The 72,089-nt window shown below is 28.1% G+C and overlaps 4 long non-coding RNA genes across 9 annotated transcripts; 2 read left to right on the forward strand and 2 right to left on the reverse strand.

Annotated features, from left to right (window-relative positions):
* Positions 1-1,120: 1,120 nt before the first annotated feature.
* Positions 1,121-7,873, reverse strand: LOC136088634 (uncharacterized). The gene is made up of 3 exons (XR_010642335.1): positions 7,182-7,873; positions 7,010-7,073; positions 1,121-1,259 (listed from the first exon to the last, which is right to left on the reverse strand). It is a non-coding gene; the product is annotated as an uncharacterized LOC136088634 (long non-coding RNA).
* Positions 7,874-16,098: 8,225 nt separating this feature from the next.
* LOC136088635 (uncharacterized) lies at positions 16,099-27,775 on the reverse strand. Its single transcript, XR_010642336.1, has 4 exons — positions 27,639-27,775; positions 22,211-22,459; positions 22,040-22,103; positions 16,099-16,286 (listed from the first exon to the last, which is right to left on the reverse strand). It is a non-coding gene; the product is annotated as an uncharacterized LOC136088635 (long non-coding RNA).
* Positions 23,028-26,212, forward strand: LOC136088637 (uncharacterized). 3 transcript variants are annotated; one of them, XR_010642343.1, is made up of 5 exons: positions 23,028-23,282; positions 23,392-23,522; positions 23,748-25,358; positions 25,658-25,690; positions 25,818-26,212. It is a non-coding gene; the product is annotated as an uncharacterized LOC136088637 (long non-coding RNA). The 3 variants fall into 3 exon arrangements; XR_010642342.1 differs by having other exon boundaries at positions 23,392-25,358; XR_010642341.1 differs by lacking the exons at positions 23,028-23,282; positions 23,392-23,522; positions 23,748-25,358 and having other exon boundaries at positions 25,367-25,690.
* Positions 26,935-49,536, forward strand: LOC136088636 (uncharacterized). 4 transcript variants are annotated; one of them, XR_010642338.1, is made up of 7 exons: positions 26,935-27,229; positions 28,577-29,317; positions 29,450-29,519; positions 43,553-43,661; positions 43,775-44,002; positions 47,046-47,234; positions 49,009-49,536. It is a non-coding gene; the product is annotated as an uncharacterized LOC136088636 (long non-coding RNA). The 4 variants fall into 4 exon arrangements; XR_010642337.1 differs by having other exon boundaries at positions 26,937-27,229; positions 29,283-29,317; XR_010642340.1 differs by lacking the exon at positions 26,935-27,229 and adding an exon at positions 27,786-27,938 and having other exon boundaries at positions 29,283-29,317.
* The last annotated feature ends 22,553 nt before the right edge of the window (positions 49,537-72,089 follow it).

Raw genomic sequence — 72,089 nt, forward strand, 5'->3', positions numbered from 1 at the left:
GCAAATGGGTTGCATGTGAAAAGTGTTCTAACTGGTCGTGTTCTCCTTGTATTATCAATTATCACGAAACAATTGAATTCGTGTGCAAGGAGTGTGAATAACTTTTATTAGTTTTAATTTTTGTAACTTGACGTTTTAAAACAATATTTTTTGAATACAACAACTTTTTCACTATAGTTTTTGAAAAAATTATCAAATCTGTACAGAAAAGCTAGGGTTTCCACCTCCAAATGAATGAGTATTCATTTGGAGATAGCAACCGTAGCTGTACTGTATAGATTTGATAATTACAAATAATAGACAAATACAGATATATTGCTGCAATACAATTTAATAAAAACTAACTGCGATACTATTTAATGGCAAAGAATAATGGCGTGGTTATAATAATTGAAGGTTATAAAATAATAATTTTCAGTGAGCAAAATTAAGGGGTTACTGAACAATGTTTGAAGTTTTTGAAGTACTACCATTAAAAAATACAACTGCGTAATGGATAAAACTGCATTGCTATATGATAAAAAAGCACTACAAGCTTCCTATTTGATTTCTTCTGGTTAACAATGGTTAACTGACAGAAACAGGCATTGACTGTGAAGGTCTTTTTTTTTAACTGATTACAAAAAAATAATGGAAGACAGGGTCTAATAAATAGATAATGCACACTCTGCACACAATGTTACACCCTTACATTAAAATAAAAGGTATTTTAAATTTTAAAAATCTTTTTACCTAACTCTAAGCTAGAGGTCTACGCTAGTATAAATTATTTACTTTTTCAAACTGAATGCTATTTTTTGGGATTTGATATGTACGTTCGGAATTAGGAACACGTGTTCCTAATTCCGAAAGAAAACTTCACTTTTTAAATTTAAAAAATTAACAATATTTTTATAATAAATATACTTGTTGCTTAATATGTTTCAATTCAGTTTAGGTTCCAGTTTATTTATTTAAGAAAAATTAATTTGAAATTCAAAAAGCAAGCGGAGTTATTCAACTTTAAGTACGATTTTGTTCGGAATTAGGGAAATCTACGTTATTCCGTAAAATTAAAATAAATTCCATTAAATTAAATAAAAAAATATAATATTAATAAAAAAAAGTTGTATAATATTAAATAAATATTTAAACAAAATCTTTTTTTTCAAAATAATATAGAATGTTGAGATTGCGCATGCGTTAAATGCTTTAATTCAAAATCACGATTGTTTTAATTGATTGTCACGATGCACAGTGGGCCAGGTGGTAGACAAAACCTAAAAAATAAGTATTTATTATATTTAAAACCATGTAATAAAACATATTTGTAATACTCTCATTTAAAATTTTGAATAATGTTTTGAGTATAGTATCTTTAAAAACCGCAAAAATCAGTTGCAGTTTCATGTAGAATGAAAAAAAAAATTTTCTAAAAAAAAAGAGTGAAATTTTTATTTTTAATGCTTAGCTATATAGTAGTAACAGTAACTTTTAAAATTATATGAGCTTACGGGATTAGTTTATAAATTTAAACTTTTTAACAATAAGCTTTACAAAAAAAAATATAAATTAAATATAAGCATTTATAATACACATGTAATCTGGCTTTAAAATAACGAGGTAAATTTTTAACATTTAATACTTTTATTTTGTACAAAAAGTGTCACATTATTAAGAAAACCTACGAGAACCTATATTAAACACTTGAACTAGTAAATGTAACATGTATACAAGCTATTTGAACTATATACATTGCTCCTAAGTTTCCCTTTTGGGTTTCTTCAACTTTTTAAAATAATGACTTGTAAAATATAAATTACATATTTAAATAACATAATTATGTTACTTGCTTGAAATCAACTTTTATTTCTCGTAAACAAAAATACATGGTTTTTTTTGTTATTTAATTCAATACAAATTGTACTGTTAGCTAAATTTTTTAGTGACATTTACGGACTTGAAAATGAGTTTAGAGAAAACTGGCACGAGAATTTCTAAAGTTTGAAATAGAAACCCCATTAAACCTGTTTAGATATATTCACCTGATGAAGCTTTAGCATTAATTATTAATGGTGATATATAAAAATCAACATACCAGCTTCTAAGACATGGCGCTGAAAAAACGGCTGCCACATATATCCTTTATATAATGGTATAAGTTCTTCCAAAGCTAAGTGCTTTCCCAAGAACATTCAAATAGATGGCTATTCATTACAAATACCGCTAAAAGATCTTCTAAAACACATTCTAAAAAAGCTATGTGGTATACAAACTACTGTGCTAACCACAATGCTAAGGAATTAACTAAACTGACATTTAGATGCAAGGCTGGTTTTGATGGTGCAACAGGGTATAGTATTTACAAACAGGTAAGTTGAAAATAAAAATAGTGATGAATGAGGAGTGCTTGTTGATTATTTGCATAGTACTTTTAGACTTAATAATTTAGTAACGTTGTAATATTATTCATCCAGAATGTGTGGCTAATAGATTGAAAATAAAAAAACACATTACTATATAATACATTAGAGACGATAAATAATCTACAGACTTATTCAAAACGTCGTGGACATATAATAAAATCAATAATAGAGTTTCAAATCTATATATTTATATTTTCTATATATTTATCTATATATTTTAAATCTATTATTTAATAGATCGATAAAAGAGTTTCAAATCGAGAAATAATTTTTCATTTTTTCTGAAATATTTCTATTTTTAAGCATTTTTAATTTTAAAATTTGTTGCATCAATTTTTTTTTAAGTTTATTCCACCACAAGAGTTTATTATTCATTTCCACGATTTTAAGAAGTTATAAGATTTGAAACTAAAAAATTATAAATCTGCGTTTTTTAAGTTTTATAAAGTTTGTTAAAAACTTTTTAATATTGACAACTATTTAACTAAATCTTATGATAAAAGTAATTATATTTTAATACAAAGTGATTCTTTAGACATTTAAAGGGTTTTATTAAAAAAAAAAACAACTAAATAATTTTGTCCACCATGTCTAATATCCGGCCCACTGTGCGATGTTTTAAATGAATGTCATGGTTGATTTCAATGGATGACATATTTGTTTTAAATGGATGCAAAACCCGGAAGAAGATCTTTTAACTGAGTGTTTAGAAGATCTTTTCAGAGGATTTTTTCAGCACTTTTTTGTAGAATGTTGATTTTGATATATAATCATCAATAATTAATGCTAAGGCATATTTGTTGAATTGTTGTAAGTAGCTTCAATGGGATTTTTAATTTAAATTTTAGCAGTTTTTGTGTCAGTTTCGTACTTAAACTCACTTCTTAGTTTTAATATTGTTTCATGAAATTGGGACTAGATAATATATACTAATAATACAAAATATATAATATATACTAGTTAATACTTATAAAAATCAAAGTTATTATTTTGAGATGAGTGTCCGTAAATACATTGGCCGAATATTGCCTCAACAGAGCTACGGCATCAGATTTTTGTAGCAAATTGTTGAGCCGATACTTTATTGGCCAAATAATAGCCAAGCATATATGATATGAAGGCACGCATAAACAAATGACTGCAGCGAATGCATTGATTTTCGTATTCGTTGATTATGGCAGTTTCTACAATACTACAGAAACTTTTAACCAATATTCACAAAAATGCAGCACAATCATTGCTACATAGCAACTGCAGTTGCTATATAACAAAATAAAATAAGTCGTGTAATTGCCATACAAGCATGTGCAGAGTAGCATGAGGCTGGTCGTATCTACTGTAGTCTCAGCATGCATTTTAAATCATGTTATACCCAAAACGCATAAATAAAAATAAAGATCTAAGATTCATGTCCACCGTAAATCTTATATCTCATTGTTCACCATCAGCACACTGATGAACGGACACAGTGTTTTTATTTATGCTTTTTGCGAATAATATGATTAGAAATGCGTGCTGCAACATCAGTTGATTTTGAAAAGTTGTTCAGCACATGCGTACTCAACCATTCACATTGACGACTGTACTATGCATGCGCAAAACTGAAGCAGACAGGCTGGCTTGGCTAACCTACAACACCTAACTTCGATGTTTTTATTGTGGATTAATCGAATAACGAAACACGCAGCGAAAATTTCCCGGGTATCCACAAGTTACAAGATAAATTGGATACAAACAACCTTTAAATAATAATACATCTTGCTCAATTTCCTTGGTATCATCAAAAATTCCATTAGTAATAGCCATATACAGATATTAAGACGCGTTTCTATGTAAAGTTCTCTACTCATTTTTTGAACTTGTGTAAGGTGAATTGTGTAACAAACTTCAAATTAAAACAGCAAAACAATGCAAACGATCCCCGCTTCCAGACTATGTATTTCTTACAACTATGTTTTATTCAATGGCGAGGATAAACCAGAACAGATTTTCAACAAATAAGGATTTTTTTATAGGTCAAGGATTTTTTGACTACACTGAAAAATTTTATTTTATCAGTGACTGACTTGTATTTTTTTTAATTTGAAAGGCCGGTTAACACTGATTTTTTTCTAGTTTAGGTTTTTTGAGACAACTTTTTGTTGATAATAAGTAAAAATTAACAAAGCAACTTTAAATCGTTTAATACGTTTTAATCGTTTAATACATTAGTTTTTATTTATATGCATTTCCATATAGGTATTCATTATTAATTTGCTAAAATTACAAAAATAACATAAATAAAAAACTATAAAAATAACAAAAATACATAAAAACGTTAGCAATTATGAAAACATGAATAAAAACGACAAATGTATTTTTAAAAACTTTTTATACAAATTTATTATTTTTAAAAAAAGTTTTGCATATAAAATAACCTGATGAATAGAAACAAAAATTTTGTTTTCATAATCGAACACGTTCGTATTTATTTCACACTATAATCACACTTTTAACATACTTTTCTAAATAATCGACATATATACCATATTCGTGTGCAGCTAAATACTTTAATGTTCCCATAAGTTCCAATAAGTTGTCATGTAAATTGTGTAAATTGTGTAACAATAAAGACAAATTAAATTCCAATTTGACAAAAAAATAAAGAAACTGTTTTTATCTCGTCGATTTTTATAACATAAATTATGTCTTAATGAGATATGTTTGCATCTCACTTCTAAAAAATTATTTACAAAGATTCTTGAAACAAACATTAGTTTATACCTACAATAATTTCAAAAACTAAAAAGTAACACTTTTAAAAATGTTTTCAAGTCCATTTGACTTTTCAATTTTAGTAAACTTTATTACATTTTTTTGTTCTTATTAATTTTCAGTAAATGTTAAAACATTTTGTAGGTAAGCTAATGGTTCCATTTATTATGAATAATAATAAAAAGTTAAACTGTAGTATGAATCTTAAGAAACAAACTCTTTCTACAAATATATATAAAATAGTAAACAAAGTAAAAATAAATACAAAATAGTAAAAAATTGCCAATGAACTCAAAATTAAAACTTTTTCAATCTGTTACATCACAAAATTGATACATTTTAATAATTAGTTTTCTCTAAAAATTAAAAAAGAATATAACATCCTTAATAGCATTTTAAAGACATTTGTGATCTTGTTTACATTTGCATATAAATCGTTCACATTATTTGTATATAGGTACTTGTCCATTATTTCAAAATTTCATACAATCTCTAAAACAAACATAGCCACCTTTGAGAATCAAAAGTCAATTTAAATAAAATGTAGCTAATCAATAGTATTCTACAATTCCACTATTCATAGAATGTACATGCTTCATATCTGTCGTTTAAAATTCTTCTTGAATAAAAGACTTTTATAGCTCCATATTTGTCACATAACAATAAGAATTATGTTCCCTTTCATCATCATTTTCATCGAATATTTTTCCAGTTTATTTTTTATTTTTTAGGTATATTTTTCAATAAACAACATAAACAAAATAGTAAAATAAATATTTTTTAATCTGAAAAACCATTTTCAACTGCAACATAAAAATAAGTAGGAAAGTGTTGCCGAAACTAAAACATCGTCTTATTCGATAATTACATCATAAACATCAAAAAAGATTTACTTTATATAGTGATTTTTAACTAATAAAATACAAAAACGTCATCAAATCTATCAAAAAACGACTCCTAAATTATTAATATGCACAAAAAAAAAAAAAAGACTTCTGCTATTTTTGTGAATTTTTTGATGACTTGGTTTTAATTTACATGAAGCACTTAAAAAGTTTACATACAATTTTCTTATGTACAAAATTTAAATATATATTATATTTAGTTATATAACAACTTATGTGGATCAAAGGACTTTACAGAGAATCGCATAAATTTTTGTTGTTAAACCTTTGAAAATTTTATAAAAATTTATTTGCTTAAAACCATTGGATATGTATTTAAAAATCTAACTTGATAACAAAAAATCTTGCTGAGAGTGTTAAAGAGGCAGTTGTCATTATGTCTAACGAACTAAATAAGACAATGGTAGACTTAATTGGCAACGTAATATTTATGCTAAAACCTACTTACTATAATTACATTTTTAATTTATAGTTTTTAAAATACAAACAAACATTAAAATATAATAATTTAAGTTTAAAACAAAAACTGTCAACAAATTATTTTTAATCAATTTGTTGACAATTGTTTCATTTTAATGTTGTAGACAATTTTTTAATTTTAATGTTTATCATTATTCAAATCCATTTCTAATTTCTACTTTTCAAACATGCAAACAAACATGAAATTTTAATTTAAGTTTAAAACGAAAGTTGTCAACAAATTGTTTTTAATCAAAAAGAAAAAACAAAAAAATACAACTTTTCACTCAAAAAAAGCAACACTTAATAAACTGGAATCTTTTTCAAATAGATTTAAATTTTAATTTTTCTCTACTATAAAACTAATTATAAAATAATTGTATTGTAAAGAGGCTTGTCAATTAATCAAAACTCTTTGCCTAATCAATTTTTTTCAACTTCTCTTAAAAAAACAACAACCTGTAATAACAAATTTTGTTTACTTACTATACAGTCAATTTCGGCTGATAAATAATTAAAATCCAGTCTTTGCAAATCCATTTTAACTTTTCTAAATAAAATAAAAAAAAAATAAAAAAACTGTAACAAGTCGATACATTCCAATAAATTAGATAAAAAAAAATATATATATAACAAATTTTAAACTAATATGTTTAACCTTATTTTATAGTTCCTTAATAGTTATTCCAAGACGTTTGTGATCTTGTTTACAGTCGCCACATATAACTTGTTCACATTGTTCACATATAGTTGCTGGTTTTTTTTATTTTAAAACTCCATGCAATCCATTTAATAATCATAATCAACTTTAGGAATCATAAGTCCATATCGATTTAGATGAAATGTGTTAATCATTCATAATCTTTGGAAAAAAATATCTTACTTAATTTTAGTTTATTCATTTTTCCTGAAAAAAAATATAAATATAAAAATACAAAAAATTTAATTATATTTACAATGGTATAAATTTAAATAAAATAGCAAAATAAACATTTTTTAATCTAAAAAGTCGATTTCGATTGCAACTTTTTGATCAACACAATGGCATGGTGTACAACTATGGCAATGTCTACATATTGCTAATCTTTGTCGCAAACGATAACTACCCTGACATCCAGTAAACTCAAAAGAATCTATCTTCTCTTTTTCGTCTATGCTTAACAACTGTTCATCATTTTCTTTTTGTTTATTCAAATCCATTTTTAGTTTATACCTTTTAAACATACAAACAAACATTAAAACATTATAAAAACTTAAATTTAAAACAAAAATCGTCAACAAATAATTTTTAATTAAAAAAAAACGCCGTGGATAGCCTTTTTGCCTACCGAAATTCGGTAGCCTTTTTGCCTATCGAAAGACGGATTTTGTTTACCGAGAGTCGGTAGGAAAAAAAAAATCTTCTCTTACCGAAGGTCCGTTTCATTGGTTAAGAATGTCACGTGTCAAAAGGAATTGAGGTTTTATGTAATATATCCTTGCGGCGAACGTGACGTCACATTAATTAAATAAACGGCTACCACTATGATATGGGGGCAAACATTGCGAAAATGGTGAAAGAGGTTAGCGTTCCATTAGATGACTCAAAATGCGAAATGCGAAAAGCAAAAAAACAGACCTAGAAAATTTTTGTATGCTATACGCATGCGTTTAAAATGGAAACTTTATTTGAATTACCGCGCCATGTTTTTTTATTTTAAAATTAGTTTTGCTGACATTTTAACAGTTCAACAGTTTTTGAATTATTCTGCAAATCAAAATGAGTAAAGACAGTTCTTTTCGAAATTTCGAAGATTTATCGGGTATTTTTTTATATAGTTATAAACAAACATCTCTTTATTTTAATTTTAAATCAAGAAAATTTAGTCAAAATTTTCTAAATTTTATTCTAAATTTTAGTCTAAATTTTCTAAATTTTAGATGTGGATATATATATCCATATGTACCAGTACTGGTACATATGTACCAGTACTGTTACATATATCCACATCTAAATTTTATTGATTTAAGAATAAAATAAAGAGATGTTTGTTTATAACTATAAAATTTAGATGTTTTTTTATAACCTTAAAATTTAATTGTGTATATATATTTCCACATCTAAATTTTATCTGCAGTCTATTCAAGTATAATGACCACATAGATTTACTTAATAAGATAAATAATCACATAGATTGCAGTCTGCTCATGTGAACATATGCTATATGTGATCATTAACATTATCATTGAACATTATACGTGATCACAAAGTATTAGAAAAGTATTAAATCGCCTTGGATTACAAAGGGTTTGCGTAAGTCTTCAAAAGTTAAACAAAAATTATACATTAGTTACTTAAAATGTAAAACAAATGAAAATAAAATTATATATAAATATTACGCTAAACTTTTTGAAAGCCTCAAAAAAAAAAAAAAATTCTTTAAATTTACTAGATAAATATAAATTAAATTTTAAGCGCACTTGGTTTATAATAAGAGAAATTACTGGCAGCAAAAAAAGTACATCTCACCCTTTGCCAAACATGGTTAAACATAATAATGAATTTTTATATAATAAAAGACAAATTACGGAAGAGTTTAATAAATATTTTGTGTCTGTAGGACCAAATCTTGCCAAAAACATTCCTATAGCAAACAGCTTAATGATTGATCTATGTTTCCCTCTAAACTCTTACCTGAACTCTTTTGAATTATCTTTTAAAGAGTTTGAAATTGCATTTAAAATGTTGAAATCTAACAAAGCAGTAGGCCCGAATGGTATTAACGGCAACATTATTATAAGTTCATTTGATGTTTTAAAAGATATACTCTTTAAGAATTTTTCGATATCAATTAAACAGGGAATTTTTCCACAAGCTCTTAAATTAGCAAAAGTCATACCAATATTAAAAGGTGGTGACGTTGAAAATATAAGTAACTATCGTCCCATTTCACTACTTTTTGTATTCTCTAAAGTTTTAGAAAGAATTTTGTACAATAAAGTTTATATTCATCTTACTATAAACAATTTATTATACAGCAATCAGTATGGATTCCAAAAAAACAATTCCACTGAACATGCCATTTTACAATTTACAAGAAATATATCTGACTCATTTGAAAATTCTCAATTTACTTTAGGTGTTTTCATTGACTTGGCAAAAGCTTTTGATACTATTGATCACAAAATTCTTTTTAAAAAGTTGGAGTGGTACGGAATTACTGGAAATATATTAATTTACCTTAAAAGTTACCTAAATAATCGGAAACAATTTGTTTATGCAGATGATAACGTATCATCTAATTTGTTAAATATTTCATGTGGAGTTTCTTAAGGATCCATATTAGGACCCCTCCTATTTCTAATATATATTAATGATCTACCAAAAGCTACTAACCTAATGACAATTATGTTTGCTGATGATTATAACTTATTTCTTTCTCATAAAAACATTTTTACACTTTTTAGCAACATGAACATTGAACTAGCCAAAATTTCCGAATGGTTTAGATTAAACAAACTACCATTAAATATTGATAAAACTAAATAGATTCTTTTTCATCCTTATGGTAAAAAGCACCAGCTGCCTAGCAACTTACCCTTTCTTTTTATCGATAACATAATTATTAAAAGAGTTCTAGTGACAAGATTTTTAGGTGTAAATATTGATGAAAATCTTAATTGGAAAAGCCACATTTGCTAACTTGTGCAATAAAATTTCAAAGAGTATAGGCATTTTATACAAAATAAGAAACTTTCAAGATAAACATACCTTAATTCAGTTATATTATTCGCTAATTCATTGCCATATTAATTATGCAAACATTGCTTGGGGTAGCACTTATAAAAGTAAACTTAAACCTCTCTATCAGCAACAGAAACATGTAGCACGCCTTATAAATTTCAAGGACCGTTTTGCTCACGCCAAGCCTCTTTTATATGATATGAAAGCACTCAATATATATGAGTTGAATGTTTTTAATATTCTTTGTTTTATGTATAAATGCAAGACCCACCTATCACCCGTTTCTTTTCGTAACTTGTATTTACAAAGAGATAGAAATAACATATTTTAAAGAACGATAATTTAATTCGACAACCATTTTCTCAAACTAATTTTGGAAAATTTTTTATTTCATTTCGCGGACCATTTTTATGGAATAGTATAGTTCTAAATACTTCTAAAGATTTTTCTCAAGAATGTAATTTTGATTCTTTTAAACAAAATCTTAAAAAGTTCATTTTTTCAACTGATAATATACTAATCTACTTTTAAATTTTAAAATTTTTTGAAAATCCCTTATCTATATTAGTATATGTATATATTTAATGTATATTCTTTTTTATTTATTTTTTGTTTGTTTTTTATCCACTAGCAATTAGCGGTTACTCTGTGACAAGACCTGATGGTCTTCTTTGAGTAATCCGCGTTCTTTATATTTTCTTTTAATACTTATTTCTTAACGATATTTAAATTGTAATAAATATTATAATAAAGAACACACACACACACACACACACACACACAAATTATAATCCAACATGTCAGGAGTTAATGAATGAATATCCTGGAGTTACTGTTGACAAGTCAAATTTTTGTGGGCTTTTTAAGAAAGCCTGGGATCAAGCCCTCACAGCTGACAATATTATTTCAAGGTTTTGAACATGTGGCATTTACCCATATAATCCGTCTGCTGTTCTAAGCACAGATTACTTACCTAATTTTGTCTATTCCATAGAACAGCTACTTGACAAAAATGATCTGCTTGAATCAAGTCTGCATCCAATCAAAACTGACACTAGAATAACAAGATTCGAAAATGCAATAGAAGAGGAAGTAGATTTTGAAGTAGAATTAGGCACAAATAAACCTGAAAGCATGTCTGTAAAATAGATAATAATTTGGTAAACCTTGACAATAATATTGCTTCTTTGATATTGGATACCCATTTAACTCATGAGCAGTTAACAACTTTCAATTTCTGTATTAAAAATGGCTAAGACATTCCAGATCTTTTGTATAAATTATATAAAGAATTCAAACTGAAACAGATGACTCTTTTCCAATTCCAAATGAATCCATAGTTCATATTCCAGTTTTAAATGAAACCAATGTTCAGCCAATTCCTGTTCCAAATGAAACAATCGGACAGCTTAGTTTTTTTTCCAATGAAACTACTGATCATTGTAATCAGATGCCAATTAAAACCATTGTTCAGCCTAGTCTAACATCAGTTATTTTGTGTACAAAGCATTCAACTAATGATAATGACATTGATATTTTGTCTTATCCAAAGATATATGCTACCAAGACAAAAGAAAATCAAAAAAAGGTTCAAAAGTATTTTGTATTAATTTTTTAAGAAGCAATACAATCTAAATTGAATGATGAGGTAAAAAAAAAAAAAAGAGAAATTCGCAGCAGCTGAAGAGAAAAAATTGAAAAAGAAAATAAAGCACAACAAAAACAAGAGAAAGATATTCAAAAGTTATCTAAAAAAGCTAACTCAGTTAAAATGAGAAAGGTCAGTTCAATTCCAAAGATCAATTTCTTTGGAATTAAACTGACCTTTTTCATTTTAACTGAGTTAGTATTGAAAGTCAATATCTTAGTATTGAATCAAAAATCTGACTGAAGTACCAGAGAATACAGCTCTATTTATCAATAATAATATTAGTGAGCTTATTTAAATAGATTATCAATAGTCCATTATCAAAACTTCTCAATATATTAGTGTAAAGTTTATTGTCCATATATTGAAAATTGCATTATTGTATGCAAGTTGAAATCTTATAACAGCTATGCGCTAAAGCTATTTTTTATTGAAAATTTATTCTATGCTTGATTTTATATAGAAGTAATTAAAAAGTTTCTTATTGTTTGACTGTCTTAGTTTGAATAACAAATAAATACTGTTTAAGTTTTTTTGTTTATTATCAACCAAAATAATATTTTTAAGCAAAGTATAGAATATTTTACTTTTAAAAAATAATTTGGGTTTGTAGTACTATGAAGTAGATCTAAGTTCATTATTAGGCTTTAATCGTCTGTCTGGATAATACTTTTCAATATATAAGCATTTTTAGATATGTCGATTTAAGGTAATATAAGTGGCTCATAATAGGTGCTGTCTCCTAATTTACTGGCTACAAATTGGTCTACCCGGTCATTAATTGGTACACAATTAAAATTTCTGTTTAAATAGGTTTTTCTCTGAATTAAACATGTTTTAAAACTAAAAAAAGTTCTTATAAGGTGTAGGCGTTAGTCATTAATAAAACAGTAAAAAAAAAAAAATTTCACTGTTAGATAGCTGTGAAGCTACCTTTAAGAAATAAAGATTTCTGGCCATTAACTGGTCACTTTGACCAATTAATGGCCAGAAATAAAGACTTCTGGCCATTAATTGGTCACTTTGCCCTATGCGTCATGTTTCCTTTTGTATTTATCTTACATTTTTTGTTTAATTTTAATTATGTTGCATACAATTGCATAAAAATATATAAAACTGGTACAGATTTATCATTTCACGGATAAGAGATAGTATTTATTAAATAGTAATAAATAAATCTTTATTAGAATATATCCCATAAAAATATATATTCCATACCGTAGATTTCTCTAATTCCGAACAGTTCCTAATTCCGAACAGCTTTAGTTCACTTAATGTTACACCTTTTATTTTTGTGGGATTATTAAAAGGAAAACTGATTATTAAATTGGAAGACTAGGGTAATGAGAATATGAAAAAATATTTTCAAAATATATACTGATACTATTAAATTTTTTAATTGCAAGAAAAACACTTTTTAAAACCATGAAAAACCAACAATATAAAACCGACTTGAAAAAAAGATAATTTAAATTGCGTTCAGTTCAATGTAGAGTTTGATGGTGATTATTTATCTGCAAAAAAAAAAGTCAAAAATTAGCAATACTTCGTAAGATATTTTAAAAACACTACTTTTCTGAATAATTAAAACGTTTCCCAAATTTTGAACAGATTTTAGAATGCACTTTTTTTTTGCAAAACTAGCGTTTTTACGTGCAAGTAATTAACAACAATATTTAACAATAGTATTTTAAGGACATTAAGTTAAAAACTAATAAATATTTTATTGAATTTCTAAACGTCTTCTTTATCTTAACGTTTGTTAATAAAAAAAATGTCAAAGTTTAAAAAAAATGAAGATCGCTAAAGAAAAATTAAACTCTATCAATGATATTTTAACTGTGGCCGAAAACTATTTGAAGGAATCTAAACAAACTCATTTATTCAAGACCGGTAAACCTACTTGAAAGTGTTACAATAATTTCATGAAAAAATATGCGAAAAATATCTGTGAAAGAAAGGCTACTAGCATGCAAGCTGTAAGAGCGGTGTCTTTGCAAGCAGCATTTATTGGTGAATGGTTTAAGTTGACGCTGTTTACCGAGAGCATAGTTTAAATGAAAAGCCGTTTGATGTGTTCAACTGTGATGAAAGTGGATTAAAATTCGATCAAAGTAAAGTCAACATTGTTTGTCGAAAAGGAATAAAAAATCCAAAACAACTTGCCCCAACAAATGAAAATCATATGACTACAATTTTAACCTGTTGCGATGCTTTTGGAAATTTCCTACCTCATCAAGTTGTTTACAAAGGTCGAAGTTTGATGAAACCTTGGGTTCAAGGTGGTGCTTCTGATGTTTAATATTCTACCAGCAAATCAGGTTGGGCGGAAAGCGAAAATTTTATAGAATGGTTTCGTTCAATTTTTTTAGTTCAAAAACAAACTTCAAGGATGTAAAATCCTATTTTTAGACGGCCATGCATCTCACATTAATTTTGAATTAAAAAGATTATCTGAATCAAGCAACATAATTTTATTTCGATTGCCAGCTCACACAAGTCATTTTTTAAAACCACTAGATGTTGGAGTTTTTAATACAGTAAAAGCGGAATGGAAGCGAACTGTAGAAGTTTACTTTTAGAAATTCTTATTAAAGAAATTCTTATTTAAGTTTAAGTAACCGGCAGTTTCCAGCCATGCTAAACGACCTTATTGCAAATATAGGCTTTAAAGCGGAAAACGCATGTAGCGGTTTTGAAAATACAGGCATATTTCCGCTCAATCTTTCAAAAATAACTCCAAATAAAATTGCAATCGGTGCTATTTTTCAAGATGTAACAAATAACAAAATCGAGAATTGTTTTTCTGGAAAGTCTACCGATTCACAAGTTTCATTCAATAAAACTAATAAAATAAATTAAAAAAACACTATGAATAGACTTTCAATAAAAGAAGTAATGCTTAAAGAATTCGATAGCATCAAAAATGCAATTAAACATTTTGATATTAATAAATCAGTACTCAGTGTGCTTAGAGATAGATTAAAGTCTCTTTCCAGTAGTAAAGAAAAAGGGAACAATAATCAAAAGAACAAAAAAGTTAACTATCTGAACTATCTGCAATGGCAGATAAAAAAAAAATTGTCTTTGTATTTCCTGCGGAAGACTATTGGACGAAGCTACAAGCAGCAAATGGGTTGCATGTGAAAAGTGTTCTAACTGGTCGTGTTCTCCTTGTATTATCAATTATCACGAAACAATTGAATTCGTGTGCAAGGAGTGTGAATAACTTTTATTAGTTTTAATTTTTGTAACTTGACGTTTTAAAACAATATTTTTTGAATACAACAACTTTTTCACTATAGTTTTTGAAAAAATTATCAAATCTGTACAGAAAAGCTAGGGTTTCCACCTCCAAATGAATGAGTATTCATTTGGAGATAGCAACCGTAGCTGTACTGTATAGATTTGATAATTACAAATAATAGACAAATACAGATATATTGCTGCAATACAATTTAATAAAAACTAACTGCGATACTATTTAATGGCAAAGAATAATGGCGTGGTTATAATAATTGAAGGTTATAAAATAATAATTTTCAGTGAGCAAAATTAAGGGGTTACTGAACAATGTTTAAGTTTTTGAAGTACTACCATTAAAAAATACAACTGCGTAATGGATAAAACTGCATTGCTATATGATAAAAAAGCACTACAAGCTTCCTATTTGATTTCTTCTGGTTAACAATGGTTAACTGACAGAAACAGGCATTGACTGTGAAGGTCTTTTTTTTTAACTGATTACAAAAAAATAATGGAAGACAGGGTCTAATAAATAGATAATGCACACTCTGCACCAACACAATGTTACACCCTTACATTAAAATAAAAGGTATTTTAAATTTTAAAAATCTTTTTACCTAACTCTAAGCTAGAGGTCTACGCTAGTATAAATTATTTACTTTTTCAAACTGAATGCTATTTTTTGGGATTTGATATGTACGTTCGGAATTAGGAACACGTGTTCCTAATTCCGAAAGAAAACTTCACTTTTTAAATTTAAAAAATTAACAATATTTTTATAATAAATATACTTGTTGCTTAATATGTTTCAATTCAGTTTAGGTTCCAGTTTATTTATTTAAGAAAAATTAATTTGAAATTCAAAAAGCAAGCGGAGTTATTCAACTTTAAGTACGATTTTGTTCGGAATTAGGGAAATCTACGTTATTCCGTAAAATTAAAATAAATTCCATTAAATTAAATAAAAAAATATAATATTAATAAAAAAAAAGTTGTATAATATTAAATAAATATTTAAACAAAATCTTTTTTTTCAAAATAATATAGAATGTTGAGATTGCGCATGCGTTAAATGCTTTAATTCAAAATCACGATTGTTTTAATTGATTGTCACGATGCACAGTGGGCCAGGTGGTAGACAAAACCTAAAAAATAAGTATTTATTATATTTAAAACCATGTAATAAAACATATTTGTAATACTCTCATTTAAAATTTTGAATAATGTTTTGAGTATAATAGTATCTTTAAAAACCGCAAAAATCAGTTGCAGTTTCATGTAGAATGAAAAAAAAAATTTTCTAAAAAAAAGAGTGAAATTTTTATTTTTAATGCTTAGCTATATAATAGTAAACAGTAACTTTTAAAATTATATGAGCTTACGGGATTAGTTTATAAATTTAAACTTTTTAACAATAAGCTTTACAAAAAAAAAATATAAAGTAAAGATCAGCATTTATAATACACATGTAATCTGGCTTTAAAATAACGAGGTAAATTTTTAACATTTAATACTTTTATTTTGTACAAAAAGTGTCACATTATTAAGAAAACCTACGAGAACCTATATTAAACACTTGAACTAGTAAATGTAACATGTATACAAGCTATTTGAACTATATACATTGCTCCTAACTTTCCCTTTTGGGTTTCTTCAACATTTTAAAATAATGACTTGTAAAATATAAATTACATATTTAAATAACATAATTATGTTACTTGCTTGAAATCAACTTTTATTTCTCGTAAACAAAAATACATGGTTTTTTTTGTTATTTAATTCAATACAAATTGTACTGTTAGCTAAATTTTTTAGTGACATTTACGGACTTGAAAATGAGTTTAAGTACAAAACTGGCACGAGAATTTCTAAAGTTTGAAATAGAAACCCCATTAAACCTGTTTAGATATATTCACCTGATGAAGCTTTAGCATTAATTATTAATGGTGATATATAAAAATCAACATACCAGCTTCTAAGACATGGCGCTGAAAAAACGGCTGCCACATATATCCTTTATATAATGGTATAAGTTCTTCCAAAGCTAAGTGCTTTCCCAAGAACATTCAAATAGATGGCTATTCATTACAAATACCGCTAAAAGATCTTCTAAAACACATTCTAAAAAAGCTATGTGGTATACAAACTACTGTGCTAACCACAATGCTAAGGAATTAACTAAACTGACATTTAGATGCAAGGCTGGTTTTGATGGTGCAACAGGGTATAGTATTTACAAACAGGTAAGTTAAAATGAAAATAGTGATGAATGAGGAGTGCTTGTTGATTATTTGCATAGTACTTTTAGACTTAATAATTTAATAACGTTGTAATATTATTCATCCAGAATGTGTGGCTAATAGATTGAAAATAAAAAAACACATTACTATATAATACATTAGAGACGATAAATAATCTACAGACTTATTCAAAACGTCGTGGACATATAATAAAATCAATAATAGAGTTTCAAATCTATATATTTATATTTTCTATATATTTATCTATATATTTTAAATCTATTATTTAATAATATCGATAAAAGAGTTTCAAATCTAGTAATAATTTTTCATTTTTTCTGAAATATTTCTATTTTTAAGCATTTTTAATTTTAAAATTTGTTGCATCAATTTTTTTTTAAGTTTATTCCACCACAAGAGTTTATTATTCATTTCCACGATTTTAAGAAGTTATAAGATTTGAAACTAAAAAATTATAAATCTGCGTTTTTTAAGTTTTATAAAGTTTGTTAAAAACTTTTTAATATTGACAACTATTTAACTAAATCTTATGATAAAAGTAATTATATTTTAATACAAAGTGATTCTTTAGACATTTAAAGGGTTTTATTAAAAAAAAAAACAACTAAATAATTTTGTCCACCATGTCTAATATCCGGCCCACTGTGCGATGTTTTAAATGAATGTCATGGTTGATTTCAATGGATGACATATTTGTTTTAAATGGATGCAAAACCCGGAAGAAGATCTTTTAACTGAGTGTTTAGAAGATCTTTTCAGAGGATTTTTTCAGCACTTTTTTGTAGAATGTTGATTTTGATATATAATCATCAATAATTAATGCTAAGGCATATTTGTTGAATTGTTGTAAGTAGCTTCAATGGGATTTTTAATTTAAATTTTAGCAGTTTTTGTGTCAGTTTCGTACTTAAACTCACTTCTTAGTTTTAATATTGTTTCATGAAATTGGGACTAGATAATATATACTAATAATACAAAATATATAATATATACTAGTTAATACTTATAAAAATCAAAGTTATTATTTTGAGATGAGTGTCCGTAAATACATTGGCCGAATATTGCCTCAACAGAGCTACGGCATCAGATTTTTGTAGCAAATTGTTGAGCCGATACTTTATTGGCCAAATAATAGCCAAGCATATATGATATGAAGGCACGCATAAACAAATGACTGCAGCGAATGCATTGATTTTCGTATTCGTTGATTAACGCAGTTTCTACAATACTACAGAAACTTTTAACCAATATTCACAAAAATGCAGCACAATCATTGCTACATAGCAACTGCAGTTGCTATATAACAAAATAAAATAAGTCGTGTAATTGCCATACAAGCATGTGCAGAGTAGCATGAGGCTGGTCGTATCTACTGTAGTTGCAGCATGCATTTTAAATCATGTTATACCCAAAACGCATAAATAAAAATAAAGATCTAAGATTCATGTCCACCGTAAATCTTATATCTCATTGTTCACCATCAGCACACTGATGAACGGACACAGTGTTTTTATTTATGCTTTTTGCGAATAATATGATTAGAAATGCGTGCTGCAACATCAGTTGATTTTGAAAGTTGTTCAGCACATGCGTACTCAACCATTCACATTGACGACTGTACTATGCATGCGCAAAACTGAAGCAGACAGGCTGGCTTGGCTAACCTACAACACCTAACTTCGATGTTTTTATTGTGGATTAATCGAATAACGAAACACGCAGCGAAAATTTCCCGGGTATCCACAAGTTACAAGATAAATTGGATACAAACAACCTTTAAATAATAATACATCTTGCTCAATTTCCTTGGTATCATCAAAAATTCCATTAGTAATAGCCATATACAGATATTAAGACGCGTTTCTATGTAAAGTTCTCTACTCATTTTTTGAACTTGTGTAAGGTGAATTGTGTAACAAACTTCAAATTAAAACAGCAAAACAATGCAAACGATCCCCGCTTCCAGACTATGTATTTCTTACAACTATGTTTTATTCAATGGCGAGGATAAACCAGAACAGATTTTCAACAAATAAGGATTTTTTTATAGGTCAAGGATTTTTTGACTACACTGAAAAATTTTATTTTATCAGTGACTGACTTGTATTTTTTTTAATTTGAAAGGCCGGTTAACACTGATTTTTTTAGTTTAGGTTTTTTGAGACAACTTTTTGTTGATAATAAGTAAAAATTAACAAAGCAACTTTAAATCGTTTAATACGTTTTAATCGTTTAATACATTAGTTTTTATTTATATGCATTTCCATATAGGTATTCATTATTAATTTGCTAAAATTACAAAAATAACATAAATAAAAAACTATAAAAATAACAAAAATACATAAAAACGTTAGCAATTATGAAAACATGAATAAAAACGACAAATGTATTTTTAAAAACTTTTTATACAAATTTATTATTTTTAAAAAAAGTTTTGCATATAAAATAACCTGATGAATAGAAACAAAAATTTTGTTTTCATAATCGAACACGTTCGTATTTATTTCACACTATAATCACACTTTTAACATACTTTTCTAAATAATCGACATATATACCATATTCGTGTGCAGCTAAATACTTTAATGTTCCCATAAGTTCCAATAAGTTGTCATGTAAATTGTGTAAATTGTGTAACAATAAAGACAAATTAAATTCCAATTTGACAAAAAAATAAAGAAACTGTTTTTATCTCGTCGATTTTTATAACATAAATTATGTCTTAATGAGATATGTTTGCATCTCACTTCTAAAAAATTATTTACAAAGATTCTTGAAACAAACATTAGTTTATACCTACAATAATTTCAAAAACTAAAAAGTAACACTTTTAAAAATGTTTTCAAGTCCATTTGACTTTTCAATTTTAGTAAACTTTATTACATTTTTTTGTTCTTATTAATTTTCAGTAAATGTTAAAACATTTTGTAGGTAAGCTAATGGTTCCATTTATTATGAATAATAATAAAAAGTTAAACTGTAGTATGAATCTTAAGAAACAAACTCTTTCTACAAATATATATAAAATAGTAAACAAAGTAAAAATAAATACAAAATAGTAAAAAATTGCCAATGAACTCAAAATTAAAACTTTTTCAATCTGTTACATCACAAAATTGATACATTTTAATAATTAGTTTTCTCTAAAAATTAAAAAAGAATATAACATCCTTAATAGCATTTTAAAGACATTTGTGATCTTGTTTACATTTGCATATAAATCGTTCACATTATTTGTATATAGGTACTTGTCCATTATTTCAAAATTTCATACAATCTCTAAAACAAACATAGCCACCTTTGAGAATCAAAAGTCAATTTAAATAAAATGTAGCTAATCAATAGTATTCTACAATTCCACTATTCATAGAATGTACATGCTTCATATCTGTCGTTTAAAATTCTTCTTGAATAAAAGACTTTTATAGCTCCATATTTGTCACATAACAATAAGAATTATGTTCCCTTTCATCATCATTTTCATCGAATATTTTTCCAGTTTATTTTTTATTTTTTAGGTATATTTTTCAATAAACAACATAAACAAAATAGTAAAATAAATATTTTTTAATCTGAAAAACCATTTTCAACTGCAACATAAAAATAAGTAGGAAAGTGTTGCCGAAACTAAAACATCGTCTTATTCGATAATTACATCATAAACATCAAAAAAGATTTACTTTATATAGTGATTTTTAACTAATAAAATACAAAAACGTCATCAAATCTATCAAAAAACGACTCCTAAATTATTAATATGCACAAAAAAAAAAAAAGACTTCTGCTATTTTTGTGAATTTTTTGATGACTTGGTTTTAATTTACATGAAGCACTTAAAAAGTTTACATACAATTTTCTTATGTACAAAATTTAAATATATATTATATTTAGTTATATAACAACTTATGTGGATCAAAGGACTTTACAGAGAATCGCATAAATTTTTGTTGTTAAACCTTTGAAAATTTTATAAAAATTTATTTGCTTAAAACCATTGGATATGTATTTAAAAATCTAACTTGATAACAAAAAATCTTGCTGAGAGTGTTAAAAGAGGCAGTTGTCATTATGTCTAACGAACTAAATAAGACAATGGTAGACTTAATTGGCAACGTAATATTTATGCTAAAACCTACTTACTATAATTACATTTTTAATTTATAGTTTTTAAAATACAAACAAACATTAAAATATAATAATTTAAGTTTAAAACAAAAACTGTCAACAAATTATTTTTAATCAATTTGTTGACAATTGTTTCATTTTAATGTTGTAGACAATTTTTTAATTTTAATGTTTATCATTATTCAAATCCATTTCTAATTTCTACTTTTCAAACATGCAAACAAACATGAAATTTTAATTTAAGTTTAAAACGAAAGTTGTCAACAAATTGTTTTTAATCAAAAAGAAAAAACAAAAAAATACAACTTTTCACTCAAAAAAAGCAACACTTAATAAACTGGAATCTTTTTCAAATAGATTTAAATTTTAATTTTTCTCTACTATAAAACTAATTATAAAATAATTGTATTGTAAAGAGGCTTGTCAATTAATCAAAACTCTTTGCCTAATCAATTTTTTTCAACTTCTCTTAAAAAAACAACAACCTGTAATAACAAATTTTGTTTACTTACTATACAGTCAATTTCGGCTGATAAATAATTAAAATCCAGTCTTTGCAAATCCATTTTAACTTTTCTAATAAAATAAAAAAAAATAAAAAAACTGTAACAAGTCGATACATTCCAATAAATTAGATAAAAAAAAAATATATATATAACAAATTTTAAACTAATATGTTTAACCTTATTTTATAGTTCCTTAATAGTTATTCCAAGACGTTTGTGATCTTGTTTACAGTCGCCACATATAACTTGTTCACATTGTTCACATATAGTTGCTGGTTTTTTTTATTTTAAAACTCCATGCAATCCATTTAATAATCATAATCAACTTTAGGAATCATAAGTCCATATCGATTTAGATGAAATGTGTTAATCATTCATAATCTTTGGAAAAAAATATCTTACTTAATTTTAGTTTATTCATTTTTCCTGAAAAAAAATATAAATATAAAAATACAAAAAATTTAATTATATTTACAATGGTATAAATTTAAATAAAATAGCAAAATAAACATTTTTTAATCTAAAAAGTCGATTTCGATTGCACTTTTTGATCAACACAATGGCATGGTGTACAACTATGGCAATGTCTACATATTGCTAATCTTTGTCGCAAACAATAACTAATCTGACATCCAGTAAACTCAAAAGAATCTATCTTCTCTTTTTCGTCTATGCTTAACAACTGATCATCATTTTCTTTTTGTTTATTCAAATCCATTTTTAGTTTATACTTTTTAGACATACAAACAAACATTAAAACATTATAAAAACTTAAATTTAAAACAAAAATCGTCAACAAATAATTTTTAATTAAAAAAAAACGCCGTGGATAGCCTTTTTGCCTACCGAAATTCGGTAGCTTTTTTGCCTATCGAAAGACGGATTTTGTTTACCGAGAGTCGGTAGGAAAAGGTCGGTTTCATTGGTTAAGAATGTCACGTGTCAAAAGGAATTGAGTTTTTATGTAATATATCCTTGCGGCGAACGTGACGTCACATTAACTAACTAAACGGCTACCAATATGATATGGGGGCAAACATTTCGAAAATGGTGAAAGGATGCTGTGTTTTTTATTGTTCAAACAATGTCTAAAGTCATCCGAACTAAAGTTTTTGTACTTTTCCTGCTGATTCAAAGAAAAGAAGATTGTGGCTTAATGCTATATATAGAGTTGATTCATCTTGCAAAAACAAACTCTGGTCGCCAAATACAAAACATATCTATGTATGCTTAAAACATTTTGTATCTGGTAAGTTTTGTATTTAAATCATCTAAATATTTGAACACAAATTTGTCTTTAACTTATTTCTTTTTTTTTTTATATATTTCTATTCAAAATAAGTATGTTTTTCTTTCAGGAAAACAAGAGAATTTTGAATAGCATATTGATGTTCCATCAGTAAATATGTTAGGTGCTAAAAAAAAAATATAGGGGAACCATCCCAACGACATAACCGATTGTTGTCACGAAATGAAAGGAGAATAAATAGTTATGCATTAAAACTAAACATTTTTAAATTATGCGTTTGTTGCTCTTTTTTTTAGATAAAATAATGTAAAATTGCTTGTAGAGCACAAATTTTATTAATACGAAATATCAAATTTATTTGTATAACTTTTGCTTGCTAATAAAATAGTTGAATCAGACCATATTTTTTTTAAATGCCTGTGTTTGTATTTACTATATACCTGAAGTATACAAATATTTTTTTAGAATATCGTGTACAAAAAAATCTCAAGTTGATGAAGTCAGTGAACAAATAAATATTAACAATGCGTTGACTGGAGTGGAGGATGTTAGTGTCTTGAACAAACAAGAAACAACAACTGAATTTAGTGAAGACATTGGTTTAAATTTGATTAGCAAAGACATTGATTTTAATTTGATAACAGATTCACCAAAACAGAGTGTACAAATAAATTCAACAACAACAATTGAGAATCCAGAAAGAGATACAATATACGTAGAAATGAATAATTTATGTGAAGAAACATATAATCAAAATAATAATAATAAAAAGTTAAACTATAGTATGAATCTTAAGAAACAAACTCTTTCTACAAATATATATAAAATAGTAAACAAAGTAAAAATAAATACAAAATAGTAAAAAATTGCCAATGAACTCAAAATTAAAACTTTTTCAATCTGTTACATCACAAAATTGATACATTTTAATAATTAGTTTTCTCTAAAAATTAAAAAAGAATATAACATCCTTAATAGCATTTTAAAGACATTTGTGATCTTGTTTACATTTGCATATAAATCGTTCACATTATTTGTATTTAGGTACTTGTCCATTATTTCAAAATTTCATACAATCTCTAAAACAAACATACCCACCTTTGAGAATCAAAGGTCAATTTAAATAAAATGTAGCTAATCAATAGTATTCTACAATTCCACTATTCATAGAATGTACATGCTTCATATCTGTCGTTTAAAATTCTTCTTGAATAAAAGACTTTTATAGCATCATATTTGTTACATAACAATAAGAGTTATGTTCCCTTTCATCATCATTTTCATCGAATATTTTTCCAGTTTATTTTTTATTTTTTAGGTATATTTTCCAATAAATAACATAAATAAAATAGTAAAATAAATATTTTTTAATCTGAAAAACCATTTTCAACTGCAACATAAAAATAAGTAGGAAAGTGTTGCCGAAACTAAAACATCGTCTTATTCGATAATTACATCATAAACATCAAAAAAGATTTACTTTATATAGTGATTTTTAACTAATAAAATACAAAAATGTCATCAAATCTATCAAAAAACGACTCCTAAATTATTATTATGCACACAAAAAAAGACTTCTGCTATTTTTGTGAATTTTTTGATGGCTTGGTTTTAATTTACATAAGCACTTAAAAAGTTTACATACAATTTTCTTATGTACAAAATTTAAATATATATTATATTTAGTTATATAACAACTTATGTGGATCAAAGGACTTCACAGAGAATCGCATAAATTTTTGTTGTTAAACCTTTGAAAATTTTATAAAAATTTATTTGCTTAAAACCATTGGATATGTAATTAAAAATCTAACTTGATAACAAAAAATCTTGCTGAGAGTGTTAAAAGAGGCAGTTAATTTATGTGAAGAAACATATAATCTTCGTTTAGAAGTATCAGATTTAAAATTAAAGACAAATTCTCCATTTAGTTATGCAAACATTAACATGTATAAAGAAAAGTGTGTAACATTAACAGGTTTAGAGTTTGATGTTTTGGAAAAACTTTTACTATATTTGATTGCAAAAGTTAGCAATGGGAGAAATTCAAAGGAAGAAATGTATAATCAAATCATGGTATGTATAATTAAATTATACATACTATAATTACACCTTTGAAAATATTGCTTTCACATGCAACATTGCAAAACAAACAGTCATAAATTATTTTTGGAAGTGGATAGATATTATGTATTTAAAGTTAAATTGCTTAATCAAAATCCAAAAATGAGATCACTTGTTTGGCACTATTCCTGCAGTTTTCAAAGCAAAGTTTCTAAGTGTTATTATTATCACTACTTCTAATCATTCACTAAAAGCCAAGAATCATGTTTTAAACTAAAATATATATTTATTGTTGCATTTTTTATCTTTAGGGTTGTTCTTAGGTCACAAAACAATCTCACAAAGTAAGTTTCTTCTTTGTTATTTATTCGGTCACATTTTAAATTCCTTTTTTTTTTCACATTAACATAATACATAAGACATTGATGTGTAGATAATGTTTTCAACATTAATTGGTTCCATTTTTTTTAGTAGAGTTTCTGCTGTTGTCACTGGTTTTAGAGAGTACCTTCATGAACAAAGTTAAAAAGTCCTTAATGTTAAGCATTTTCTAAAAGCCAAGACGGAATATCGTTAATCCTCATACCATTTACTATAAACTTTGTATATATTGTTACAATGTTATAAGTCAAATTGTTATAATTAGTAATATTGATCGTTTCATTATTATACTGTGAAAAATATTTTTTATTTATAACATTTATTTCACATATATTAAAAATATGTAGAATAGATATTACACTGTGGAAAATTTAAAGCAAAATGTATAGTTTTTAAATATTATTAGAAATCAATATGTAGTATTTATGTTTTATTTATTGACTAGTCTGTAAACTGTGCAATAATTTCAAAATAATGAATTAATTGAACTCCATGATTCCTTTATACATATTTGCACAGATTAATTGTAATTTAACGCTAAATTTCGTTCTAAAAAGTCAAGTAAAATCTCTTCAGCCTGTAAAATAGATTGTTCTGTCTTATCCCGACAGATTTAAAAAAGAAATTTTATATTATAATTTCTTTTTTACATTCTTTTTTAATTTATGTATTACTTATTGACATAGGTATTTTATATTATTTATAATAAGTATTTATAATATGGTAGCTTGATCAAAAGTACGTAAGACAAGTACTTGAAGTACACATTTATGACTACGCAAAAAAAAAAATTCTTTCTTTTAATTACTATGAAAGTAATTAACATCTTTCAAAGGGATCGCAGTTAAACAGACTACTTAAAGTTTCAAAAAAGGCTACATATTAAACACACTATTAACGTGTTTAAATAAACACTATTACTGTATTAGTGTGCTTAATTAATTAAGTAAACACACTAATAGTATTAGCGTGTTTAATATATAACCTAATATAAAATTTCCTGTAATAAACTTTATTAGTTATATAAAAAGCTTATCTATTAAATCTAACTTATTTTGATAACGTTCAGTAGCCTCTTTTGATAGTTTTTCATAAGACATTTTCAAAGCGTTTAAGTAGTGTTGTACTGAAATCAACGCGTTTGTTTGCCCCCATATCATAATGGTAGATACTTTTATTTTTTAATTACGCAATGATCACGTGGCTTTTTCGCCGCAAGAATACAAACTAACATAATATTATAATATAGTGAAAATGACTTTCGTGTTTTCTTGCTTAGATTCTTTTTCTTTTAAGATTTATTGTCTTAAGAGAAAACATAAAGAAATACGAAGGTAGTAATATTTTTAAGTTGTGGATGAGAGATGCCAGAACTATCGAGAGTGCTAGAAAATCTGTTTCCAAGAAAGCTGCTGAGATGGCACCTCAGAATAAATATTATTTCATCAAGTAGTGTTGTATCCATGATGGTCAAAAATTTAAATATACTGGCGAGGGAAAACGTAAGTCTGCGTAAGATTATGTGTTTTTCACATAATAATTTCCTGTTCTTTTATGGTGGTGTTTGTTATAAAACATGTAATCAAAAAGTTATACAATGCAACTCTTGTAATAAGTGGATCCATATTAGGTGTAATAATGTTAATAAAAAATTCTTTGATGACTGAAACTGGCTATTGGTACTGTTTTAATTGCTCGGAAACACTCTATCATACTCTTCTCTGACAGATAAGGATTTTAAGATCACTATAAATGTTGCAAATACCTTTACTCACAATTTATTTTATGACACTTCATCTAACCTTAATAATCTTTTTAAAAATAAACTTGACAATGATAATATTAATTGTAAATACTATGATGCAACAGAGTATAATAAAGCTATTAGTATTGATTTAAAAACCTATTTACCTGTTAATATATCATCCCTGGCATATACCTTGATAGCGATTCCACGGCTTAACAAAAAACATTTGACATTTGACAAAAAACACGTAATTTTCATAAACTTTGCTCTCTTATATCTTTTTGTATGGTTAAGCCAGCGCCTTGAGGTTTTTTGCATCAGTTAGTGTTACTCAATCTCTTTCCAACCATATATAGAAAGTACTAAGCTTTGTATGGCTTCATTTATATATTACCCATATCTTGAGACCACTTTTCATAAAAAAACTTGCCGCGGGAACGTTTTTTAAAACGAAGCTTTTGAAGGTAAGGATTCCTTAGAACTTAAACACATCTAATTCTTATGAAACTTTCCGTATTTATTAAGAAAAGGACGAGGAATCTAATGGAATCTAGACGTTTTTTAACATTTATACAAAAAATTTTAGTTCTCAGCGTTTAAAAACTTCAAGGTTGATTTATATAGAAAAAAAAGTGTTTTTGAAAAACGTCCAGGTGGAAATTGCAAGTTTAGCCTTTCCTCTATTTAAAACAAGTCTTTATTTAAGTTTACCTAAAGAATTGGTACTAAGGATTTGCATATATAAATTATGTGTATATATATATGCTTTTTGCGTTTGTTTTGGTTAAATAATGAAAATTATATTGAAAGTGAAAGTATAATTCTTAAAATTATAAGTAAAAAAATAATTCTTAAAAATAAAAGTATAATCAAATGAAAATAAATCTTTTACTTTTTCCCAGGTAAAAGGTCTGCATTCTTCAAGAAAGTTAAAATCTTGATTTTTACTATTTTAACTACAGGTTGCTCTTATTTAAACTGTTTTTTTCAAAACAAAAATCTAAAAATGTTGAAAACTATGATCGACTTTCTTTAAATGAAAAATTAAAAATTTCTCAAATGCATCATGTTTTTTGTGGCTTACATGTTATCCATAATTTAGGAATATATGCAGAAAAAGCAATCATAGAATGGGAAAAAGTAGTTGAGCAGGAAGGTAGTATTCATGGTGGTTTTATAAATTCTCAAAACTCACGTACCTTTGATATTTTGTATGAACTTTCAAAACTTACAAGCTATAGACATGGCGATCAACGGAACGGGAAAGCTGATGAATGGAGGGCATTTTTGCGTAAAAAGTTTTCAAAAAATTGTATGGTATCATTTCTGCATCATCGGTTTAACATTATATTTTTACTTGGTGGAGCAACGTATTTTCATAAAGATCATCTTAAAGAATTTGTTTTTAATCTTGATGGTTCAAATTTCCTTCATGAATCAATAAGGCATGATATTGACAACATAATTTGTGTTTATGTTTGTGTTTATGTACCGGTTAGTCATTATGTGTATGTTTGTGTTCTGTTAGACCTCTGGAGCAATGTTGACGCACCCGTAAGTCACTATATGTATGTTTGTGTTTATGTACCCGTCAGTCATTATGATTTATGTTGTTGTGATGTTATTGTTGTGATGTTTTGTGTTGATAGACAACTTGGCTTACCTTCTCGATGGTGTCTATTGTTAAAAATGGTTATTAGTTTGTTTCGCTACTGAAACTTGCTACTTCTAATCATTCACTAAAAGCTAAGAAATAAGTTTTAGAATAAAAACATTTTTTTATGTTATTTTCATTTTTTTTATCTTAGGCGTTTTCATAGGTTCACATAAACAATCTTAAAGAGTAAGTTTCTTATTTTATACTTATTTAGTTTTAAATTTTTTTAATATATATGTATTTTTAAAATGAATTAACAAAATATTTTAAACACATTGTGTACCTGTGTTTCTAATAATAATATTTTTACATTTTTAGATATAATTTCTGCTGTTATACCTGCCTATTGCAGTTGTAAGTACTCCAAATTTCAGAAAGTTTGTTTGCTGTAAGTTATTTTCATTAAAAATTAAATTTTAACTTTATTGAAGAATCTTCCGTCTGTTAAATAGGTTATTCTGAATAATTTTGACAGATTTCTATGCCCTTTTGCAGTAATTTACTGACCAGTCTGTAAATTATACAATAATTTCAAAATGATGCATGATTTGGATTCCATGATTCCTTTATGCATATTTGTATGGTGTAATTATAATATAACCCCAAATTTTATTTTCCAAAACTAAGTAAATAAGTGAAAACCATCAGTCTGTAAAATAGATGATTCTGATTAATCTCGTCAGATGAATGAAAATGGGACCATTATGAAAAACTTCGAGTCAAATTTAATAACGGTTGAAAAATATCAAATATATTCAAAGTTATATGCCCAAAATATATGCCCAGTTGGTTTGTGCAGCCTATTTGCAGTAATTTACTGACCGGTCTGTAAATTATACAATAATTTCAAAATGATGTACTATTTGGATTCCATGGTTCCTTTATGAGTACTTGTATGGTGTTATTATAATATAATCCCAAATTTTATTTTCTAAAACTAAGTAAATAAGTGAAAACCCTCAGTCTGTAAAATAGATGATTCTGGTAAATCTCGTCAGTTGAACAGAAAAATTTTGGGGTATTTTATTTTCTTATACTTGTTGGATCACTATGGAAAATTTAAAGTCAAATGTAATAATGGTTTAAAAGTTATTCCAAAGTCAATATGACACCAAAACTAAGTAAATAAGTTAAAACCCACAGTCTGTAAAATAGACAAATCTGGACAATCCTGACTGAATTAAATAAAAATATTTTGGTATTTTATTTTCTTATAGTTGATGAATCAATATGGAAAATTTCAAGTCAAATGTTATAACGGTTCAAGAGTTATTCAAGAATCAATATGACACCAAAACTAAGTAAATAAGTAAAAACCCTCAGTCTGTAAAATAGACAGTTCTGGGCAATCCTGACAGAATTAAAAAAAAAAATTTTTTGTATTTTATTTTTTTATAGTTGTTGAATCAATATGGAAAATTTCAAGTCAAATGTAATAACGGTTCAAAAGTAATTCAAAAGTCAATATGATTCAAAAAATACTCTCTTTTTTGGTGCCAATCACTGCAAATTTTCCATACTTAAGCCCTATACCTTTCGTCAAAAAATCATCAATTTTTGCGCTACAAAAAATTCAATAACTTTGGATCCGCTTAACTTCATAGGTCGAATGACCCCTCATTTTTTAAGTCAGGTCAAGCTCTACACAATGATATAAATTATATATGCTTTTTTGAATTATAAAAAAATCGTCTGGAATGGCTAACCTTAATGATTTAAAACTTCTGCTTTCCCTTATGAATAATAAACTCAATATCATTGCTATATCCGAAACTTACTTAAATCACAACAAAGCACTTGGAACTGATATCACTTTAAATGGTTATGTCTTTGAACGTACTGATAGTCTTTCTAATAAAGGAGGAACTACTATATATATAAAATCTGAATTAAATTATAACTTGAGATCTGACCTCAAAATTCTGAAAAAAAAAGAACTAGAATCAACCTTTATTGATATTTTACTGCCATCAGAAAAAAATATTATTGTAGGTTGCATTTATAGTCACCCATGTATGAACACTAGTCAGTTCAATATCACTTATATACAAACCCTACTCAACAAGTTATCACTAGAGAATAAAAATATAGTTCTTTTAGGAGACTTCAACTTTAATCTTTTAAAATATGACTTTTGTAATGATGTTTCTAACTTTCTAGATCTTATGTGCTCTTTCTCTCACTTTCCATTAATTACTCAACCAACCAGAATTACTCCAAAATCAAAGACACTCATAGATAATATATTTGTAAACTTTCACACCCTAAATACTAAATCTGGCAACCTAACAGTATGCCTTGCTGACTATCTTATTCAGTTTATATCCTTTCTATCCAAGAACTTAAAACAGTCCCATCCCAAACTATATCGAAGATGTTTTAAAAATTTTGATGAAAAAAGTTTTCTTAATGAAACTGATTGGCTTTCAATAAACCAACAAGGGAACTATTGTGTTAATAACTCTACTTCTAAGTTTTTGGATGCACTTTAAAGATTACTTAATAATCATGTCCCTTTCAAAATGTCTACTAAAAAAGCTAATAAATCTTTATCAAAACCATAGGTTACTAATGGAATCATTACGTCAATACAAATTAAAAATAAGTTGCACAAGAAGTTTATAAAATGTAAAAATGAGAATTTAAAACAAAAATACTTTCAAAAATTTAAATATTATTGAAATCAAATTAGTAACCTCTGCAATACTCAAAAAAAACATTATTCAACCTACTTTAATGAAATCTAAATAACCTTAAAAACACCTGAAAAGGAATAAGGAGTATTATTTATATTAAATCAAAGAACAACAATAATATAGATAGTTTAAATATCAATAATAAAACTATAACTAACAAGAAAATAATTGCAAACACATTTAATGATTATTTCTCTTCAATTGCTGATAATCTTGCTAAAGAAATTATACCTCCTAGATTTCACTTCAGCCACGATGTAAAAAGCCAAAATCCTGATACTTTTTTTATATCTCCAGTTACTTCTCAAGAAGTAAATGACTATATCTCCCTCTTGAATCCGAAAAAAAGCACCGGGCCCAATAACATTCCTTCAAAAATAATGACCTTAGCATTTCAAAAATTGAGCTTTCCCTTGAGTATTATAATAAATCAATCGGGGATATTCCCTGACTTATTTAAAGTTGCAGAAGTTGTTCCTATTTTCAAAAGTGGCTGTAAACAAGATCCTTGTAACTATCGGCGTATATCCTTACTCTCAAATGTAGGTAAACTAATTGAAAAGCTTATGTATAACAGGCTACTTAGTTTTTTAAATTTATCAGATAGCTTATATAGTCTGCAATTTGGATTCCGAAAGAAACACTCTACTAGCACTCATAGATATAACTGAAACCATACACGAGGCTTTGAATCGAAAACAATTAGCTGGTCAACCTTCTGATTGTAGATAAGTTTTTTAAAAAAGCTAAATAAGTATCTAAATTATGACCTGGCATCACTGGTTCAATGGTTGCAGTCAAACAAAATATCTTTGAATGTCAAAAAAACTGAATAAGTTCTATTTAAACCTCAAGGCAAAAAAATTTCCAAAAACCTTAATTTTAGAATTTTTTTTTTTTTAAACATCTTCTCTTCCAACAAGGCTGCAAGCAACCACTAATTAAAGTTAGAAGTTACTGGAAGACAAAAGATAAAGATTGTAGAGCAAGATAACGATTGATGAACGACTTAAAAGATTGCAAATTATATGAATCAGGAAAGCAAGATGAAGGAAGCGAATTCCAAAAAGGTGATGTTCATGGAAAAAAACTAGACGAATAAGCGTTTTTAGAGCACATATGAACAGTCACAGAAAAGGATCAGACTTAATTAAATGAGGAGTAACACGAGAATGAATTTTAGTAGATTGCACAAGAGGCGCTAGCTCTTTAGAGCAGTGCCCATTATAGTGTTTGTAGAAAAGAGAAAGAGAAGCAACATTATGACAATGTGATAATAGTTGGAGGTTGGCTGCAAGACCAGGTTCAACTATGTTTACAATGCGTTTTTGCACCTTGTCTAAAAGAGAAAGGGCATCATTAGAAGAACCGCCCCAGATATGGCAACAGTATTCCATACAAGTTCGTATTTGAGATATAGAATCTGAAGTAAGAAAGTGTCGAGCTTGATAAAGAGATGCAACCTCAGCAGATGCTAATTTTGCAACGTATTTGATATATGGTTTCCGAGAAAAATCACAAGTAAGAGTTAATTCAAGAAGATAAAGAGTAAATGACTCGAGTAAATCACCGTTCATAAATATAGGAAGATCTAAATTATTGCGATAACGATTGACTGAAAAAAATTAAGTTTTATCTTAATTAAAGTTCAACAGCCACTGTGAGCCCCATGCTGTAGCAGAAGTGAGATCCTTTTCAAGCTCAAATGCCCTCTCCAAGCAATCGGATAGTGTTGGTTTCTTATCACGACAAGAATAAAATGGTAGTACCTTGAGAAACCCTTGAAGTTACAGAATAAGAAGAAGAGTGCTGTCCATTGAGGACAACTTTTATACTAAGATTGGAAAGGAAAGATTCAATAATCATAAAGATATATCATAAGAAGAAAGTTTATGGAGAAGACCAGCATGCCAAACTTTATCAAAAGCTTTAGAAATGTCAAGAGCGATGACCTTAACCTCTCCACCTTTATCTAATGCATGATAAAATCTATCAGTTACTACTGTTAGCAAATCAGCTGTAGAACGAGAAGATGGAAATCCATATTGATGGTCAGAAAGTAAGTTATTAGATTCAAGATGAGAAATTAGGTTTTTGTTAATTAAAGATTCAAAAACCTTGCTTATGATAGGAAGAAGACTAATGGGATGGTAGTTAGACGAATCAGATCGCTCTCCAGAATTTTTGAAGATAGGGATAACAGATGCCGCTTTCCAGCAGGCTGAAAAACAAGACTCTTATAAGCACTTTTTGAATAGTTTTGAGAGTATAGACAACAGCTCTGGAGAACACTTCTGCAAGACAATAACAGGTATGTTGTCCGGGCCACAAGCTGTAGAAGAGTCTAGGCAGGAAATCGCTTTAGATACAGAAGCTAGAGTGATAGGAATGTCAAGCAATGGATCAAACTGTTTGTTGGCAATATCAGGTAGAACGCAACTAATGGAATGAAGAGATTATATCGATGAAAAGTTCTTAACAAACAGTTCTGCTTTGTCTTTAGGTGAGGTGACAAAGTCTGAACCATACAAGAGAGGTAGAATTAAAGATTTGCCCTTATTATTAATACTATTAAAGATTCTCCAGAAGTCATAAGAGCCTAATTTTTGAGATGAGATACAAGATTTCATGACCTAAGAATACTTTTTTTAAAAAAGGCTTTGGAGTTAGACAAAACCTTTTTACAATGGTTTCTAGCAGTAATAAACAGACATCTGTATTCTGGAAAATTGTTTTGCTGATAAATATGAAAGTAACTGTTTCGATTGGCAATCGCAGCAGCACAGTGTGAGGAAAACCATGGAGGAGAGTGAGGCTTGACCTGGAATTGTCGAGAGGGAACAAAAGATTCCATGCCAGCCTGAATCCACAAAGTTTAATAAGAAGCACATTTCTTGACAGGAAGACAAAAGATTTCTACCCAAGGGCCATCACGAAGAAAATCACAGAAAGAATCCCAGTTTACAGTTTACAGTTCAACTTTACTGTAGTTTGTTTTTTTTTTTTTTTTTTAGATTATTCACCTCCCCAAGGCCCAAGGGGGGCCACTACAGTCGAGGAGGCTACTCAATTTTTTGTGTTTTTATTTTTATTTTTAGTTGTTATTCGTGGTACAACCCTCTCTCAACCCTTTAACTCCGAAACACAAACCTTTCCGAGCAAGGCCGCTGCGCGGAGAAACTAAGTTGAGCGCGGTACTTCCAGGGACGTGGTGGGAGTCGAACTCCGAACCTCTCGCTTATGAAGCGAGCGCTCTTACCACTACACCACTACCGCAGTTGTAAGAGGTACAATAGTATGGGAATTCAGGTGATGAAGAAGAATGAGATATTAGTTTTAGAGAGATCAAACTGTGATTAGAAGAACCTGAGCACTGACTAGGATCAGAAATAAGACATAAGTCGAGTAGAGAAGGTAAATGATTCGGGTTGTCTGAAAAACGATTTGGAAAGTTGACTATTTGAGTTAGGGATTGAGAAAGGCAAAAGTGGTGGGCTTTAATATCTGCAGAATCACAGTCACTAGAGCCAAGCCATTCAGAGTGGTGAGCATTAAAGTCACCAACAACAACTATACTAGCTGATGGATAAAGAGGGAGGGCTTGGTCAATATGATCAGAAATAACAATTTTAGAATTAGTGGTCAAAAACTAAATATTGTAGATAAAATAAAAATCTGAGCATATTATTAGATGAAAATCTTTTGTTCATTCAACAAATTAAATCCATATCAAACAAACCAAGTCGAGCAAATGGAATGCTTACCAAAATAAGGCATTTTGTGAATTAGGAAACCCTTGTGAATATTTGGCATGTTATTTTTAACTCCCATCTACGCTATGATTGTCAGATATGGGGACAAAGTTCATCGGTTTATAAAAAAAACCTTATAAATCTCCAGAATAAATCTTTAAGAATAATTCACTTTCAACCTAACATTTATAGCTCTGACATACTATATAATATTTCTAAAATTTTAAAGCTTGATGAACTTATCTACTTATCAAACTGTGTTCTTGTATGGAACATTGTCCACAGTAATACGCCCAGCTGCTTCACTAGCTACTTTAAATTCACAAATGATATTCATAGTTATAAACTTAGGTTTGTATCTTATTGTAGTCTCTCTATGCCTTTAAAATAAACACATAAGTATGGCATAAAGTCAATCAAGTATCAATCAATTCACTGTTGGAACTCTCTTCCTGTTGAAACTAAAAAAATATTCTCCAAAATGAGAAATAGAAATGCCTACATAACCAATGTAAAAAAGTTTATCCTCAATAAAAATAATCAATGAACTATCAGTTATGCAATCACCCCCTAGCTATTCTCTATAACTAAATTTTTAATATATTAAAAGTATAAAACTCATAAATAAAAAATAACAATAACAATATAAAACCAAAAAATAGAAATAAAAATATAAAACTCATAAAATAAAAACATAAAACTCTAAAAATAAAACATAAAAAATATATAAATGTTCATTTAGTCACAACCAAATACCCTCATTTTCATCATCCTGTAAAGTTTATATGGCTCTAAAATTTGTGGCATTTTTACTAAACCATTTAACATGTAATATTATAAACAATAATCTATTTTCAATGCAATCACCCTGCTTAATTCTCTATAACAATTTTTTTTATTCATTCTTTTGATTATACTTTATTGCATATTCAATATTTTTATTTCCTTATAAAATACTATGCTTAAATTACTCTGGCACATAACAAAACTCTGCTAGGACTTCTCCTTCTTTGACTTTTCCTTTCAAGTCATTAAACTTCTCTCCATTTTTTTTCCTTATTTTTACCTGTTATATTTTTTGTTATTGATATTATTATGATTTTTATATTTTTTATTTTGCATTATTATTAATGATTATCACTATTATATATATAGATAAATACATAGTAAAATATATATCTATATATAGTAAAATATATATACAGATTATACTTTTTTATATTACTGCATTTAATATTATTATTACTATTATTGTTATTATTTATTATTATTACTTATTATTTTTATCATTATTGTTATTGTCATGCTATAATTTATACCATCATAGGTCTTTACACGCCATCAGTTTATAACTGTTTGTAAATGTCCCTCACGATTGTATAAATATACAGTTATTATTAAAGTAAAATTATATTGATTTGATTTGACTATAATATTATGATAAATGTTATACAATTTTTACAAAATTGTACATTTACTATAATTAATGATTAATAAATATTTACTATAATTAATGATTAATAAGCAACATAAACAAATTTTGCATGAGCTGTTCAGATTGCAATCCTAATCCCACGCAATACACTTATTAATAATAATAGTACTTTTGTTAATGTTTAATAAAAATGTTAGATTAAATGAAATACTGATTAGATGTGGAGATGCAAATGAGCATTATGGTGATTCATCATATATCTTATATGATATAAGACAAATTGATTTAGAAATCATTGTGCTCTATCTTGCCTGTGTTTTTCTATCCATTAAAGTACTACACATTAAAAATTGTTTTTTTTGAAGCATATTTAGGGGTTGCAATTATTTGTTTAATATTCGTATTATGTTATCAGCAATATGGCTTACAGCGTAAAATATAGTTTTTCAATATATTGAATTAATTATTTGTTGATTTCCAGGTTACAAATTAATCATTAAATCAGAAAGTGTAATGTAAAAAATTATAAATCATTGATTTAGAATTTTTGTGGTTTTTCATTTACATTAAATTTTCTGATTTAATGATTAATTTGTAAGCTGGAAATCAACAAATAATTAACTCAATATATTGAAAAACTAAAATTTACGCTGTAAGCCATATTGCTGTCTGCTAAAGAGGGCCATTGTGCGTAAGACCAAAAATAATATTTTGACCAGGATCAATGCTGGGTGTTTAATTTGCCATATTTGATTACATATATGTTGTTACTTATTGTAGATAATTACGGTCATTATGCAAATGACTGTTAAGGACTTTAGTTATGCGATTGCGTTTATGTTTTTGTAAGTTAGTTATGAAAAGAAGAAAGCTGAGTTAAGATCTTTGTTATTATACATGACGCTATGAGTAGGATTATTATATATAATATAAATGACATTGAATAAAACATTTAGCCGTGTAAGTCAAACACTGGAAAACAAAGTTAAGATCAAAAGTCAACGAACTAAATAAAAAAATAAAAAATAAATAAAAAAAACAACAACAAAAAAGAAAAGAATGGCAACAACAAGAAATAAAACCCAAATCCAATCCATCATGCAAGCATAAATGACTGAATTGATGAAACAATTGATTACATCACAAAATCACATAACACATCCACTTAAAGGAATTCGACCATCCATAGAAGCAGACAATCTGAAAATAAATGGCTAAATTTTCATGAGATATAAAAAAGCCATTAAACTAAATCAAGAAAAATATATAATGAATTATGACTGGCTTGCAGTACATCAATCAGCAAGATGCTATTAAATTTTTTCGGTATGGAAAATTTATACAATTTTCCTATTATTTATTTATTTATTTTAGATACAACTGCTATTGAGTAATATTCTGTGAATCTAAAAAATAATTGTTAGACTATGGCAGTCCAATTGTTTTTCAATATTGGTATCACTTTATGATAAATGTTTATCAAGTCTATTTTAAAGTTGGAAGACATTATCAGCCTCATCAACTTCTTTTGGGAGTTGATTCTAATATGTAACGATTCTGTTAGTGAAGAAGAATTCTCTTTGGCAAATGTTTATCTCAGTTTGCTTGATGATGGGGTCTTGATTATTTCTAATTGCTCCTGCAGGACCTTGGAGCTGATGTCAGTGTGGTTTATTTATTGGGACCTGCCAGTTTACTTTTATAAAGCTATTGGAAATTTTAAAATAATTAATTAACATTCCTCTAATTTTTCTATCTATAAGGGGGTAAACTAAGAATTTTAAATCTTGATTCATAATTAAGTTTACATAAAGCAGGCACTAGTTTGGTAGCTTGTTTTTGAATTTTTTTAGGATTTTCCATGTTATTTTTTTCTTTAAGGATTCCATGCTGAAGAAAATGTTTCAAGATGAGGTCTTAAAAATGATGTGTACAAAATCTTGAATGATTTTATGTTCCAATAAATGAAAGTTCATTTAAGCATTCCAAGAATACAATTAGCTTTTGACACGGCTTTTGGCATTGGATTTCCCATTTTAAGTTCTTTGTAATTATAATATCAAGATCACGCTCGGATATTGTTTCCTGTAATTCCTGACCAGTTATATAATATTTATGTTTATAAATGTTGTTATTTGTTTTTTTTCTTATATACATAACTTTACATTTATCATTATTAAATTTCATATGCCAGTCTTCAGCCCATTTCGCAGCTGTGTCAATGTCTTTTTGAAATGAAATGCTATCCATTGGATTTTTTATGATCGCAATAAGTTTTGTATCATCTGCAAAAAGCCTAATGAAATTTATTGTTACTTCTGGCATATCATTAATTAATATAACAAAAAATAGAGTTCCTAAACTAGAACCCTGTTAAATTCGCTAACTACATTGCACCAATCAGAACGATAATTACCCATAACTACTCTCTGCTTCCTTCCTTTAATGAATGAGCTACACCATTTAAGAAGATTGCCTTAATACCATAAGCTTCAAGTTTTGAGAGAGCTCAGAGAGCAAATTGTTATCAATGAGATGTTTTGTGATTTAACTTTTTTTTATTATTTTTTCTATGATTTTGCATACTACAGACATGAGTGCATCGGGTGAGTGCATAGTTTAATGAGTTTGTTCTGCTGTCTTTTTTTGAAAACTGGTGACAGATTTGCTTCTTTCCATTTTATTGGGATGCATCCAGCTTCACATGAATGTTTAAAAATAATTGATAATATTTTTGAGTAGCTATATGAACAGTTTTTTAATAAATATGGGTAGATCCCATCAGCACCAGCTTGTTTGTATTCAATTTGCAAATCAAGTTTTATTTTAATAATTAAGCTCTCAAAAAAATCAGCGTTGAATGATTTGCAGATTGATTTTGTTCTTTATTTAAAATTAGATGTTTTTTATTATTTTGAACAGTGTTAAATAAATTATAAAAATGGAAGTTGAATTGATTGCAAATTTCTTGTCTATCAACTAAGGTTACGCCATCATTTGTAATGAGCGAATATATTTTTTGATGATTTTTTGTTTTACTATTTGCATATGCGTATATAAATTTAGGATTTAGCTTAGCTTTTTTGATCAAATTGGATTCGTAATTTATTAATTCTGGGCTATAATAAGCTCAGTTCACATAAAAACAGTAGCTATAAAATCAATTCAATCAGAAGTTGAAAATGACTATTATACGTAGTTATTGTAGTTTTTTTTTTCGGAAACATCTTCCAACAAGGCTGCTGACAACCACTATTAGAGTTGAAAGTTACTCTAAGAATCAAGATCAAGATAAAGATAAGATCATGTTTAAAGAAGCAAACTAGATAAATAAGATTTTTTTGAACACATACACCTTATTTACACAATGGAACATTTGACAGAATATTTTGCAATACAGGAACATGAACAAATGTACTTTCGTGTGAACCCAACTTGAATAAAAATTCCCAGAAAACTTGAGGAACTTTTGAACCGCATAGCTAACCTAGAACAAGTTAATGTTCCGGAACATTTTTTGTTTTTGTTTAAAAAAGATGGCGCTTTTTTTTGTGTGCTTATTTTATTTTTTTCAGAAAAAGTGTCTTCGTATATGCTAGTATATAATAAAATGTAACAGAAAAAATTTACAAGATTGTGACTTCAGTGTTGGTTGATTTATGTTTGACTTTAAAATGACTATTTAGTGTGAGTTCTACACAAAATTTGAGTTGTGTTTACATTAATTTAAATTAAATTAATGTAAACACAGTTTGAGTTGCTTTTACATTAAATTTTATTGTAAAAGCAACTCAAACTATAAAATTTCACATTAGTTTTCACATAGTGGCATATTTAATGATCAAATATGCAATTTGAAGTAAACTATTTATTAGGCAATACCTAGTTTAGGCCTAATTAACCAAACTAAATTTTGTCACACTGAAACTTCTTTTTAATTATAGTTAAAGTATGACTTAGTAATGCTTTAACTATAGCAGATTAGATTAGAAGCAGATTATTCTTTATTCAAACCTCAAGCTCAAATAATTTTTTAGTCATTGACTAGTTGTATCTTGACTTTGTTATCATTGAGTTAACTTAATGTAAATTTTCTTTTTTTTTTTTTGTTATTTCACCTCCCCAAGGCCCAGAAGGCCACTACAGACAAGGAGGCTATTTAATTGTGGTTATAACCCTCTCTCAACTCTATAACTCCCAAACACAAACCTTGACGAACAAAGCCTCTGCGCTGAAAAACAAGTTGAGTGTGGTTCTACCAGGGACGTGGTGGCGATCGAACTTAGAGCCTCTCACTTATGAAGCGAGCACTCTACCACTACACCACTACCGCATAAATTAATATTAAAACATCATTTGAGCTTAAGGTTTAAATAAAGAATAATCTGAATTACTTTACAATCAGTATAAATTGTGTATGTATCTAAATAGGTCATACAAATAATTATGTCATGCAAACTCTGAGCCTTTAGCTAAAGCATTCTTAAACAAAAATAAATAATTTCTAGAGTTTAAGGGTTAGGCATATATCTTGTCTAGAATATGCATGATGTAATGTATTTAATGTAGACACAATGTATTCTCTAACCTTCCTTGATTTTAATTAAATGTTATGTTTATGAATGTATTTATGTAATTTTAATAATTGTTCAGGAAGATATAAGTGAAAAAAAGAGTTTATTGGAAAAGCATCAAAAATATTTAGTGATTATTCAATTAAGAAGTAGATCATCAATCGATTATAAATCAATCGTCCATCCATATTTAAATTTAGCTGCTTTAAAGTTTAATCGACAAGTGGATCTAATTGAAAGAAATGTTTGGGTCAAACCGAAATTTTTTCAATGATCTAATAATATTTTTACTAGAATGGAGGAACTTGAATTTACATTTTTAACTAAATGTTTAACATTTAAGCAAACCTACCAAAACAATTAGAGAACCTATTTCAGTAATAAAACGCGTCACGTTGCATTGCATTATCTAGCTTCATGTGAAGACTTTTGTTTTGTGACCAGTCTTTTAGGATAGTCAAATATAGAAGAGTCAACTAAAGATCAAGCAATTTCTCATAATTATAAAGATTGTTCTTTTTGCCATCTTAGACTGTAGATACTGTTTTATTTATACAAACAAGTGTTGGATCACTAAGAAGAAATAATGATTATATTTAAAAGAAATCTTTTATTCAAAGCGATTCTAGATTTAAATCTATTTGATAAATATTGTAGCAAAGTTGTTTTAGAGTTTCTTTATCTTTGATGGTGGATTTCGCTATTCCTTTATTGCGCCATTTGTTAAAACCTTATCTTGAGCATATGGAGCTTAATGATTTTCAAAAAACTAGAAGAATGGTTGAGAATGCTTTTGGACATTTTAAAGTTTGGCTATGTCATTTGCAAGCATATGGAATTTGATATTAACTTTGGTACAAAAATTATTAATGCTTGCATCACTTTTCACCACATTTGTGAATATCATGAAGATATTATTAAAATAGAGTTACTTTATTTTAATAATATCATGAAGATATTATTAAAATAAAGTAGAGTTTGCAATGAGAAGCTTAAGCTTCATCATTGTGATGACTGTCTGGCTTAATCTAATATAGTTTCTTATGCAAGGAGTATTGGACCAGGAAAAAATAATTTTGATTGTTGCTAAATATCTTAATGAAAGGAACCAATAAATATAAATAATAGTATTACTGTTTAAATCTTTATCAGTAGTATGTAAGGTATTATCACGTGTTTATTAGTTTATACATAATTTAAGGTGGTAGTACCCTTTAAGAGGAAAAAAATTTAAAACTTGATATTATATGGGAACATTTATATTTTTCTGAAGTGTTAGATTAAATCATTTCGAAAAATAACAAAACTAATTTTTTTTTACCCCCTGCTCAATAATTATGCGCATAAATTAGCAAAATTTAGGCCAAAAAATGGAACTTTTTTTAACAAGAATATCTTGAGAACCATACATATTATATAAACCAAACTTTATAAGTGGTTTTATAGATGTTCAAAAAATGTGCTGAATATAACAACAATAAACAACATTTAATAACTTTAAAATCATTAAATTCTATCAATAAAAAGAAAAAAGTATAAGTACAGCTTGTTAAAATTCAAATTTTAATAGTTTAATATAAAAAAAAGTTAACTTTCTTTGGTTCAGCACATCACAAATACACTCAGGAATAGTTGCTGAAAATTTGAAAGAATTCCAATGAGCGGTTAAAAAGTTATCTTTGTTAAAAAATTAAAAGATACGTAAAAAGTGAATCGCTAGAAAAACACAATTTAAAATTTTTTACTCAATTAAACCTACTAAAAACCACCACTGTTGTATATGGTGCAAAATATCAAGTTGCTAAATATCAACTCAATCAAACAGCAAATATATATTCTTATTATTATTACATCTTATCACAACTATTAGAAGTTTATATTAGTTAGTTTGCTATTATTAAATATTCTTGTATGATTTTCTAGTTAAAATGTTGAAATAGTTAAAATCATTCTAATTATTATAGAACTTTAGAAAAAGACTGTCCTTTCTGCCTGCATTTTAAAGCATCTGAAGATGGACAATCATTAGTTTTGCAAGATATGGATAATAATCACAATCATGAAGTTTCTGAAGTAAGTTATAAATTTATTTATTTTATCATACTTCTTCAGATTACTTGATTGTATTTCTCACAGATAAACAACTTTGATTTTTATTGTTTTGTCTTCTTTTGAATATCCATCAGGTTCTCTATAAACACCTAATCAATGAAAGCTTCCAGACTATGCTATTCATAAAGCTAAAGAGTTGATAAATTTAAAGCCAAACAAAAAGCTGCTACAAAAGGAATTAATTAATTCTACAGGCAAAGTTATAACTCTTAGAGATATGTCGAATATTGCTGCTTCATCTTACAAAAATAATAGCCGAAATGATATCACATCCTTTGTGACAGCTTTAAAAGAAAAATATAGTAAGTAGTCTTTAAAATGCTTTTGCACTGTTATTGCTACGTTTACTATTAATTTATGAATGTATCAAAATTTAATACACCTAGAAAATGCAGATATTCATAAAATATGGTTAAAAGTAAATGCTGATAGACCAAAAATGTTTGAAAAAATGTTGCCCATAATGCTTAAAATAATTTTTATTTGACAAATTTATCATTATAAAAACGTATTTAATTCAAGCAGTTTCTATTAAAAGCTTTGTTATTATAATAGAACTATAGTTGTATCAAAAGTAGTCTCATTTTTGCGTGCTAGAAATAGAAAAGAATTATTTGCACTTAAATGTTGAATGAATGAGTTTGATACTTATATATCTCGTAAATTGCTAATGAAAAATGTTTTAAAAAAACTTTAAATTAAAGTAAGCTATTCAGGACCAGGTTAGGTTATCCTGCTATTCTTAACATATAATCCATTACAACCTGCTTCATCTTAATGTTAGGAAGATCATCTAGTTGTAAAAATTGCTTCAACTCTTTTATAGTGGCATTTATACATCACTATGGAGAACCATCCAAACCACACAAGTGTGGAAAAATGGATGTAAAACTTACCCAAAGTTCTTAATAGTAATGGCTCAACACAAAAATAATTTTGCAGATTATGCTAATTTTTTTAAAGTATATTTCATGTACTCAAAAAGAAGTAAAAACTATTTACATAAAAAATATTATTAAATATACCAGGTCTATAAGTATGAAATGAGTGTTTTTTTTCAAAATAAAACACTATTTTCTAATGGAAAAGTATAAAATATTTTATTCAAAGTATTTGCCATTTCTTTCTACACATTTTGACCACCTTTCTGGCAATTTGTTGATACCACGCCAATAAAACTGATCGTTTTTTGAGGCTTATTTGGAGACCCATTTTTCGACGTAGGAATTGAAGTGTTGCTCATTCAATGCGCGTCCTATCGATGGAAACAAATGGTAGTCGGAAGGAGCCAAGTCTGGTGAATACGGCTGGTGAGATAACTCTTCCCAGCCAAGTGATGTTATCATTTCCTTGACGGCTTTTGCTGTATGACTCGGAGCATTATCATGCAACAAAATTACCTTTCCATGTCTTCTGGCCCATTCTGGGCCAGAAGACATGGAAAGGTAATTTTGCTCCTATTTTACAAGTTTTAAAGCCTTAACTAAATCTTGATAATTTGCAACTCTCAATCGGATATTATTATTGGAGACTGAATTTCACTGAAAGCCATTTTAAAGCATTTGCTCAACTTGATAAAATGATCAATCATATCAAATAATGAGTTCCAACGTGTCTTTTAGTCTAAAATAAGTTTAATTTTGAAATTTGATTTTGATTCTGATCATTCTTGTCTTTAAATGGTGAGTAGTCTGGTTTTACATCTTGTGCATTTAAATTTATATTTTTATATTTTTGTACCTATAGATCTTTTAATCGTGAAATAATTACTATTAAGCTTGGTATAACAAATGGTCAACATACATCTTGTCTTGAGCAAATTCAGAAATTAGCTTATGCAAAATCAAAAGAGCAATATAATGAAATTTTTAAAGTATTTAATTCTTCAGCACCAACCACAGTTTTGGAATATTTTAACGATAACTGGCACAATATTCGTAATGAGTGGGTTTTGGGATTTAACTATGCTTGCTCAAATTTTATGAACACAACTAATAATCGCTTAGAAAATTTCAACAGAAAACTAAAAGAGGTTATTGACCTTAATAGTACTTTTGAAAGCTTCCTTGATATGTTTTATGTTTTGTTAACCTCAATGCGAAATGAAAGAGACTATAAAACTTTTTTTCAAGTGCAGAAAATTTGTGTTGATATGTTTGATTCTAATTCAGCTGAGGCAAATTATAAGTAAATTCTTACATCCTATGCATTTGATCAAGTACTAAAACAAATTACTTTGCGTTGCAAAGTCAATGTTTTACTAGTTGAAAATAAAAAGTATGTAGTTAATAGCAGTGAAGATTTGCTTAAAGTTACTTTTAACTTGTGTGATTGTATGTTTTGCAAGTTCATGAGTCTGCCATGTCGCCATATCTTTGCTGTTCGCCAGTTGCTAGAGATAAATCTCTTTGATGCTGTGCTATGTCGAGAAAGATGGACCGGGAGTTATCACCAGCATCAGCGAGTTTTTAATACACCTGCCATAACTGAAGAATCTAGTTTAGCGTTTTATGTAGCTCCAAAAAAAAAAAACTCTCAGCATGAAATATTCAAGCTTGCTCTTCATGCAACTTCATCTATAGCAAATCTAGTATCAGAGTCTACTGGACATGCTTTTGAACAGAGAATGAACGTTCTTAAAGCATTGCAAAAGGATTGGGAAGAGGGAAAAAATATGGTTGTAAATGAGCTTGAAGAGATAGACTTTAGCACATCTGATAATTTCTTATCTCCAGATTTTTCCATTGCAGTAGTACCTAAGGATAAACCAACATCATCATTAACTTTTAAGGAATTACTATACAGTTAAAAAATAGAAGACTTTATTGGAAACCCACAGAAAAAGGATAGTTTAATCAGAGATGGGGCATCAGTACAATCTGTTATTTATAAAACACAACCACACCCAGAAGAACGTTTTGTTGTGGAGAATGAAGCAGGTATTACAGGTAAATATATTTAAAAAAACATCATCTGCAATTGAAGATAAAATAATTGCAATATGAGTCATGATAAGTCTTAAGAATAAAATTGAACTACAGCAATTTGCAAATTTGTTTTAGATTCTTGCTTAAAGAAGATACAGTTGCCTTAATGTGTTGCCCTATGTGGACATCCAAAAAAGGCAACACTTACATCTATAGATTTTCCTAAAAAATGTCATCATCACTTCTGATGTCCCAATTTCTTTTGTGAAACTTGAATCTAATAAAAAACATGCTAGTATGTCAAAAATAACTGTTATTAATTTTATAAACACCTTTAGACACCTTTAAACACATATTGTTGTGTAGATACTCTTTAGGATATATGATAATTTCTTATCTCCAGATTTTTCCATTGCAGGAGTACCTGAGGATACACCAACATTGTCATTAACTGTTAAGGAATTACTTTACAGTGGAAAAATAGAAGACTTAATTGGAAACCCTCAGAAAAAGGATAGTTTAATCAGAGATGGGGCATCAGAACAATCTGTTGTTAGTAAAATACAATGACACCCAGAAGAATGTTTTGCTGTGGAGAATGAAGCAGGTATTGAAAGTAAATATAAATTTAAAATTTTTTATCTGCAATTTAAAAAAAGCAATTAAAGCATAAGCCATGGTAAGTCTTGTAAGGTTCAAATGTTTATTTTAGATTCTTTCTTAAAAAAGATAGTTACCTCAATGTGTTGCTCGATGTAGACGTCTGAAAGGTGCAACACGCACAACTATAGGTCTTCCTAAAAAACTTCAACAACACTCTTCTAATGTTCCAGTTCCTTTTGTGAAACTTGAACTTGCTAAAAGACATGCTATCAGGCAACCAAAAAAGTTGGTGCGGTTTATCCTAATTGCCTATTTCTAAGAAATGATGATTTTGCAAATAAATTAAAGCTTGTTTTAAGGAGAATCAATCAGTGTGTTTCATAAGTTTTATTAGTGCGTTTTAAATTTAAAAGTCTTAAGTGAAGTATGGTTGTGTCAGATGCGATAATTTGCGCCTGTTTACTTTATGAGTTCAAACTTGGAACCGAAGCTGCAGAAGCTTGTCGTAAGATATGCGCTGCTTTTGGGGAAAATACCGTAGCAGAACAGACGGGTCAAAAGTGGTTTAAAAAATTTTCTTCTGGAAATGAAAACCTTGAAGATGAACCAAGATCTGGAAGACCATCCATCGTAAACAACGAGGATATCAAGCTGGCAATCGAGCAGGACTCCAGTCAAACATGTCAGGACCTTGCCTTAAAATTTAATTTGAGTGATGAAACTATTCGTTTATATTTGCAACAACTTGGAAAACGTTGGAAGTTGAGCAAATGGGTACCTTATGAGTTGAGTGAAACAAACAAGCTTAACCATTTGTTCTTCATTGCTTTCCCGCCACAATTTAGTGCCATTTTTTTGACCGGATGTTGACCGAAAAATGGATTATGTACTGCAACAAAAAACGAACATATCATTGGCTAGCCAGTAGCGATCCAAAACCAATGACTCCTAAACCAAGCATTCACCAACAAGAGGTTTTACTGTGTGTATGGTGGGCTACAGCAGGTATCGTTCACTATGAGTTGCTACCAAGAGGACAAACCATTACTGCTGAGATATACTCAGCCCAATTGGACAGAGTTTCGGTTGCTCTTCACCAAAAACAAGCAGCTTTGGCAAACAGAAAAGGTGTTGTATTCCACCAGAACAATGCCAGACCGCACACCTTAAAAATCACGCGGGAAGCTCTAGCACATTTACAATGGGAGATTCTACCTCACCCTCTGTATTCACCAGATCTTGCGCCAAACAACTATCACCTGTTTTTGGCCCTGGATAATCATATGAGGAGTTGGCAGTTTTGAAATAGAGAAGATCTCGAAAATTAGTTAATTCAATTTTTTAGCTACCAAACTCAAGACTTTTATAAAAATGGAATATACCAGCTTGATTCACGATGGGAGAAAGTTATTCTTGCTGAAGGAGACTATTTTTCAGAATAAACTTTATTAAAACTGTTTTTATGTGTATTTATTTATGGATCTGCGAAACCGCATGAACTTTTTTGGTTGCCTGATAGTTTGTTAAAATTATGTTTTTTACATTTTATAAATACCTTCTTACCTTCATACATACAATACCTTAATCTTTTTATTTATTAATATCATTACAAATATAAACATGATCCATTGGTTGTAAATGTTTTTTTTACAACTAGCTGATAAGTTATTATTAAAAAAAAAATTGTTTTTATAATTAATATACATTTTTAGTTTAATTTTCCTTAGTAGGTGGTATTAGAAGTTTGTTTTTAATTAAAATCATTTTTTCTCTTACAGTGATGCTTGGTTGGTTTTTAAAAGCTGAGGATGTACAGAAGGCTCTTTCTGGCACCCTTATTGCTAGAAATGCTATAGAAAGAAGACCAAATTGTGTTTCATGGTCAGTTCTAGATGAAAATGCATTAGAATTGCTTTCGTCAATTCAATTATATTTTACCTTGGATGCATGGAAAGCCATTAATAAAGTAATCAATACTAAAAAAAACAAGACATCTGGCCTTGTGCTGTATGTATTCAGAAATGAATAGGAATCAACCTTAGTTATTAGGGAATAAAAATGTAAAATCAGTTTTAACAAAAATTATAATCTTTTTTTATTTATAGACTAATTTTTATTAATTATATTTATATAATTAATAAAAATTATATATATGAGTAATATACTTCTACGGTTTATATTATGAGTATAATATAAACCGTAGAAGTATTTATAAAAGTTTTATAAACAGTTTTGTATTTTGTGATTTGTTTATGTATTTTTTGAACCAAACAGTCATTCAGAAATGAATAGGAATCAACCTTAGTTATTAGTGAATAAAAAAGTAAAATCAGTTCTTATTAAAGTTAGAATCTTAATTTAATCATAGACTAATTTTTATTATTTATTTTCATGCCAATGTTTTAACTTTTGAAAGTAATTTTGTTTTCCTTAATCAAAATATACAGGTTTTGAAATATATATATATATACATATATATATATATATATATATATATATATATATATATATATATATATATACATACATACATACATACATACATACATACATACATACATACATACATACATACATACATACATACATACAAACACACACACACACACACACACACACACACACACACACACACACACACACACACACACACACACACACACACACAGAGTAAACTCGGTTATATATATATATATATATATATACTCGATATATATATTGGTATATATATATATATCGATATATATACTCGGTTATATATATATATATACTCGATATATATATATACACAGTAAACCCGGTTATTCGAACCGGCACTTATTCGAAGTTTCTGGTTTTTCGAAACAGACTCATACACCCAGTTATTCGAAGTTTCGGTTATTCGAAGTAAATTCTTGTTCTATAATAACCGGTAGTCTACTGTGTATATATGTGTGTGTGCGTGCGTGCGTGCGTGCGTGCGTGTGTGTGTGTGGTATAGATTATATACGAGTATAATATCAACTGTAGAAGTATTTATGAACGTTTTATACACTGTTTTGTATTTTTTTATGTATTTTTTGAACCAAACAGTCATTCAGAATTGAATAGGAATCAACCTTAGCTATTAGTGAATAAAAAAGTAAAATCAGTTTTAACAAAAATTAGATTCTTTTTTTAATCTTTATATATTAATTTTCAAATAATTTTTTACCTGAAAGTTTTTTTCCTTAATCAAAAGATATGAAATGCAAAGTCCTATAGTTAACCTTCTCGTGGTGCATTTCGTTAAATAAGTTACATAAGTTTCAAACTTTTGTAATTTATGAACCAAAAACCAAGGCAATATTTGTAGTAAGTCATTTAAAGTATTAGTAAAATTATATTATATTTATATATGAAGCCAGAGCCGTGGCTTGGCTACCCGTGATTACTTTTTTTGTAATACCTGATTATGGAAAGTTTTTTGAATCTGGATCCGAACTTACGACCGGTTTGTTTTTTGTTGTTGTTTTTTTTTGTTTTATATGGAGTGGGGGGGGGGGGGAGCTTCAACCTTCTAGGCACGGCACTGTATGAAACTATTGATATTGCGATAAATTAAAAGCGTGCGAAATTGTGCAAAGTAAATTAAAAGCCAGCATCGAATTGTTTAAATGTTTAATTTTTATATGTTAAATAAAAATTCGAAGATCAATAAGATATTTCGTCGTAAGATTTCTTATTATAAGTTAAATTATATTTTACGCATCCTATATATTTTTATTTGATAAGTCCTTTATCATTAATGTTACATTACGTATTGATTTTCAACTGAAAATTCCCTTCTTCGTTTTTCAAAAAAAGATGATTATTGAAAACTGTAAATTAATTAATCAATTAATTGAAAACTGTATTTAGTTATGAAGGTATTTCTTCAACAAGTTAAACAAATCTAGCTAATTTGGAAGGTAATCAAAAATCAATTGCAAAATTCCGCAACATTTCACCACGAATAGCGAACAAAAAAAAACATGAATTTGAATAAAAGGTCGTATAAGTCGGAAACATGCATAACGCACTTTTTCACTATGTTCAAAACATCTGATTTTATAAAAATGTATTACTTAATCTTGTAAATCTGTTGTTAAAAAATGTATTAAGTAGAATTTACTCTTACGTAGATAAATATTATACTACCTAAAACGTGTTTTTTACTTTGTAAATTCTATTTGACACGTGTCATTCTTAGCCAATAAAACGGACTTTCGGTAGGAAAAGAAAAAAATTTTCGGCTACAGACAGTCGGGAGGATTTTGAAATTTCTTATTCTACCGAAAGCGCGTTTTTTAGTTGATTTTGACACGTGACATTCTTAGCCAATAAAACGGACTTTCGGTAGGAGAAGAATTTATATTTCCTTACCGACTTTCGGTAGGCTATCCACGGCAACAAAAAAAAGTTGTTAGTTGTTTTTTCATTACGTCAACAAAATATAAGGGAGAGGGGGTCCGGATATTTTGACAGTTTTTGACAAGGGGGGGGGGAATAGGTTAAAAAAAGTTGACGTCAACAACGTTACTTTTTTATAGGGGTGCACCGATGCATCGGCCTTGGTATCGGTCATGGTAACCATTGGCCGGTGCCGATAATTTAAAAAAATCAGTTTTTTTAATTTTTGTGTTTCTATTATGTATAAAAAATATAATAATTATATTTTTTTATACAGTTTAGAAACACAAAATTAAAGATTCATTTTTCAAAACAATCGTCCTTGGTAACCGATTGGCATCGGCCAATGGTTACCAAGCACGATGCCGAATGTTTTGAAAAGTGAGTCTTTAATTTTTTGTTTCTATATTGTATAAAAAAGTATATTTATTATAATTTTTTGTACAATATATCAATCAAATCAAAGTTTATTGACAGGCTCAAGGCCCAATATAATAAATATACAATGGATAAAACAAAGTGAATTAGAATAAAACAAAGACTAATGCACTTGAATATAAGCAAAACCCAAGAAAAAAAATAAAGATAAGAAATTAAAGTGTTATAAATATAACTCAGCTCTCCATTTAACATCAGTGGAGACAGCAAGAACCTGTCTGAGTTAACAAAAGCTTTTATGACGAGGTTCTCACTATTCTGCAGCAGTAACAGTGGGGAGAATATAGAAACACAAAATTAAAAAAAACTGATTTTTTTAAACAATTAGCATCGGCCGATGGTTACTAAGACCGATCCCTCGGCCTATGCCTCGGTGCACCCGTACTTTTTAAAGTAAGTCTAGTTACTTCGTTAGTAATCATGCATACTTAGTTACTAGTCATGCATACTGGCCGAAACGAGACAATTACATGTCAGGATCAGACAGCCTGCCTCTTGTTATCAAAGTTGCTCATTTAGAGAGAGAATTTGGATTTCTTATCTCTAATGATCTTAAATTCAATGCTCAAGTTTTAGCTTACTTGTAGTTAATTACATACTATTATATTAAGTATATTTGGTTATTTTTTTATGACATTAATAATACTAAGAAATATTTTTCATTAAAAAAGTTGTTAACTTCATAATTTAATTTTTAAAAAATTACGTGTAAATCAAAACACAAACATCGTACAGTTTTTTTTAACGCTTTTAAGTATTTAATAAATGAGTTAATAAATAAATAAATACATAAATAACCCATAAATTAATAATTATTATAAAAATTGTGTTTTTGTGTAATAAAAGTATTTTATTGCAAATATTGTTACTATACTAAGCTGTGGTTAACATAGCTTTTGTAATTACATGATTAATTGCCTCCATTACGTGGCTCATTTTTTTCTACAAAGTTACCCATGGTATTACATGCCACAAAGTTTGCACAAGATATTGCTACACGGATACGAGATTGCGAGAAGAATGGCCTTGCCTAATAACATGCTCTCTGAAGAGACACAAGCACGAAACAAAGATTTTAAACGTCTCCATGAAAACTACACATGCAAATGCAGCCATTCGAAAAAAAACTATAATGTATTATGCCGAATTTTGTGCACATCAGATTGATTATCAGATTGTGCTCATCATGTGATTTCTTATTTTATTCATGCATTTTTTTAAAACTGTTTATGTAAATGATTTAAATCTTTACCTAAAATTAATTACCTTAATATCTAATATTCAATAGTTATTTGAAATAAATCGGTTGAAAATCCGATGAAAATTTATTCGAAAATCCAGTTCTCTGTGTGTAACTAAGGAAAGTATCTGGTTGTTAAGCAATATAGATATCCATAGCAACTGAATACAAAAATTACGACTTTTATATAAAGTACAACCTTATATACTAAATTTAGTGAATACTAAGGATGTGTTATTCTTAGTGATACTTAGGAATCACCTAAATATCTAATATTTCAAATAACTATTGAATATTAGATATTTAGGTAATTAATTTTAGGTAAAGATTTAAATCATTTACATCAATAGTTTAAATAATATGCATGAATAAAATAAGAAATCATATGATGAGCTCAATCTGAACTGTAAGTCCTACAAAAATATTATCCAATATTACATTAAAAATTTGCTTTCAGAATTAGGATTTCAAGGGAGAATTTCCTACCTTACTCATTTTACTCACATTTATATCGTGGAATTATTTTCTGCGTTTGTTCCTAAATAAATTCGTTCCTAACAATTTTATTTCTATATCAAGGCTAGATACAACAAGCTTAGCTTCATTCAACATTGCTTTTCAACTGTCACAAATAGCTACTAATTGTGAAAATAAGCTTTCTATATTTGAAACCTCTATCTCTTAAGTCGCGTTACTGGCTTAAATGACTTTGTTGCAAATGTCAATAAGAATTAATATTCTGTGCCACACGAATCTCATTTCTAGTTATTGTATATATATATATATATATATATATATATATATATATATATATATATATATATATATATATATATATATATATATATATATATTATGGAGTTGACTTTTTAATTTTTTCACTTAATGAATGGTTATATTTTTGAAAGCTGACATTATTAAATTTGTTTATGAAATACATGCTTTAAGATCTTTGTTTGCAAAAACATCCCCCGTAGAACTTTTTTTCTTTTTTAATTTTTTTTTAAACAAGCTAAAAAGGTAACCATTTTTACGTTTTTTATACATTTTTTATTGTTTTGCATGATACTGTAATGGTAATATAGACATAATTTTATGTATAAATTGTTTAAATTCATCAAATACTATTTGCTTCTGCAAGTGTCATCTTTAATTGTCGTTTGCTGTCAAAATGAACGTGTTCAAATCAAGGTGATTATTTTGTGTTTACTAAAATCTACAATTAGGATAATTAAAATAAGTTATTTATGTGTGCTTAAGAGCCGTTTTTTCTAAGAATCAGGCAAATTCCTGAAACTGTGGAAGTGACCTCCTCCAAATTGCTTGAATTTTTTATATATTGATCAGAATATAGAGAAAACCTGTTGAGGAAAAAAAAAATTTCAAAAATGTTTCGTTCACTCGGAATCTGGGCTTAAATTTTTGAGATTTTTTTAAAAATTTTTAGAAATTTAGTTTTTGCCACCTTTGAACCCATTTTTTTGGCAAGGCAAAAAGTTGCACATAGCTTTTGTAGTTAATATCAGACGTAACCCAAAAGCTCTCTCCAAAAAATATAAAAAAGTTGCGTGACACTGTGCGGTTGGCTAATTATCATAGTTCAAAAGTACAAAATCAATCAGTTTTGTCAACTTTTAATCGGAGTTAATTCTAGCGGCGAAGTGTTGCATACAATTTTTCTTTTAGGATTTGAAATTATCAAAGGTATTGAGTCTAAAAATGCAAAGAAAGTTATGTGATACCTAAGGCCTATTAATATATTAAGGCTTGAAATTGGAAAAAAATGTTTTAGTATACTTACAAAATGAACCATTACGGCGGAGGCGCTTAGTTTTGTAAAAGTATAAACATATCCAACTGTCAATACAAAAAGGTCCTAACATAATAATAAAAAAAATTCGTGTGATTTTGTCACACGCATGATATAACATGAATTAAAAACTGAACAAAAATCTAACATCAAGATAACTATATTGCTAATTAAATAAAACATAAATCAAACATTTAAATGTTTTTCCATTTAAAAATTAGTTTTTCATTTATTAATAGAGTCATTTACACACATTATCCACCACATCACACATAATTTCTACTCTGCTGCAGTAAGTTTCTCAAAGAATAATGATATGACTGTATTATAGTCTTCTTCGGATAATGAATAATCGCCACAACCACTGATTAGAAAAGGAGCATTTACTAAACAGATAATTTTATCAGTTTGGTTATTTATCTCCTCGGTAGTAACTGGCCAGCGAGTAGTATTCTTCTCTTGCCCGTTAATCATACAATTAACTCTGATCCCAGTTATAGATACCTAAAAGTATTAGCGCAACATTTAAAATAATATAATAAAGAGTTTATGATTTGTTTAATTTTGCTTACATTCAATAAAACTTGTAAAGTCTTATATAATGTCATTCTGAAATTATTTTTACATTTTATTTATATTCCTTTTATTTTAGAGCACTGTTTTGTAAAACAAAATAAAAACTTGAAACTAATATATACTTTGAATAATATTACCTCCACAATATATCCAATATTCCATTGTTTTTCATATGCAACAGCAACCCAATCACTCACTTTCCATACAAGACAAATTTCTTTTGCAAGATTGGCGATGTCTTCCTCATATTTATTATCATCTTCATTGTCTCCTGCCAGATTAAAGTCATCATTTTCGCCATAAACTTCTTTGTTATCGTTAACCTGACTATTTTCATTATTTTCTGTTGTCGGTTCTACCAGCTTACCCTTTCTTTTCAGGTTACTAAATCTATAACAATATCAATTGTACATATTTTTAAACATATGTAAACAAACACACAAAATTATAACTTTCACCTAAATTTTAATTTCATATTTGTAAAAGAACTATTTAACAGTCAGAAACATAATCTAATTTGCAAAAGTTTTGATAGCAACAATGCCTACCTTGAAAATAAAGATCTTATCTGTTGGCTAGTTACATATTGATCAGGCGGAAGTTCTCTCCTCAGCTGCATGTGAACCTGCTCAGGGCTCATTTTATTACCTGATTCTTCTCCACGAATAAAGTAAAATATTTATACAACAGTTCTTTCTACTGATTTGAAAATCTAAAAGAACTTCGAACTGGTAATGCCCAACCTTGCAATAGAAAAATGTTCATGCAATGTGGTTTGTCTTTTACGGAAGCACTGTTAGAGGATGAAGAAATTGGCATATTTAGTTGTGAAGTAATTTTCATCTTATGAACAAACGAGTTGCGAACTTTATCCAATGATGTTAATGATTTCGGAACTGTATGAAGACCGGATAGCATGTGTTCTTCTAACTCAGCATCGCTTTCAAATGATAAAGTACAATTCATTTCAGTGCAAAATCTTAATGAATATAATTGCCTGTCACAACTTTTCTGTTTTTCCTCAAGTGACTTGTTACGCCTAATTGAATTATCTGTTTTGCTATATGGCAACAACAACTTAATCGAGGGTTGAATTTTAAGATTTCCATACTCTTGTTCAATTCCCTCACCGATATTGAAATAACGCCACATCTTCATACTTTTCTCACCAAACTCAAATGAGTGATAGTTGCTAATGTTCTTAATCTTTGGTCCAGTAACTACAGTTTTATCATTGATAATTTGAGCAACTGCTACTTTTGCATCTTTAGCGCCAAAACTATAATGCATAGCCTTGTGTATATCTTCAGCAGTCAAAAGATTATTACCACAGTCAACGTAACTCCTTAAAATTGTCTTTACAACTGCACTCTCCCTGTCACATTGATCTTTTCCACAACAATCATATCTCAGCAACTTTATATCTCTCTCTTTGCATACATTGTAGATTGCTTCAGCTGAAAGATTTCCCTGATAGCAGCCGACATTATCAGATTTGGTAAACATTTTCTTGATATGCGGTTGATCAATTCTGAATTGGTCTAAAACTGCAGTGGCTAACGAAACAACATCACCTATTCCCTGATCACACCTATACATTGAAGTAAAGTAAACACGTTTGAATAACTTTCCTGCTATTTTTATGAAGAATATATCCACATGTAAACTCATTCCTTTCTTGCCAAATTACTCTCTTTGGCCCTCTCTGTATCGAACCGGAAGAATTTTTTGACAAAAATCTTTAAGCCGGAAAGCAGTTTCATCGTTTAATTGCTTAAAAAGCTTAAAAAGCTTCGATTTTTGCCTTTTTCTGTTGAGAATCTCTCATCAGGTGTTTTATGTAGTTGAATACATCCTTTACAGCAATTTCCAAATCATAAATAGAATCAGCATCGTCAGAATTTTGAATTGTTAGTTCTTTGATCATCTCGATAGCTTTGCACAAATCATAGCAATCGGCACATACCACTTCTGATATCTCTGTGTTGGATTGAAGATTTTTTTCAGATGGATCTGATAAGGCATGTTTTGAGCTATGAGAAGAAATGTTTGAGTCATTGACACTACAATTGGTTTGATAACTTGTTTTCAAATACCTTTTTCCTTTTTCAAGGGCAGCTTCGAGAGATATAGAACTAAATCTTTGTGCCAATTTTTGTAATGTTTGAAAACCATTCATGCCTGAAGCAGTAACATCATCTAATCCAGCTAAGCTTTTTCGACTTGAAGGTTTTATTGCATGCAATACTTTCCACAAACTTGAATCAGATAATGGTATATAATTGTTTTCACTACAACTTTTTCGATAGAACATGATAGCGTGGCTATATTTTGTCGTCAGTATTGCATGCACTATCTTTTGTTCTTCACCGCTGTCGTATTTTAATTTGGTTATTCCATAAGCAACATCATGCAAAATACCGCTTGTAAATATAAAGTCTAAGAAATGTTCACACTTTGTTTGATCAAGACTAGATCGGACGAATACTTTCTTCTCTGGAAATGCCAACCCTTTATGAGATGCATGCCATTTTCTTGCTGTTTCTATACGATGTTTGGTACACTCAAATGTGTTCATTATAAACTTTTTGGTATACTTGGTATGGTCTAATAATGAGAGGATAACTAACTTTCCCATGGAATCACTTTGCTTATATACTTTCTGAGCACGAATAATTTCAATTGGGAGAGGGCTATTTATTTCATCAACATTTTTACTGTTAAGAAAATCTATAAGTATTTCCTCTTGTCCAGGAGCAACAGCTTCCGCAAATTTTTTCTTTAATAAGTTTTCTAGGCAAACATACTTGCGTTTATCTTTAGTAGTATCTTCCAGATATTCGAACTTCTATTTTAATCTAAATTTTATTGGACTTGCATTAAGAACCTCAGTTACACTCTCACGGCTTCTTAGAGATTCGTCCAAAATCTCCTGTGAAACATTAATTTCACCGGGATCAAATTCTTCATCTGGAGTAGCAGGTGTCATATATGTTTGTTCTTGTTGTGTTTGTGTTTCTGTACATAAATTGGTGTTTTCGTTGACTCTAGATAAAGCAGTTTCTTGCTTTAAATGGGTAAAACACAGCATTGCACCAACTGAAAATACTTCATTGTATCGCTTTGACATTGATATGACGACATGTATTGGTGACGCCCTTAAAGCGGGAGATTTTTTTCCTTTTGTATTTAGATGGTGAGGATGAAAGCATGTTTTTGGAGGACTCCATGCAATACCAAACGTGTACCGGTGAAAAGCACATATTTGTTCATCCTTTTCAAGATTTCTTTAAAGTCTATTTGCAATAAGTCCATTTTCTTCCCAAATATTATTATCGTTTAATCGCATGACCTAAAAACAATTTTTTAAACAATTATTAAGTGTGCCATTTAAAGCATTGTTTATAATCTGACTCTTCACGAAAAATGTTTACAAGTTTGAAATACATTGTTGTTATTATTAAAATACAATATTGCAAGAGTGTGATTAATTTAGTGATTATTTATTAAAAGAGTGAGGAATTAATTAAAAGAGCTATTTTTTTTTGTTTAAAGAACTTTGTCTCAAAATCTTATTGCAGAGAAGTTATAAAGTATGTAATTATAAAAATTATATTACAGTCTGCGTAAATTTAAAATACATAATTACCTTTAAGTTGATGAGGTGTTTCTTAACATCAACATTTGCCAGCTGATGAATGTAGAACATTTTGTTTATAATTTTATGTTTTTTGAATGATCCACAATTTCCTTTTGAAAAGCAACAACAGTTTTCATAAAAATATTTGTTTTGTTTCATACTCAACTAAAAACAAGTTCTATTTATGCAGTACCTATTTCTCAATAGCAATGATAAAATATCTACTCTATTTATGCAAATTTTAAAGATCGTTAAAATAAAGTTAAGACATTTTTATGGTAAAGTAAACAACCGCCCACTAACTTGTTTCTCCACAATCGTGATATCAGCGATTCTTCTTCCATTCGATCACCACAAGTTATTTGGTTATGACGTAAATTTAAATAATTCACTTCTGATCATGTATTGTTTTTTATTATTATTTATTTCAATTGTTATGATTTCTGTATCATAGTCAGAAACGCTTAAATTTTTTCTTAACATTACGTGCAATGTTTTGTGTAATGCTAAATGCTAATTTTGGATGATAGAAATTTTATTGTGAGCGAAAACCTCATCTGTGTGTCCAAAAAAATATCTCTTCGTACTTAATCATTTTTAACAATTTGTACCTTTATTTTTAACTTAATATCTAAAGATCACACGAATTTTTTTTATTATTATGTTAAGACCTTTTTGTATTGACAGTTGGATATGTTTATACTTTTACAAAACTAAGCGCCTCCGCCGTAATGGTTCATTTTGTAAGTATACTAAAACATTTTTTTCCAATTTCAAGCCTTAATATATTAATAGGCCTTAGGTATCACATAACTTTCTTTGCATTTTTAGACTCAATACCTTTGATAATTTCAAATCCTAAAAGAAAAATTGTGTGCAACACTTCGCCGCTAGAATTAACTCCGATTAAAAGTTGACAAAACTGATTGATTTTGTACTTTTGAACTATGATAATTAGCCAACCGCACAGTGTCACGCAACTTTTTTATATTTTTTGGAGAGAGCTTTTGAGTTACGTCTGATATTAACTACAAAAGCTATGTGCAACTTTTTGCCTTGCCAAAAAAATGGGTTCAAAGGTGGCAAAAACTAAATTTCTAAAAATTTTTAAAAAAATCTCAAAAATTTAAGCCCAGATTCCGAGTGAACGAAACATTTTTGAAAATTTTTTTTTTCCTCAACAGGTTTTCTCTATATTCTGATCAATATATAAAAAATTCAAGCAATTTGGAGGAGGTCACTTCCATTGACTGCCTGATTCTTACAAAAAATGACTCTTAAAATGTAAAATAGATTTAATTTGAAGCTTCATATGTAATTTACAATTACAATTAACGTATACTTTATATTTTAGAAATGTCCAGAATAAGCTCGCAGATAGCTGAAAAACGTGAAAATATCAAAGCCTGGTCTCAAAATCTAGTCCAGTTTGTGAAATCAAAATCAACAATATCTCACATACCCAAAGTTTTAGAGCCATTTGATAATTTGAATAAAATGCTAAAAGCTTTTTTTGTTATTGATCGGTTTATTTGCTTATCAAATTTAGAGAAGTCAGTTTATTCGAGATGTAAAAGAGTTGGCGCACAATTATCTGATTTATGGCTCAAGCTTAGTTTACCAAAAATAAATTAAAGGTCTATAACAAAAAAAGCGGAAATTCTCATTAGCAAATATCATTCAGTTCAAAAATCTAAACAATGTCTTGAAGAAAAGTGGGATTATTTATTTGATATAAACAAAGTAAATGGTAACTGACTTAGCAACGAAGACAAAGCATTTTACTTATTTAAAGCAAGTTGGTTATTGTACATCAAAAACTGTTAAAGTACATCCATCTAAGGCTGGCAGGAAGAGACCTAGCATACCTGAAACAGATACAGTAGAAGTCAGTGACAACAATGAAGAAGGCAATGAACAAAATGATGAACAAGATTCTAATTATATTCCTCCAGACAAAAAAGTTAAGAGAAAATATGAGAACACCACTGTGGCTGTTAACTTAGTTAAGAAGTCAAAATTAAGTATTAAGAAATCAGCAGAAGTTTGCAAAAATTTATCTGAATGTCGTGTCAATGTACAAGCCCTATCTAAATCTGGGGTTTATAGAGCTACAATGTCAGCAGCTCAAAAAATGGAAAAGCACATGATAAGTAATTTAAAAAATGAGAATTGAGTATTGCATTTTGACGGTAAAAGAGTATCAGAAAAAGAGTATAAAGTCTTTGTTTTAAAAAATGCAGAAAAGGAGGTGAAACTAGCCATTTTAAAACCTGATGATGGGAAAGCTGTTAGTATTTACAGTGGAGTAGTTGAAGTGTTGGATAAATTTCAACTATAGAGTAGTATTAAAGTTATAATATCTAATACTACAAGTGTGAATACTGGGAGTAGAAATGGAGTTGTAATTCAACTGCAAAGAGAATTTGAAAAAAAAAATCTTGAACCATTTCAATTTATTAGTTGTCCGCATCATGTGTTGGACGCAATTTTGAAACATACTATAAATGAAATTCTTAAGGAGTGTCAAAATCGCCAGAATTGCATTACAAATTTATTGAAAAAAATTTATGAAAATTTGAAGTCAAGCTTCAAGCAAGGTGAACAAATTTGTAAAGTGAAGACTAATAAACAGAGAGACGACATGGAGTTTTTGTTCGAGTTGGTACAAAGTTACCGATACATGAAGGCGAATGGCAGCTTTCCAGCTATAAACTTCAAAAGTCTGCCATCGTTGCACAATGCCAGATGGAATTCCAGAGCAATCTATGTCCTTCTAGCTTTTATTTTAACTGAATCGGATAATAATCAATTGCGCTTGATTTGCGACTTCATTGCATCAACTTTGTCTGATATATGGTTTCTGACATGCCATACTCAGAACATGATTTAAAAAATTTAGAACAAGCAATAACTTCAACTTCAGCCATGAAGCCCTTAAAAAGATTTTAGTCACAGGAGCGCAGCAGAATACAAGGAATTCAGAGATCCAATATTTGTGCTTAAAGAGCCATAAATGTTATGCAAGAAATTCATGCAAGAGATATAGATTTATTAACTACAGATTTATTCTGCGAAACAACTTTTAAATTGTATCTTGTTTAACTGAAAGTTATTTTGTCAAAATAAATTGCTATTTATCTGCTAATTTGTTGATTTTTTATGTATTTCTCAAAAAAAAACATACTTTTTTAATTACGGGGGACGTTTTGTTATAGTATAGTTGTGAAAAACCTAACTAAAACAAAGCTCATCAAACTAAAATGCTAAATGACTTGGTCGAATAGAAACTTCATTCAAATCAGAAAGTTTCATTAGACAACTTGATTCAGCTTCATAAAGTTTTTATTAAATGCTTCCAACAAGCTTTTTTCTCAACACCATTTCCATAAAAAACAAGTTCTCCAGTTTTTCTGTGAGCCAGTTGTTTCGGGTGTTTTTGATCAAGTGGATAAAATCAAACAACAAAAAAGTTCCATTGGTGGTTAACCAAGGTCTTTCAGGAAATGTGTCAAACCTTTTTAAAAATGCTTGATTAGTTCGATTTCCGTCACATATAATAGCTTTTGCTTCGCCATTTGAATCTTTTACTGCTTCTACAGTCGACTGAATTTGATCATATAGAAATTGAGAATTTAATTTGTTTACAGGAAACACCAAACATACAAGTTATCATGATACCTAAAACAGTTTTTGCAAGAGAATCTGGGTCATAATAGCATTTTTTTAATGTTAAAAAAATGGTATAATAGCATTTTTTTAACATAAACCTTGTCGTGAAGAATAATACAAGTTCTTTGACTATCACTTAAATGATCAAAAACTTGTTTTAAAAATAAATTATCATCAGACTTAGATACTCTTGAGGTAATGCACGTTAATGTTTGAATAGAAGGTAGTTTAAATTCATCACGTAGTTTTTTATAAAGTGTACAAGAGGTGGCAAAATACTCAAATGCTCTGATGATTACACTAAGACTGTACTTACTTGTGTTCATTGAATTAACTTGCTCATTCATAACTATATCTTTATTATTTGGTGTCAAAAGGTTTAGATATCGTAATACTTCTTCAAATTTAGACCACGTATTAACAACATTAGATACAGTATGGACTTTTCACACCATTGAAATAGGCTTCAAATTTTAAAGAACTATCAAATATAATGAGAAATTTTAGTGTTGCATAATTAAAGTGTGTAGATTGTACATAAAGTTTGCTATCTGAAATAAAGGCTATAATTTCTACAGAAAAATTACGTTTTTTTTTTTAGCAATGTATCACAAAAAACGTCAAAATCAAAATTATCTTTTGCTAAAAATTAATCAATTTCGTTAAAATTATTTCGGCTTGAGGATGATGCACGTTTAGTTGATCTTATAGAGGGTATAGATGTTGGTATTTGACTGAGAGGGACATTAGACCAAACTGATGGTGGGTTCTTTGGTCGTTCTCTTCCTTTTACTTTAATTTTTTCAAAGTTTATGGGCCAATCAGTTCACAGACTACAGTATTGCTTGACACTTTTAAGTTTGCATTAGGAATACATCTTATCCAACGTGTTCTCTCTTCTTCGTCTCTTGGAAATCTATAAACTGACGTTTTTGAATCGTTTGAATTTTTTTTCTGTGATAAGTAATTTGTCGAGCATCTATAGACACAGCATTTTTTCACCATTTTTATAACTGACAAAGTAAAGAAGTAAACGAAGCAAGCAAGTTTTTTTTTATATCATCCGAATCCTTTTCATAATATATTCAAGAAGTCAAAATCGGCCCCCACATTATTTTCTGAATTTTTCGTGTCACGGCCTGTTACTTATAGAGCGCCATGGTTTTAAATCAAACTTATTTGGTTGTAACGGCTTTCTAAAACATTTTTCTTTTTTTTTTCAACCAAATTTTGTTTATCTTTTCATATGTATTAACTTTAATTATTCTTATATTTAAATTCATTAAAGAGACTTTTCGTTGTCGTAGAATTTTATTGTTTATAAAAACAAAACAATTTTTTTTATTTTTTAATAACGTATTTTATAAAAAATGCACCCTTAAACAATTTATATGTAATAAATTAAAAAAATATATACAACTGTCAATTATACTTAAAAAAAAAACGGCAGACGTGTAATTGGCGCCCCCCCCCCCCTAAATTCGGTAACTACCGACAATTTACGAGTGTGATTTAGAATCTAGTTTACTTGCGGTACGGAGTTATTTACGAGTGCAATTTAGTTTGTAATGTTTACTTAAAGTACGGAAGGAAAAAAATCGACTAAAACAAAACACTGTTTTATTAACTTTACATATTGTTCTATATTAAATAAAATATAGCGAAATTGAACATTAAAAAAAAGTCATCTAATAAACTTACAACAAAATAAAAGTTGCATTTCTTTATCACAAAGATGCGAGATAAAACAATTTATTTACAAAAAAGAACTTGTTTACAAAATATTTTTAAATATTATTACTAGTAGTATTTTAAAGCTTGCTTAAAACTAAAAAGAAATATTTACTATTAAATAAAATTTTTTCAAAATTATATATATATATATATATATATATATATATATATATATATATATAAAATATATATCTAACTTTATAATTCTGCTTAAATATCATTTATTTAAAAATAACAAATCTATATTAAAGATAGTATAAAAACCTACAAATAGGTATCCTCTCTAATAAAATAATTTCAGTAAATAAAATAAAACAGCTTATTTTATAAGAGAGGATACTTGTCATGTATATGTTGTAAAAAAATGTAAAGTTTTGCCAAAGGTTTTCAGTTTTAAAAGCAAAATACTCTCTGTATATTGCTTCATCAAGTCGACTCCACTTCAAATCACCTTGTGACCTGCAAACAAATTTCAATCTTCGCTTTATTCGACTCCAAAAAGCCTCAACATGGTTTGATGTTGCTTGCGTAACAGGATCAACAAAGTTGGTTGTGTGATTTACTGTGAGATGGTTAAACCTATGTTATTCAAATTATTGTAGGCAGCCCATTGATCTAAATGAATTGTAGACCCAACAGCCACCCATCTTTGAATTAATGGAACCAATGTTGCAGCAGATCTATCATCCACACGTGTTAAATATCCCTATTTAGTCATTAGATCATATGCTCCAAATATCCAGTGTTGTTCGACGACATGCCCTACATTATTCTTCCTTTTAAACATTAACGATTCATCAATTTCAACAACATGGCAAGGACCACCTAATTAGAACATCAATTATTTTAAAGGAACATGTCTCTAAAGTACTGATACCACTGAATTGATGTATTTTTGCAAATACCAACTATATCGCTGGCTGTTGTGACAGGCACCTCCGCAATCCATAAAAACATAAGTTGAAGAATACTGGTTATGTCTAGTGATAAACAAATATAAACGTTACTCAAGTTCAAAAAAAGATTAGCAAAGCTAATAAAATATTGCTCAAGCCTAAATAAAGATAAACAAAGCTTAAATAGTATTTAAGCTTTGTTTATTCTTTATTTAAAAAATTTGGATAATTAAACAAAGCTTAAATATTAATTTAGCTTTAATCTTTATTAAAAATAGATTCAAACAAAGATTAATATATTATCAATTAATATAAAAATAGATTCAAACAAAGATTAATATAATATAGCTCAAACAAAGATTAATATAAATTATTATAAACATAATATAAGCTAATATAAACATTAAAACAGCTTAACTAAAGATAATTCTTTAAAGGCTTTATTATTTATTTTTCGCAATATACTTTTGAACATTCATAGCATGTCCGCATTCAAAAAATTTCTGAATATCCATTAATCTGTAGTGCTGGAGAAATCTTATTAAATTTTCCTCATTTATTAGTTCAATAAAATGTGTAAGAGGAGACATCTTCAAAGCTTTGAGAAGTTAACATAAAGTGATATAAAAACGTGATTTCGGAATTTCCAAATTCCGAAACTATTTTCCACCAATCATTTTATTTTTTATTAACCAAATGATTTTAAACCAAATCACACTCGTAAATTGTCGGTTGTTACCGAATTTTTTTCTTTTATGCTATAAGTGGAAAGGAAGGATTTAATAATCTTATAGATGTTACCTAATACACCGTAAGAAAAATGTCAAGGGCAATGGCCTTAACCTCTCTACCTCTATCTAATGCATGATAAAACCTATCAGTTATTATTGTTAGCAAATCAACTGTAGAACAAGATGATCTAAATCCATATTGATGATCAGAAAGTACGTTATGAAATTCAAGATTAAGTGTTTGTTAATTAAAGATTCAAAAATCTTGCTTACAATAGGAAGAAAGACTAATGGAATGGTCAGATCGCTCTCCAGAATTTTTGTCAGATCGCTCTCCAGAATTTTTGAAAATAAGGATAACTGATGCCGCTTTCCAGCAGGCTGGAAAACAAGACTCTAGTAAGCACTTGTAAAATAGTTTTGAAAGTATAGACGATAGCTCTGAGAACACTTCTGCAAAAGTGAAACAGGTATGTTGTCTGGACCACAAGCTGTAGAAGAGTCTACGCAGGAAATCACTTTAGATGGAAAGCCAAGAGGGAAGCACAGAAGCTGGAGTGATTCCAATGTCAAGCAATGGATCAACCAGTTTGTCAGCTCTATCTGGTAGAATGCAACTTGTGGAATCAAGATAATATTGATGAAAAGTTTGTAGCAAACAATTCAGCTTTGTCTTTAGGTGAGGTGACTACGTCTGAACCTTACAAAAAAGGTGGAATAACAGAGCTACCCTTATTTCTGAGACTATTAAAGAAGTTTCCAGATGTCAAAGACAAAACCTTTTTACAATGGTTTCTAGCAATAGTAAACAGACGTCTGTTTTCTGGAGGTTTGTTTTGCTGATAGATATAAAAGTTGTGGTTTCAATTGGAAATTGCAGCAGTACAATGTAAAGAAAACCATGGAGAAGAATGAGGCTTGACTTTGAACTGTTGAGAGGGAATAAAAGACTCCATACCAGCCTGAATCCATAAAGTTATGATTTCTATCCAAGGGCCATTACAAAAAAATCATGGAAAGAGTCCCAGTCAGCTTTAAAGTAGTTGTAAGAGGTATGATGATTGGTTGATTCTGATAACCATCAACACTAAGATCAGAAGATGAGACAGCCAAACTTAAATTAGTCTCACAAAGAGTTTTAAATTCTAGGTGCACATCTTAATCTGGAGGGGCTAATATACTATGACAGACAAAAACAACATTTTTTAACATTTCAAATGAATTAGATAAGATTAAAACACTGATTGCTATAAAACTACAAGGGCCACGGCCTACTGACCCTCCATGGAGCAGGGGCCATGAAATGAGTGGATGATGGGTGATGATTTATTCCTAGCTAACACCCTTTGTCACCATGTATTATTGTTTTATTTTTTTCTCAGATGGGTATGCAAACATTATGATATATATCACAAAGACATTCTGTTAAAAAAAAATTTAGTCCATAACCATCCGCATGGGCCTGTGCAGTTTCCTATGTATAGTTCTGAATGCCAACCAACAGGGGTTTTGGAACAACAGACAATGCTTCTGTTATCTCATGGAGCCAATCCAACTCTTGTTACAGATAACTTAAATAGACATGGTTTAAAAACAATACCTAGAGATATCGTATAGAGATAATGTTAGGTCGCACACCTTAGGTATGCGACCTAACATGTGGCATGAAATGTTTTATAAACATTATAAAGATTATGTTTTTTGGTCAATTATAACTTCTACACAAGTTATAAATTTGAGAAAAAATTTAACAATAGTTGTAAATAAATTTCCTATAAATAGGTTAACAATTTCTCTATGCCATTTTACACTATGGTTGTTGTGGATCAAACTGGAATGGGATGACCTGTAGTGCAATCTTTAGTTTATCGTGAGGACCAGTCACATCTACAGTTGCTAATGACGCATGCTAGAGAATGGGCTGGAATTGAAACTTTTAAAGATTCCATATTTATGGTTGATAAAGCACAAGCAGAGATATCAGGTCTCCAGCCAGTTTTTCCAGAAAATAAAATATTTCTTTGTCGCTTTCATATAGCAAAGGCCTTTATTTATCAAATTAAAAAGAGTAGATTGACAACTAATGATCAGGAATTGTTGTTCAAGGTTTGCAATTAGAAAATTGTGCCAAATTAATCATATTGTTTACCTTCCTCTATATATTAAAAAAGTTTATGAGCTGAATTACTAATAATAAGTCACTTCAATGTATCAATATTTTATTCGGCTACTCAGAAATTAATTTATGGCAACCCAGCTAGCACACTTACGTTGGGCCAACGTATGTAAAACCATCGCAAACGTCGGCTGTTTTTTCCAATGCAAAACCAATGTTGATCCAATGTCATTTGTTTAATGATGAAATTAATACCGACGGAACTAAAAACAGGTGGCTTATTTACATTGGTTCAACATATGTAAAAACATCGCAAAAAGTTGATTGTTTTTACGATGTAAACCCAACGTTGGCCCAACGTTAGTAAATTGACGTTGATTTAATGTGTATAAACCAACGCTGAACCCAGCAAGCACACTTACGTTGTAAAAACATCGCAAAAAATTAATTTTTTTTACGATCTAAACCCAACCTTGATCCAATGTTATTCACCCATCGTTGATTTGATGTATATACATACATGTAAACATATATATGTATACGTATATATATATATATGTATGTATGTATATATATGTATGTATATATATATATATATATATATATATATATATATATATATATATATATATATATATATATATATATATCAATTTTAGAGATTTATTGTTTTGTTTAATATTTACATACTTTAGCAATCTTTTCTCCCCATAAACCTCGATGAGGTTTTCCAGCCTTTAGTAGGTAGAGATTTCTCTGACAACCAGAACATGTAACATTAGGATAGCTGCACACATCCAGAGAATATCCTGAATAAACAAACAACTTCATCATTTCTTCTACAGTTGAATTTACACTACTTAAAGACTTTGATCTGGCTCCAAACATTTGCCAACAACAGCAGCATACAGCATCTCGTTGAAAAACAATATTTTCCATTTAAACAAGTTAAAAAAGAACTAGATATGCTATATTTTTTATAATCTGCAATATAAGGTATTATACTATAAATAATAAAATATAATTTTATAGGTATCTTTAAGATAATAAAAAATAAATTAGATCTATTATATATATTGTATATATATATATATATATATATATATATATATATATATATATATATATATATATATATATATATATATATATATATATATATATATATATATATATATACAATATATATATATATATATATATATATATATATATATATATATATATATATATATACAATATATATATATATATTGTGTATATGTATATATATATATACATATATATATATATATATATATATATATATATATATATATATATATATATATATATATATATATATATATATATATATATATATATATATATATATATATATGAGTTATGAATGGGCCAAAACAAGGTGTTAAGATAGTTTCCACCTACCCATTTTTTCAATTGATTATGATTGAAAATATTATACTGATTAGAAATCATATAAAAACATAGGTCTGAAAGTTACTATAAAGTGGTCTTTTTTACATTAGAAGTTAAAAATATATGAATTAAGATATAAAAAACCAACTTCTTTTTAAAAATTCCTTTTTGCGCCTTTAAAAATTTAACAGAAATAAAGCAACCATTTACGGTGTGTGAAAAAACTGGTTTTTATTATGATCAATTGCTGAAATATGCTTGAATAATTATTATATAGAAGAAATTTAGAAGCTGATATTTTTTAAATGATGGAAATAACACTAATTTATAAAAATATAAAATAAATGATAATTTTTATTTATAAACAAACTTTAACTAAAAATAAAAAATTAGGCAACATTAAAAGTATAATTCTTTCGCACAGCAAATAAAATCCAGGGTGCGCGATTATATAAAGAAATTTATATAATCGCAAAAAAGATAGCTTAAAAAGGGTTTTATATGTGGATATTGTGCTTTTATATTACTTTTCATATATATATATATATATATATATATATATATATATATATATATATATATATATATATATATATATATATATATATATATATATATATATATATATATATATATATATATAATATATATATATATATATATATATATATATATATATATATATATATATATATATATTGTATATATATAATAGAAAAAAAATTAATTTTGAAACAGCTTATTGTATAATTTTGTTACAACTTGTGTATAATCTAATTATTTTATGGTGTTTTAAGATGAAAATTCATTAATGGTAATCCATTGTCAATTAATTTTTTTAACATTACCGACTGGACTTGCGCCTGTGATCCTGCATCAGGGTTTTAAGTGCCATGTGCACATGTTCTTTTTGCTTTAAAAACTAAGATTGTTACTGTTAATGATCTGGATCTAATTCATAAAAGGTAACCTTATGTAATCTAATACATTACTGCAAGATGTTAGTAAAAACTTGTTATTAGCTGTTCAAGATTGCTGTATGTATTTGTTACGGCTACAACAATCACAAATATTTAAACAAAAGTAAGTGAATGTTTTTTTCATACAAACTTAAGAGAAAAACAAACATGTGATGCAATAAAATGAAATAGATATATAACGTTTATTATTTGAACATAATAAAATAAATTAAATTTAAATAAATTTACATATTATTAGTTTGTTTAAATTTCAACCGGTTATTAAATAAGTCTATTGATTTTTAGTTATAGAATGATTGGTTTGATTTTATTACTTATTGCTGTTTTTTATTTTATTTTGGTTTTTTTTTATAGCATTTAAGATAAATTATATAATTCAGATAAATTTACACAGAAATTTTAGTTATACTAGGAAAACGTTGACTTTTCAACAATGTTACGCAGTAACTTTTATTTAAATATATATATAGATCATAAGTCTGAACTCGATATGGTTTCCTGAATATAATATTATTACAACATATACATATCTGTTCCTCAATTTGTCATTGTTGGAGATTTCAACTTACCGAAAATTGATTAGGTTAACTACGCTTCGCCAAATGAGAAATGTCATAATCTTTTTTTAACTTTAGTAAATAGTCTTGGTATGCACCAATATGTACTGGAGCCCACTCGAAAAAATAATATTCTTGATCTTGTTCTTTCATTTCCCTATTAAGTAATATTTCTGTTGAGTGTCCACTAACAAGCGACCATAACTCAGTCCTTTTTCATATAAACACCTTTGATTATTATCAGCCCGATGCAAATTCTGAATCTTTTTAAGATTTCAATAATACAGATATAATTGGTCTTATATCTCATTTATCAAAAATAAACTGGGACTTCAATTTTTCTTTTGTTTTTACAACTGAAGGTTATTGGAACATCTTTTCTGATCATCTTCGTAAAGGTATTGATCGTTTTGTTCCAATCAGAACAATATACCATGAGAAAAAAAGTCGTTCTTATGGAAAAGATGGTCGATCACTAAGACCATCTTGCACAAAAGGTATTTATCCGATATGCATCAAAATGTAAAAAAGCCATGTCCACACACCGCAAAAATGTGGAACTAAAACTGGTCAAAGCAAATAACTCAAATAAGTTTTTTAGTTACGTAAATAAAAATCTAAACAATTCCAAAAAAATATA

This window comes from Hydra vulgaris, chromosome 12 (assembly GCF_038396675.1).
Source record: "Hydra vulgaris chromosome 12, alternate assembly HydraT2T_AEP".
Lineage (NCBI taxonomy): Eukaryota > Metazoa > Cnidaria > Hydrozoa > Anthoathecata > Hydridae > Hydra > Hydra vulgaris.